General features: G+C 37.7%; 3 protein-coding genes across 7 annotated transcripts; 2 read left to right on the forward strand and 1 right to left on the reverse strand.

Annotated features, from left to right (window-relative positions):
- Nucleotides 1–2590: 2590 nt before the first annotated feature.
- Nucleotides 2591–17958, reverse strand: fut7a (alpha3-fucosyltransferase). 3 transcript variants are annotated; one of them, XM_011481696.3, is made up of 4 exons: nucleotides 17855–17958; nucleotides 16681–16904; nucleotides 7409–7535; nucleotides 2591–4665 (listed from the first exon to the last, which is right to left on the reverse strand). In XM_011481696.3, the coding sequence occupies exons 3-4, from the start codon at nucleotides 7427–7429 to the stop codon at nucleotides 3613–3615; spliced, it is 1074 nt and encodes a 357-aa protein (XP_011479998.1). In that variant the 5' UTR covers nucleotides 7430–7535; nucleotides 16681–16904; nucleotides 17855–17958; the 3' UTR covers nucleotides 2591–3612.
- A 4738-nt stretch (nucleotides 17959–22696) lies between these two features.
- LOC101172747 (chloride intracellular channel protein 4) lies at nucleotides 22697–27816 on the forward strand. The gene is made up of 7 exons (XM_020707756.2): nucleotides 22697–22797; nucleotides 22904–22971; nucleotides 23519–23628; nucleotides 25772–25897; nucleotides 25965–26071; nucleotides 26159–26334; nucleotides 26472–27816. The coding sequence occupies exons 1-7, from the start codon at nucleotides 22785–22787 to the stop codon at nucleotides 26634–26636; spliced, it is 765 nt and encodes a 254-aa protein (XP_020563415.2). The 5' UTR covers nucleotides 22697–22784; the 3' UTR covers nucleotides 26637–27816.
- Nucleotides 27817–29185: 1369 nt separating this feature from the next.
- LOC101172993 (patatin-like phospholipase domain-containing protein 7) lies at nucleotides 29186–53335 on the forward strand. Of its 3 annotated transcripts, none has more exons than XM_011481897.3 (36): nucleotides 29186–29315; nucleotides 29730–29781; nucleotides 29939–30013; nucleotides 30266–30353; nucleotides 30515–30597; nucleotides 30728–30828; nucleotides 30912–31052; nucleotides 31138–31297; nucleotides 31757–31837; nucleotides 32234–32362; nucleotides 32466–32546; nucleotides 33080–33209; nucleotides 33968–34039; nucleotides 34168–34250; nucleotides 34407–34562; nucleotides 34737–34814; nucleotides 35983–36188; nucleotides 37616–37747; nucleotides 37816–37939; nucleotides 39367–39480; nucleotides 39621–39687; nucleotides 39804–39953; nucleotides 40308–40371; nucleotides 40608–40776; nucleotides 44208–44390; nucleotides 44581–44699; nucleotides 44844–45000; nucleotides 46279–46395; nucleotides 46487–46556; nucleotides 46636–46752; nucleotides 46887–47035; nucleotides 47160–47312; nucleotides 47421–47537; nucleotides 49520–49604; nucleotides 50017–50146; nucleotides 50987–53335. In XM_011481897.3, the coding sequence occupies exons 2-35, from the start codon at nucleotides 29734–29736 to the stop codon at nucleotides 50136–50138; spliced, it is 3921 nt and encodes a 1306-aa protein (XP_011480199.1). In that variant the 5' UTR covers nucleotides 29186–29315; nucleotides 29730–29733; the 3' UTR covers nucleotides 50139–50146; nucleotides 50987–53335. The 3 variants fall into 3 exon arrangements, with proteins under 3 accessions (XP_011480199.1, XP_011480198.1, XP_011480200.1); XM_011481896.3 differs by having other exon boundaries at nucleotides 50017–50132; XM_011481898.3 differs by lacking the exon at nucleotides 50017–50146 and having other exon boundaries at nucleotides 50987–51096.
- Nucleotides 53336–71605: the final 18270 nt, after the last annotated feature.

A 71605-nucleotide genomic window follows, 5' to 3' on the forward strand; every position in this document is an offset into this window, starting at 1 on the left:
GAATTTGGAAATGGATCATGTTTGGGTTAGGCCGTTCTTACGTTGTCCTCTAGAGGGCAGCACTTGCTAATGTGCCATGACTAGAGAGAGAAAAAATCTTAAAAATAGCAAATATTTTTGTTTTATGTTGCCTTTAACTTTAACTGTAGGCTTAGTCTTCAATCACTGACCACCTTTATGGTATATTCATCAGATAAAAATAAATAAAATTAGAATGCGCCATATTTTCACAGAAAAAAAAAGCTGAAGCTACAAGCAACATGGCTGAAGAAGATCAATTTGTACTTCATCTTAAATCTTCATCTTTTTGTCCAGTACTTAGAAGATGCAACATACAATTCCAAGCTGTCATAGCACTGAAAGTTGGACCATAACAGTGTCCCTCACTCGGATGGCCTCTCTGTCCAAGCCCATGCAGCGGCTCCTCATCGGTGGTAGCAACCTTCCTCACTGCGGCTGCCTCTTGGGCTGAGAACAAGGTCTTTAACTAGCACTTTTAGGCAGCTGAAGCTTGAAATTGCGCTGACAATGGCACCTTTTTGGTTCCAGAAGTCAAAGTCGGATTTACTTTAGTCATGACTGACTTTTGTGACCTACTTTGTGTTTGGGAAACTGACACAACTGCTTTTGTTCACACAGAAAACAGTGGGAACTTTCTCAAAAAGCCTTTAAAAATACGTTCTTAGTGAATTTGTAAAAAAGTGTTTTCAAAGCGGTTCGCAGGAACTGTGAGCATGAAAGGTGATGGCAGAATGCAAAAATATGTGTGTGAACAATTCAAATAATTTGAAAGGATAAAAATGTTTTGCCAACAGCAAGATTTTCAAAAAGACCATACCTCACCAAGCCCACATTTATTTTAAAATGAGTTAATATTCAATAATATTAATTCAATTTTTCCTGATACAGATAAAATATGGTTGATTTAAAGAATATTGACAATATTATATACAATGTTTATCTACAATATTAACATAAATGTTCTTATATTAGAGGAAAAAATGCTCTCAGCAGTATCTTGTTGATCTTATGTTTTCCCTCACTTTGCATTATAATTTACTCAAAATTCTTGAAATCAGGTAAATTTCAGGATTTGAGCTGGACTGATATGGTTTAAGCACAACTTCCTTTTTGTGTATTATTCTTATTTGATTGCTTGAAATAAACCATTTAAAAAAAAAATCTGTTCGTTCGAAATGAACCAATAGTGGCTATGAATTGGATTGGCAACCACAAATTATGAATCATCACACCCTCACATTAAAATATTACTAATCTTAATTTCAGTTAGGCTTATAGACGTTTTACAAATCTACAAAAAACCTTATAACACCGTCTGATCCAAATATCAAACATCATATCTCAGTTTATCTGTGAAAACTTGCATAAACTAAAGAAATGTTGCTTTCACAATTTATTAGAAAAATGTAAACAGTTCCTGTAATTTCGGGGGTAAAACACATTTTTGTATTTTCCAAATAGAATTTCTAAAGCTCTATGAAAAAAACACTTCTTGTGTCATTTAAATAGAAATAAATGAACATTTTCATTCACTTTTCCTGCTTTCTTATTCTACAGCTACATTTTATAAAAAAAGAAGAAGTCAAGGTTCAGTTTGATCTAATTTTAAACACTGCAAAAACCAGACATGCAGATGACAGAAGGTGTCATCTGCACCAGACAGTAGGTCATTTTGGTCTGTGTCCATGACTTACTTAGTTTCTGGCCTGGCTGGTGGTTTTAAATGAAAAGACTGAAGCTCTGTACAGACCTCCAACCACTTCTTTGTTGCCCAAAAGGCAATAACCTCAGTTTTGTTTTTGTTTAATTGAAAGCAAGTTGTGAAACATTCAGTCATCAATGTTCTCGATGCATTTACCAAGAGCCTGTATGGGGTCTCTGCTGTCATTGTAATATACATCTGCCTGTCATCTGCATAGGTATGGTAACTAATGTTGTTGTTCTTTCTTACCTGGGCCGGTGGGAGCATATAGATATTAAATAGATTTTGGCTGCAGGGAACTCTGCATGCAATTTCTGTTGGCTGCGATGTGAATTTACCAACTGACACAAAACTTTTCCTGTTTTTCATGTACATTTTGAATCAGTTTAGTACTGGCAGGGTGAGACCCACCCAGTTTTCCAGTCGACTGAGTAATATAGCATGCTCAACTGTATCAACAATCACTGAGATCCAATAAAACTAGTACTGGCATATTTCCAGTGTCTGCTCAAACGTAAATCATTAGTCACTTTGGTCAGAGCTGTCTCAGTGCTGTGGTGCTGTCTGAAGCCTGACTGGAAGACATCATTGTAGTTGTTTCTTATCATAAATTCATATTACTGATGGAAAACAGCTTTTTCGATTATCTACCTCAAAAATGGCAGGTTTGATATCGGTCTGTAGTTGCTCATTTGTGTCTTGTCTAGACTCTGCAAAATTTTTTTGAGGAGGGATTTGATTACAGCTGTTTTCAATATTGAGAAACCCCACAATTTATTGCAGCAAGACAACACTGTCAAAGACAGAAATGTGAGCCACAGTCTTGATGGTTAAACCGCAGCATTTCTGTCCAATTCTTGTTCTTTATTTTTTTTTTTTTGAAGATGTGACAAGCACTCGCCATAAGTTCACAAGTTCTTACTGCTGTCTTGTCTAGGTTCCTCTCTGACACATGACCAAAAAATACCATGTATGATAAATCATAGCATTCATAACAAGCTTGTTGTAAAAAAACACTGAGTATTTATTAAAGGAAAAAACAACAACCTTAAGACTTTGATCAATCAAAAGCAATGTAAGTGTTTCTCAGTTACAGAAAATGAACAGGATTTGAACAAGAAAGCCAGCTTACAATGAAGTAAAGAAACAAAACAAACGAAAATCTTTATCCAACTGTCTACTTGATAGTGTCACTCAGTCAGTTTCTGCTGCTGGAAGCATAAAATGCCACACTTGCCTCAATAAATGCTGAAAGAGTCAAGTTTTCTTAGTTGGACAGACATGACCGCGACATACCGCATCCTGAAAAGTGCTGTGTTTTTATAAAAAGCCAGACGGAGGGCTGTCTGCTCCGTATTTTTTTGCACCATAGGGCACACTGAATTGTAAGACGCACCATTGATGAAAAGTTTTATTTTTGAAATTATATAATTGGTGAACCGAACTATAAGGTGCATTAAGTGAGACAAAAGAGTAAAAGATCAATCTGTCAGCCACAGTTTATTAACTGTGTTACAGCCATTCTAAAACTTGTATGTAACATGCTACGAATTAGCCATGATAGCGTATTTACAACAAAATCAAAGCAAACATTTTGCCAGAGCGCCGTGCAGCTCTCAAAACCCCTTTAACTTGAGTAAACACAACCAGAATTCATCCATATATGAGGCACACTGGATTATAAGGGGGGCTGTTTTGAAAAAAACAAAAAAAGACTTTTAAGTGCGCTTCATAGTGTTGAAAATACATGAATTTTTCTGTTAAAATGAAAAAAAGATTGTAAGTTGGCCCTGTCATGATGAACATTGAATAGGATGTTTTCATAAATGTTGAGAATGACCAAATATCCCTTATTATGCCACAGAAATGTGGAAATATTTTCGTAATACCTAAACCTTCTTGTCCCAAGCCTCTAAATCTGAGTAAGTCTTTTTGTATTGTAAAGTGCTGTTTTGAGAACAGATGTTGCAGAGTCTTTCCCTCCAATCTACATAAAGCTTCACCTTCCACCACTGCTTCCAGTTAAAATACTCTGCATAGCGCTTTTTGTCTTTTGCCAGCTCTTGTAAGTATTCTCCCAGCTCTCTTACTGATGCAAACTCATTAACATGGATGAAAGAATGAGGCGGAGCCACAGCTTTGTAGTCTTGTATCGAGGGGCCCAGGACAACGGGCACAGCTCCGGCTTCATAGGAGTTCTTCCACAGCTTTTCAGTGATATAATCTTTGGCCAGTGAGTTCTCAAATGCCAAGTAGAAGAAGCAGCGGGAGATTGTGGGCAGCAGATCTGAGGAGGAAAGAGGTTTACCTGTCCATCGGCCATAAACCTGCACTGGAACGACGGCGCTGAGCTCTTTGTACACCTGAGTTCTTTTATGGTGCCTCATGTAGTTGCTGACCACCCAACAGACCAGGGAGCTCTTATTGACAGTAATGTCCTCTGGCAGTGGGGTTTCTTCCTCCTTAGGGAGCAGTTCTCCATAAGGTATGGTAACATCAGCATCCCTCCTGTAGGAAATGGTCATATTGAAGATGTTTGCAAACGGTTTTAGGTTTCCATTGTGAGCTGGAGATTCCAGGGACATCCAGGCCCACCGCTGGCCTTCTGGTCTTAGGAGGTCAGTGGGCAATTTTTGTCTGCCCTGTATCAGTTCTCTGTTGTGGAACACCACAATGTCCGCAGAAGAGAAATAGGAGCGATCGTCTACCAGCTTACAGTGAGGGATGTGGAAGAGATCCCAGCAAACATCACCTTCCAGGACATAGGACTGAACAAAGGGCCAGTGCCACAGCAGGATGGTTAAACTCCCATTGTTTTTTACATGGCCAAACGTGGTGTAGCTGTCGCTTCTCCACCATCCATGATAAACATACAGCAATGTAGTCAAGAGAGTGCAGATGATGAAGAACTTCTTCAGAAATCTTTTAACGTTGTCACTGCCCTGCAACAGAGGAAGACAAATATTTATAATGTGTTCTAACTGATTGACTTCATTCAAAAAATAGCTGTTTAATCCTGCTCTAAAGCATTTTGATTTTCCAAGAACAATTTAGCATCAAAATTAGTTGCTGAAGAAGATTTCTCAAAGTGTTTTTATTTGACTTAAACCTATATAAATCTTGTTATACCTTTGACCACTCAACCAATACATGATCAGTAAGTCTTCTGCTGGTTATTGCCTTGGGGAGTGGGACGGAATATTAAGGCCACCACAAAAAATAAGTAAATAAACAAGTAAGTAAGTAAGTAAGTAAGTAAGTAAGTAAGTAAGTAAGTAAGTAAGTAAGTAAGTAAATAAATAAATGAGAATAAAGAACAAAACGTGCAAAAATAAAGTTGTAAAATTATGAAAAACCCCACACACACAAAACTTTGCATGAATTAACTGGTATTATTATCAGTAAAAAGTCAATGTTTTATAAGAATATAGTTATAATTTTGTAAGTTTAGAGTTTATAGGATTAAAGACAAATTTATGAGGGGACAGGCTGTTTACTAAGTGAAATAGAAACAACAAAAAGCACTTTGCAAGCGATTACTTTGTTGTTGGTTTCTCAAAAAAGAAAATATGGAGTCTTTTAGTGAGTCAACATGACCTTTTGTGAATATACATACATTGAAAAGAATTTACAGGAAACTGGGCCTCTTTGGAAAAGATTCATGACCCAAAAAGGGTGAACTTCCGGCAAGTGTGGTGTTTGCCCCCTTTAGGAGTGTACTTGCAGAGGTCCGAATGCATTATGGCACACAGATTCCTATGATAAACTAAAACTTTGTGACATTGCCATAAATGGCTGCGTTGATGGATTTTAGTTGGCACATCTTGTAGATGGAGGCTTACACAACAACCTCTTTTTTGTAGGCTTTCTCCTTTTAAAATAATTATTTCTTTTCTTATTAATGTTCAACTTCATTCTCGTAAAATACAACTTTGTTCTCAGAATTTTAAAAATTTATTCTTTTAAAATGTTGACTTTCTTTCTCTTAAATGTACGACTTTATTCTTTAACATTTTTAAGTTTTTCCTCAGACTTTTACAACTTTGTTCTTGTATATTAATTTATTTTTATCTTTCATGGTGGCCCTAATACTCAATCTCAGGGAAGTAATACACACTATAAATGTTTTTAAAAAAATGTTTTTTTTTGTGTGCGCAACCATTTGGTTTGCGTGGCAGATAAATAATTAAAAAGAACACTTTGAAAGCTGACTTTAATAAAAAACAAACTAAAAACATAAACTTTAACACCTTTATTTACCACCAATAAAATGGTATTGTGGAAGCTGTAACATACAGTGGATGGGCATAAAAAAGCTGAAAGGTGTCCAAGAAATTAAAAGTAGTAACTTTCACTAAGGCATCAAATTTCATAACTCTTTCATTTTTATGATGAGACGACATGATTTACGATGGTTAAAACCCATTTTTCTAAAGCCTTGTTCAGATTTCGTAGTGGTTTTTGAAGTTATTTACCAACAAAAGTCCTACAGGATCCTCTAAAGACACATTTTCTTTTCCACAGAAATAAAAGAAAAATGTTATTATTAAATTTTTTTACAATTGTGTACAACTGTTACTCATTCAGTTTAGAAACAGTTCGTTTGCAACAGGGTGACAAAACAAAAAAACCTAAACATAAACTATAACACAATGCAGTTAACTACATGATAAATTTCTGAATTTGCTTGAAAAACCAAAAGAACGACTCTGACGAAGACGGAAGACATCCATCGAAACCTGTCAGGTATGTGGAAAAAAAAAATAAGAACCTACGAAGTCAGTTAATAACACAGACACTATGAACTTTTTTGAACTATCCAAAAAAAAGTATTATTTATAATTATGCTATTCAGTCCAAGATATTTTCAGCCGTAACAGTAAACTCACCATCATGCGCTGCGGCTCTGGGTATGTTTTCCAGTTATTTGCTTCCTTTTTTTTAACAGGAAAGTTAAAAAAGGGAAATTATGAAAAGTACCTGCTTGTTCTGTTGCGACATTTAAATGGTATTTGGGGCCCTATTTTTACACTTGTTGCTCTGGTAAGTACATATTTACAAAAAGCTGTAAAATTAATTTCATGAGCCAGTTTGATGAAGATTCAACATGAAAGTTTGATAAAACGACAGCACTAAACAGAAAATTTATCAATACTTTGATAAGTGTCTAATTTAACTGAATCCAAAGCTTGTCTGTTGTCAAAGCAAAGTATGCAGAGCACAGATTGTTACAGTGCAAAACAGCTCACTTGTACTGCAGCGCTGTGGTTTTTTCAGACAGGTGTCAAAGGCTGCTTGCAGCTCAAGCTCTTTTTTTTTCTTTGACCACAGAAGTGCAGGGCAAAGACGGGTGCCGTATGGTACACCCAGTGGAAAAATGATGCAACACTATCTGTTTACGACTAATTCGTGCGAAATGACCCAGATATTTCATCTTGAACTCAATGCATATGTTCAGAGACCACAATATTTCAGGAACTGCCAATGCTAGTCATGAGAAGTAAAACATCTACTAGACGAACCTCTAAAGTCCAGCTGCCCTGAAGAGCAGAATCTTTTGATAACATCACCCATATAAATAAGAACAGATGCATTGTGAAGATGTTCTCTCCTTTTGTGAACCCATTCTCAAAAACGGCTTCAATGTAACACTTCAGATCAAATTTCAAGGGATCATCTGCGTACCTGATTTTTCACTTCATCCATCTCTGAAGAAACGGGCAACACCACAAAGCAGTTTTCCTCCTCTCTGGTTTCAGCCTCTTGTCCAGAGTTGCAATTTCATTTGAGTGTTCTGATAGACAGCAGACCTCTGAATTATATGGAAAGAATGATTCATTATTGATGAAGACAAACAGTGGGAGTGACATCCTCTATAATGCTTTCCAGCAGATAGCAGACATCCTGGCATTCTGTAATTGCATTATTTGTGCAAGAGCCCTCTCCATTAGGACCATGTCTATTCTGTATATAACAGAAACGCTGAACAACAAATACAGTACTTTGTACTAAGCTGAGTCTAAAAGCAAGGCGTGTAAAGTGCCGTGAGCCTCAAATACATGAGTGTGTTTAATGCCTTGCAGCAGCTGAGATGAAAACGTCACATGGTGTCGTGACACTGCCACCAAAATAGCAGTTGGGTCTCTGGGTCAGGGGTGTCGTTGGACTAGTTCGTGAAGTTTTAAAGACTGAAAGGTCAACCTCATCATGTATTCTGAATTTAAAAAAAAAACAAGAGGAACCATTTCAAGTAAAGTAAATCCTGTTAATCCTACAGACGTAGGTCTGAAGTAACTAACAGGATTCAGCGATAATTCACGATTACGACAATTTAGGGTTGGGACTTCTTCTTTCTCATGTGCCTTTCCTTTACTGTGAGTCTTGTGTCACTTTTAGGATGTGCTGTTTGGTCAAACACCAGTTTTATTTGATAGTTCCTATGGTTTAGCAAACAATCAGAGCCTGGTCTGACAAAGAAGGCATTGGTTCACATGCAAGCGAGCCCTGATGAATGCAAAAGGGGAATTAGTTTATCAATTAACTTTATTTCTATAGCACTTCTTGTATACACATACAGCAGAATGCACCGTACATGATTCAAGTTAAAAAAAATAAAAACTGTGTAAATGAAACATAAATAATGAGAATTAAATGTGATGAAATTAATATATGTTTTCAATTAAAATCACCACAGAGTAAGGACACAGTGGTGATCAAACAATTAAAATTAGTAATGATAAAAACATTTAAAAATTAGTTTGAAAACAAGGATGTGGATATATATTAGTAAAAAATTCAAGGATGTAGGTTAATGTTGTTTAAATTTAAACATATAGCATCTTTTAAAAAAAATAAAATTATATAGATAAAAATTTCTTGCAAATCCCCCAAAAAATTAATTGCTAAAATTCAGTAATTAAAATGTACATTTAAAAGATAGACCTTTAACTTTTATAATTCCAGCTGAAGCAAGTCTCTCTCTCTCTCTCTCTCTCTCTCTCTCTCTCTCTCTCTCTCTCTCTATATATATATATATATATATATATATATAAACAAAGGAGATTAAAGTGAAATGTGAAAAACAAATGCCAATAAACAAATCTAGAGAAGTGCAAATAAAGAAAAAGTCTTTATCCCCAGGGCACACCTGGAATTTTTGCAATTTCAGAGATTTACTGATGCCAATTTGGGGATGACAGGCAATATGATTTTCTACCTTTATGTCTGTTCTTTCTTTTAACAGTTTACCCTGGAATATACACAGTTGTTGTGAGTGTAAATTGTTAGCTTTGGGTAGTTGCGTGTGTTTGCAAACCAAAGAAAGGTGTGAGATTTTTCTGCACTTCCTGTAAAAATTAACCAAGACTATATGACTTTTCTGGTCTAAAAGTATCCTTTGAAGCCAAAAGGGAAAATATAGTCGCGGTATATGATACACCCACAGTTTTCAACAAATGCGTAGGCCAGGATCAGAATTTCAGGTTAGTTTCAGGGAAGGGGTTGAACTTAATGTAGACTAATGCAGAACTATGTGATACATATTATAGACATGATGTCAAAGATTTAGTACTCAGAAAAGTAATTCCAGTGTTAAGATGTAAACGTTCAAGAGTTCAATTCCAAGCTTGAGCCAAGTTTGAGAAAGTCTAGTTAAAATCAACCAAAATCGTAAAAGTGTGTTAGTTTTGTGTGTTAGGCCTTTGTCACATGCACCCGTATAGGTGTATTGAGGTTTTTTGCATTGTCCGTGCCTATGGAGGGTTGTAGAAAGGAGTGATCACATCTTAAAGAGAGCGTATGTGTGTCTAGCAATTCCCTTGAGGTTTGTACGTATCAACACCTCAAGCGACGCCTTTAAAAATGGAACTTACGATTGTCGTGCGTGCGGTAATGCAATGCATGGTGAAGTAATTGTAAGGATAAAGTAAGCTGCATGCACTTACTGGTGATGCTTCCCAAACACAGCACCAAAGGTTTTTTGGACGAAAAGTAACGTTCCTGATTAAAAGTTTATTGCAATCATTTCCGAAAATGACAAACTAAAAACTTACTTTTTATAGAACAAAAACAGAGAAATAAAAATCTGTAAAAAGGAACACAGCTTTTGAGTCACATATAATGGGAACAAGGAAAAACTATATTAAGGTGAAGCAAAACTCTATATACCGTAAATATTTATTTGCATTAATTTTTTTCCATATGATCAAAGAAGAACAAAACACTGTGAAAATATAAGTTGTAAAGATTGCTAAAGTCAATTCCACTCGATTTACTAAAAGTGTAAATATATTTAAAGACAACACTCTTTACTGAACATGTATGTAAATGTGATATCAAGCTCAGTTTGAAACGGACAAATTATGTGAGATTTGACCAAAGTTTAAACAAGTAAAACAAATAAAACAGAAAAAAAAATTTCTCTGACGAGACTTTTGCAGAATAAAAAAATACTGAATGACATGAAATGTAAAATTCAGACTGGCCCCTTTCATAGCTCCTCTGTATTTCATCTTTCCTTTATTAGTGTGTTAAGGTTGATGAAAGCTTGTCTGTCTTTGACTGGTATTCATATAATTTTACCCAAGCTTTCTGTGTTTTACAACTATAGTAAAAAGCGCAGATGCTATCCATTTTGTTTTTTTTCCTAGTTTATAGGAAATACTCTATATTTGCACATGACTTGATATTTTTACTTAGCTTCCAGTCATTTTTGTGCCAGTCCTCTGCAGAGCCTTTTAAACCTGAAATACTTAAAAAAAAAGAAAAAAAAAGGGAAGCATCGGGACTGAAATTTTTTTTACTTAGCATACCACCAAACATTCTAAAGTAGACAACACTTTAAAATAAAGATCAGTGTATCTGTAAATACAAACTTCCTGTTTTCCATCCTATTTCTGTAACAGTATTCTTAAAGACAACCATTAAATGTGTTTATAGGCAGGATACAGGTTTATATTTCACCTTTGATTTTGCTGACTGAAGCTCTAAAACATCTAAATTTGACAATGTAAGTAATTCTGTATTCCAAGAATATTGTTACACATAAGAATTTAGTTCTAAATTTAATTTAGTTGCTCTATGGTTCAGCAAGAGCTCAGGAAAACAAAAGTTTTACCTTAGTGGAGTAGAAGAAGCTCCTTGATGCATTACATTTTGAGACGTGTAAAAGGAAATGAGAACATGTTATGTAGGACGAGGTAAGTGGGAGGACAGGAAATGAAGGACACTTCTCTCTCTTTTAAAAAGTTCAAAAATTCATTTTGGACTTTGAACAAAGTGTCTTAATATTTAAATACATAATCTGGACTTTGAAATGGCCTGGACATATTGACTGCTTTCTCTACCCAAACCCCTAACATGTCAAAATCCATTGATTTGGCAGAACTGCATAAACGGAAGGTGTGATGAGACCAACAAAACCATCTGCCAATCAAAAAAACATGCTGGTAACTATGTAGATCTTTGAAAATCCACACGACTAATTAAAAATAAGAAAAAAATTCACAGCGCTCCATTGAAAAAAATCTATGAAACCAGAATATACACATACTTTTTTGTATAAAATCTGATCTTTCAACTTTAAAATCATTCATTCATTTTCTATTCCGTTTTGTCCCTTTCGGGGTCCCAGGGCTGCCGGAGCCTATCCCGGCCACTTGTGGGCGAAGGCAGGGGACGCCCTGGACAGGTGGCCAGTCTGTCGCAGGGTAGAATCAATAGAGATAATAATCAGATTTGTCCCCCTTGGGCCTGTCACAATGTGATGTGACAAGAGTGGCCTGGTTTACGTAGGAGGCAGATTACTTTTAAGTTCAGGGCCAGGTTTTTATTTGCTGATCTCACACCTTGGCTGCACAGCTCACACACACTCTCTCCTTTACACTGAGCTCCTCCTCTTTTATGGGCTCCAGTTAGTTGGCTGGCCGCGCCCAGGAAGGAAGCCACTTTTTAACAAACAATAAAGAAAATATACAACAAAAGATAGAAATGTTCTGCAAATCATACAGTTAAAGTCCTGCAAATAAATACAAACATAAATAAACAAACAAACAAGTCAAATCATTTGCAACAAAAAGTATGTACAAAGATATCCAAATTTTTCCACTTCCTGTGCCCAACTATTAAACAGGAAGCAAAGGCCTTGGCTACCATTTTGTTCCTTGTGCACCAGGAAGAGAAGGTGAGAAACATGACAAAAATCAAACCAGTCTTAAACATTTGGTGGTTGTGCATGAAGTGTCTAAAGGTGATGAGCTATGACAGGCAGGTGACAATTAGATACAACTACTTTGTCACAGGGACCAACATTTTGTAAAACAACACAACACAGGAAACCAAAATATAGGTTTCCTGGTGTCATTTCCTTAGTAAGTAAAATGGAACTTAAAACCAAGAGTTACCAGTACTGAAATGTAGACACGTAAAGAGAGGAGTATCGAAAATAAATTCCCTGATTAAGAAAATGCTGACAGGTTGAAAGGTTGAAAGGTTAAAAAGCAACTTGCAGTTCAGAATTAAAACAACACTTACTGCTCAACAATGAAGTTATCAAGAGCTTTTTGGAGACATAAATCAGTTGTAACATGGATGTGTTGTTGCACAAAGACGTGGGCTTTAAACGTTAAACTTTTTCAACTTTATTCAGATAAAAACAATTGAAAAGGGCCAGAACGTTTGTGACTTTTTTATTTTCATCAATTCAACACAGGGATTCTTGTTCATAAAAAAAATAATTAAACAAAACTACAACTTAAAAAAAATGCATTTTGTATTTCATTTTTAACTGTTAAAAATTATAGGTTTATCAGTGCAGAATTGTTCAAATATATAAGTACTATTTCATAACCATATTCCATAAGCTCAAAATTGTATAAAATGAAAGAAAATATGAATTTAAGCTCTTAAAAGGGTTGTAAGTGTATAGAATACATTATCTATGAGTCAAAATTTTTGCCAACATAGTTTGCGTTTACAACAATTATTGTTGTTAGCAGAGTTTTTATTCATGCATTGGTCCTGGCGTGTACCCAGTATCCGACTCAAAAACGGAGGAAAAATAAAGAGACTTCTCCAATTTAGATGAACTCCAACTTTTCACACACAACTTTATTTCTCAACTGCTTCCTCTTACAGATGACATGATCATGACAGAGCCTCTCATTGCCAAACGTCACAAATCATCACTCATCACTAATGACTGATTATTACAACTGAGAGCAAAACAATCTACAGTTTTCCCAATCCCTTATCAATTATAAAAGTATAAAGTGTAAAAGTAGATGGGATTAATCAGAAAAAGGAAATTTGCTGAAGCTTTTAATCAATTAGGTTGGCCATCATCTTCAGATTGAACATACCAAATGAGAGGTTTGAGGGTGTTGCATTAATAGTTAAAGCAGCTGAAGTTAGAGATCATGAAAATATAATTTGATCCTAAAGAAATCTCATAGGTGGGAATCATGTTAATGGCACACTTTTATCACAACCTATTATGATGAAGACATGCAACTAATCACCTAATTGTATGCAGATATATGTTTTGCTTTGCAGCTTCATCATTCATTTAAGGCTAACATAATTGCCATGGTAGCATAATTTAATAGGCAGGTTTATCACACCTGGGTATGTTATATTTGTGACTATTTTTTCCATCAAGACATTTTTTTGAAATACAGAGAAAAAGGTAGTGGATCTTTTTTTAGAAATGAAAAGCTTCGTGTGTCCCTGCTTGATACTTGATTGAAGTTCCACTGCTCTCAGATCATGTCTCTTCCTGAAATTTTGTGTTATTTCCACAGAAACATGTATTTAGCCTGTATGCTGAAATCTAAATGAAAAAAAATCATCTTAATTCAATTATGAGGCACCATGCATATAAATCAGCTATATTTTTCTTGTACTGTCATAATGGTCATAAAGTGTTGAATAATGTTAGTAATGAATTGGTACATTTGTATTACTGACCTTCAGTGAAAGTTTCTGTCATCTACAGTAAGGTTGAGCTTGAGGAAAAGTGTTCATCTAAAATTGGAATTAGGGCTGCACGATATGAGGAAAACTCGCGATATGCGATATTGGTGATTAATATTGCGATAACGATATAATTTGCGGTATATAAACAAATATCAAACCAACCAAAAACATAATTTCCATTTCAATGCAACAGTATAAAAATTATACTCCAAATGACCCTTGTCGACATAGGAGGCAAACATCAAACATAGAAGGGCTCATCTGATTGATCAACAACGTAAACGGGTCCTTCCGATTGGATAAATGCATAAAGGGATTTATTTCATTTATTCAATATTTCAAGCTGCCATGAGTTTGTTTTAGCACATTTAACCCTTGGAAATAACTGTTGGGTTTCACTTTGGGCAAAGCCATGAATAACGACTATAAATCAGTAGCGATTGACAAGTTACTTCTCAAACAGGATGTGAGAAACAGAGAACTTGCAGGTCCCCTCTGCAAGTTATAACTTGGTTTGTCCGTTCAATTGCAAATTAGTAGAAAAAGGGGGATAAAAGATCTGCAGACATTTTATATTATGACATACTATTTAAAGTCCCACTCCAACTATATTTTTATCTATTATAAAGGCGTTCCCAGTGGTCTTTTCATTATGATTATGCAGTTTTCACCCCAAATATACAGAGGTGGACAAAATTGTTGGTATCCTTCAGTTTAAGAAAGTCCACAATACTCACTGGAATGACTTGAAATGTTTAAAAGTAACAAATTAAAATGTATTTAAAATTAAATAATCAAAATCTGCCATTACTTTTGAGTTGTTGATTAACAGAATTATTTAAAAAACAAACTACCGGTAATGAAATAGGGCTGGACAAAAATGATGGTACTTCCATGTAAGTGTCACTGAAAAGGTTACAAAATTAGTTAATTTTTGGTTTAAAGGAAGAAATACCTTTGGTTGAAAATTGTGTTATTAAAATGTGTAAATTGTGTTTTATTTGATTTTATGCTGTTTAGTACTGTTATATTACAATGTTATATGAAGTTGTGTATAACGCTAATAACGCGAGAGTTCCTGAGAACTCGCGTGATTTGATGTTGGGCTGAGGAGTTTATTCTCACATCATTATAGACTTTGAACCAAGATCCATGCAAAAGGGCAGCTTGGAAAAGGAGTCAACAAGCTGTGAAAAGTTGAATACAGACTGGTTATTCATCAAAGACCTCCGAAGTGACAGGCAGCCACGAGGTAGTTAACTTGTTATGTATTTTTTGGTGAAACTGTAAATGTCAAGTCTAACGGTATTTGTACAACTCTGTTATGTAGTTTTCACGGCGTTACATGGAGTGAAGACATTAAAATGCGCCTGTTCTCGAGAATACCGTGTCCAGCACTGTCATTGAGGAGGAACAGTGAAGAAAACTCTACATTCCATATAAGACTGAGAACTAATTGCCCAGGGGGTCATGATGAACTCCGGTGTGTCCTTTAATTGACATCACAGCTGTTTTCAAACCCATAATCAGTCAGTCTGCCTATTTAAACGCAGTCAAATAGTCACGTTGCTGTATGGTGAAAAGGTGTGTACCACACTGAACATGGACAACAGAAAGCCAAGGAGAGAATCGTCCCAGGACATTAGAAACAAAATTATAGACAAACATCGTAAAAGTAAAGGGTATGAAACCATCTCTAAGCAGCTTGACGTTCCTGTGACAACAGTGGCACATATTTTTTAGAAGTTTAAGACCCACGAGACAGTAACCAACCTCCCTGGACGTGGCCGGAAGAGGAAAACTGATGACAAATTGAGGAGACTGATGGTTGGAACTGTATCCAAAGAGCCTGAACAACCTCCAGAGAAATTAAAGGTGAACTCCTAGATCAAGGTACATCAGTATCAGATCGCACCATTCGTCGATGTTTGAGCCAAAGTGGACTTCATGGGAGACGACCAAGGAGGACACCACTGTTGAAAGGAAATCAGAAAAAAGCCAGACTGGAATTTGCAAAAATGCATGTTGACGAGCCACAAAGCTTCTGGGAAAATGTCCTTTGGACAGATGAGACAAAACTGGAGCTTTTTGGTAAGGCACATCAGCTCTATGTTCGTAGACTCAAAAATGAAGCATACAATGAAAAGAACACTGTCCCTACTGTGAAACATGGAGGAGGCTCAGTTCTGTTTTGGGGCTGCTTTGCTGCATCTGGCACAGGGTGTCTTGAAGTTGTGCAAAGTAAAATTAAATCTCAAGATTATCGAGGCATTCTGGATAGAAATGTGCTGCCTAGTGTCAGAAAGCTTGGTCTCAGGTCACGGGTCTTCCAACAGGACAACGATCCAAAACACAGCCAAAAACCCCCAAGAATGGCTAAGAGAAAAGCGTTGGACTATTCTGAAGTGGCCTTCTATGAGCCCAGATCTGAATCCCATTGAACATCTGTGGAAGGAGCTGAAACATGCCATTTGGAGAAGACACCCGTCAAACCTGAGACAACTGGAGCAGTTTGCTCATGAGGAGTGGGCCAAAATACCTGTGGACAGGTGCAGAAGGCTCATTGACAAATACAGAAACTGTTTAATGGCAGTGCTTGCCTTAAAAGGTTTTGCAACAAAAATATTAAGTTATGGGTACCATCATTTTTGTCCAGCCCTATTTCACTAGTTTTTTTTTTAAATAATTGCGTTAATCAACAACTCAAAAGTAATGGCTGATTTTTATTATTTAATTGTCAATACATTTTAATTTATTGTTACTTTTGAACGTTTTAAGATGGGACGAGGTTAGCAAAGAATCCACCAGAAGCAGCTAAATCATTCCGGTCATGATTTCAGCCCTTAACACTCAATTTTCCTATTTGTTTTATTAAAGTTCCAAATATTTTCACACTGATACTGGCTATGCATTTGCAGAATGCATTTAAATAAAAGAGAAAACAAGAACGCAGCCACAGATAAAATCCAGGGTTTTCTACTGACCTGAACGTGAGATGTCCATCTATTCCTCAGTCCAAACCAACGGCATGTATGGTAGCTGCTGCAAGCAAAAGGGCTGCAGTGAAATGTGCAAAAAATGTGAGCTTTTTAAAGAAACTGACTTCCCTGACAGTTTGTTGATGATATTCCAAACTCGCTGCGCTGCTCATGGGAAGGGCAAGTATGTGTGGTGGTACATGGCACACCCATGGTGGCTGTTCGTTTCACTTTAACACACAAGGAAAAAGAGGAAGTGTCACCTATGACTAAAAAAAGTTGTGGGTTTCACAAGCGAACATTTAAATTTTACAAAGGCTAAACTGCAACATCATTGAGACAGAAAAAAAAAAGTATTTTAAAGATTTAGGAAAAAGACATTAGCAACAGCTGTGAGATTACTTTTTGTACATAAGTGTAGTTGGTTTTTTATTTTTCAAAACGTTTGTCTGCCACTTTTAGAGGGTGGGGTGACTCTTTGACACTTTAAAAGAGGCGTCTTTTGAAATCAAGGCTCCGGTTTGATTCTTTCTACTTCTGAGAACAGGAAAGGCAGACTGTTGCAAAAACAGCAGAGAAAAATAGTAACGTTAGAGCCGACTAATTCTTTTTTGTAAACAAATATTAAAAAAGAGGTTACTAAGTTATATATTGTTACAATTTAATCAACGACAACATTGACAACATAAAACATTAGACTGGGAAAAAATGTTAGAAAATCTCAACACTTTTTTCTATGTCTTTAACACCAAACAAAAATTTTGGTGTTAAAGAACATATATTCTGCTTTGTTTTGCTTCTTTTAAGACAAAGAAAGGTTCAGCTACAGATACACACCTGGGGTTTTTATCATCTAGACGTTTGAGCAGTTGAGTATTAAACGTTCAGAAAAAAATCATCATGCTCTCTCCTTATCACAGCAATTTTGTTCCTGGTTGTTACTATAGAATTTCCAGTTATAATTGTTTTTGAAAATATTTTGCCCTTTTTATTTATCCTGCTGCTTCAGTTCCACATAACGCACCCGCACCTTCTGACTGTATCCTACCTTTACTGATTCATTCCACAAAGTAATGTAGCTGAAAAATGGTGCAGTTTGAAGTTTTTTGGGGCGGCTATGGTGCAGAGGTACAGTGGTTGACCTCTGATCGGAAGATTGCAGGTTTGGTTCCCTACTTACAGGCTCATGTGTCGAAGTGTCCTTGGGAAACTGAACCCCACATTGCTCATGGTGGTTATAGTTTGGCGCGAGTGTTAGGCAGTGGAGCTGCCATCAGTGTGTCATCGTGTGTGTGGGTGAATGGGTCTGTGACTGTAAACCATATTGTGCCTTCAAAGACGTTAGAAAGTCTTAAAGAAGTATACACCGTTAATTATTATTCAGACAAGGATTCATCCCATTGTAGGAAGATCTGATAAGGCATTTAGGCCTATTCATTTGTCTGCCGGAAGTCCTTTACAATCATTTCTAATCTACAGATGGACTTATTATATTAGGAGATCAATAAAGTGCTATTTTATTCCATATATTCTGAAATCAGAAGATTTTTTCTTTTATGGGGACCAGATGAGTTTGGTTAAACTTTGTTTATTTTTATTACAGTACTAAAATGACATTTAATGCTTTTACTGAAAATAACAAAATTTTATAATAATAAAAAAGGATTTATTCAAGTTATAAAATGTGAATTGAGTGAATAAATGCGTCTTCAATCGTTTGAGACTCAAGGCTGATCAGTTCTTTTTGTAGCACATCATGTGTGCAATGTAACACAAATGGTCTGTAGCAACAACAGAGCAGCAGTGGCAAAAATATCTTCTTTAGAGTTGATTCTTAGTGTTTTCATTAGCATGTACTAAGAAAATAAATAGAGTAAACATACATGAAGGTTATATCAAATGTTTCAGCGATTTATTTCACCTGCCTCCCCTGACTGCTCATTCCTGCACGTAACTGAGGGCCTTCTCACAATACATCAGTTGACCTCTGTCCCCTGACAGGCCTTCTTCAGGAGGGTTGATTGTTTGTTGTCCCTGGCTCCATTCTTAAACTTCTTTCCCTGTCAGTGCCCAAGCACTGGTAACATGCATGTTAATACAGTAGGGGGCAGCATCTACTCTAATAGTTCCTGCCAGACACTTCACGGTTTGTGTATGCACCGTTAACTCAAAAAACGACCCTACATGCTTAAGGTCTACCCTCTCACGTTCTTCAGGATTTGCGCTCATCACCTCACCGCTATCCCATCCTTGAGTCCAAGGGCCAGTGTGCAAGGAAAGCCAGGAGGGTCAGCAACAGAGCAATCACAGCTAACAAAACAGCCTTACTTTAATTTAAACTGGTGTAATTTTGGTTCTGGGGCCACATTTAACCCATATGATCCCAAGTGGGCCAGACAAGTAACATAAAAGCAAAAAACTGTTTTTTTTTTTTTTTTTTTTGGTAGCCTAATCACTTATTATTACACATTCATTGACAGAGACCAATGGATCTCAAATAAAATGCATTTCACTTAAAAAAAAAGGGTTTATTCAATTTTATACAGACTGAATATTTTACATCTCGCACTAAAGCAATCCCAATAATAAAATCAAGAGGGCCTACGAGGGTCGACCTCTTGGCCTCTGCACCACTGATGCCACAAACACGCTATGCTCAGTTTGTGAGGCTTTTAGATTCCATTTTACAAGATTATTTATACTACAAGTCCTTTATGAATATCTATAACCCCTGGACTTATGGTCATATATTGCATTGACCCATAGACTATTGTCTATTTTGTCTTAATTGTCTCAAAGTCAGTCTATATATGTTGCATCTTCACACTGTCTTGTGCTGTTTCTCGGTGCACTTATTTGTTTAGGTGTTGTAATGATGTCCTACACTTTGCTTATAGATATATAATAGCTTAAATCCTTAATTGTCACGTTTTAAATCAAGATGTCATTGTAATTTGTTTATCTCTATGTTTAGATCTGTGTCTGTCTGTACTGCATCTGCTATCTGATTGAAAGGACAAAAAATAGTTTTTCAATTTGACCTTGAATACAGAAAAACACTGTTTGAGTGGTAAACTTTCTCTGTTTAGCATTAAAACTGATTTCAAAGTTAACACAGCTCGTAAAGACCTTCATAAAATCCATTCTTTGAACAATAAATGAGAGAACTTCCTGTCTGTGTGAGCAAACAAACAATGCTTCATGATCAGACGTCAAAAACATCAACACAAATACATTTACATTTTTCACACATCGCTGCACTGACAGGAAGTCAGTCTGTTTCAGAATTTGTCACCACTTTTTGCTCCTATCAAGCTGAGACTGTCATTCCCTCTCATGTGAGAACATTATTTTGTTTTACAACGCTTTACCAACAAAATACTTTTGAAAGAAATATAACTCCTCAGTTCCTGCTCAGGTCTGCACACCTGTACTTCATCTTTACTCTCTTCTTGAAAGTTATTCATGAAGATCACAGCCTTAGAAGTGCTCGATTATCACGGATGATACAACAGCTGGAGTGACATGAATTATAAACATAACCTTATGCCTCATTGACTTTTATTAACCTTTTGTGTTTCTCCTGCCTTCTCCTGCCTCCTGCAAGGGGCACTAGAGAGGGAAAACAAATAACTAGGTCAGGAAGGACAGACCTGTCAGGTATTACCGGAGAAAGTTTCCACTGACAAGTAGCTGAAGGTGGCTGATCCACCTCCCCCAAACTCCAAAGCTAAAATCACCTTCACTGATGACTAGAGTTGATGTCCCATATCAAATCACAGTTAGCTTTTTCAAGCTATAATTGTATTTTGTTTTCTATACATTTTAACTGGTTCTTTTCCTTAAGTTTCAGCTGCAGAGTGGCTGCTACTGGTCTGTCTGCAGTCACGTCATCCAACATTTGTCTGTTTTGAAACTCTTATCTCGCTCCTTTCGGTGTACGGCCTGCTTTCCCTTTGTGTCACCCTGTCTCGGGGCTCTTCCCTGATTCCGCCTCCTAACAAAACAAGCATACAAGCCTCAAGTGAATACCTGCAACGTGAGAACAGACTTTCATTAGACACAAAAAGATGGCAAAACGAGGAGGAAACAAATGAGAAGTGAAAGATTCTTGAAATGAGAAAAAAGTATGAAAGCGCTTCCCCTGCTTTATATTTATTTGCTTTTCTTTTCATATATCTAAAGTTATGATCACATTTTATGAAACGTGCAGCCCTATAAAGTTTCTTTCCAACCATCTTTTGATTCACTGTAAAAGTGTTCTCATTGGTTCATCATTTTTTAATGCTATTTTTAGTAAAAATCTAAGAATTTTTGTTGTTTCCTAGAACATGGTTTCTGCAGAGTGGCAGGAGTTTACTAGAAATTTGCTTGAGTTGTGGACCCTTTGCGCTACTGCTTAGCTATGTAATAATAGGGGGCCCCAAGTCTGGGTACCCCTGTGCTGGTCCCCAGCCCGGATAAAATTGTTGTGTCAGGAAGGGCATCTGGTGTTAAAATCTCTGCCAAACAACCAGTACAAATCAGTGAAAGCAAGTGGTGCAACAAAAATGGCGAGTAATATTGAAGTTTTCCAGCCATAGTTTTGAGCCAGATGCCAGCTTAGATGAGAAATGAAGACATACATAGATCTAGTCATCTACAACTGGCCGCATCAGAAGGTATTGGAGCAAAGAGCTTGTAGGTCAACATCACACCAAGATTTTTCCAACAGCATTATTTTCATCTGCTTCTGATTCCCAAGAATTTGAATGAAGAAAAAATCAGAAATTCTGATTCTCATCACAGGCCCTGGTTCAAATTCTAGCTGGGACCTGTCCGTGTGAATTCTCCACCTTCTCTCCCACAGTCCAAAAACATACTTCATAGGCTAAATGGTGAACCTAAATTGTCCCTAGGTCATATTGAGTTTGTTTTGTTGTGTGGCAGTTTACTGGCAACCTGTTAACTGCGATGGCAGTGATTTGTACACTGAGCCTGGAGAAAGGGTATTTGGAACAAGGGTGGGTTTGCATCTTATTTTTGATTTTAATTTTTTGTAATTGTTTTTAACTTTTGTTGGAAAAAGAAGAAGAGGGAGGAAGAGAGAGGGATGTTAAAGAGGGGGTGGTGGTGGTAAGGGCGCAAAAGAAAGGGGGGGAAAAGTGGGTTTTAGGAAATATGAGGATGTTTTGTTAAAAGGATGGGATCATAAAGACAAAAAACATCTGGAAGTTTATAATCATTACTGTCAGGCGTAAATGTCAGTCAAAAAGAGGCGGAGCCTGTCCACACACACACTCAATTGTAATAAACATACCTGTTGGCTCCAAAAATCTTCACAAAACATGTCAACATGTACACATTACAAATACAGTTCACACGCACACACTTATACATACAAACCAACACATGTAAAGCATTTCATTCTGTCATGCACGCTATTTGTGTAATGGTGAGCTGACACCTGTGCCAGAGTGAGTGTTTATGTTCTGCTGGGGTGGATAATGGAATGTAAGAAAAGAGGGAGAGTTCCCGGTCATCCCCACACAAAGACCCCCACATGAGCAGCAGTGGTAGCCAGGACTTTCAGACACCCCCACGGTATAGTAGATAGAGGAAATCCACCTGCTAGGCAATCATATCTGCCACCCAGACCAGGGCCTGCAGGATCGCCACAGGGGCCCCCACCCCAACCCCTGGCACAGGCTAGGGCCCTCCACCAGGGATGGGGTAAGGGCTAGAATATCAGAGGTCCCACCTTCCTGGTATAATATATTTGTTGTTTCTAAGCTATTCTAGGCTGTTTCTAAGATATTTTCAAGTCTTTTGGCAAGATTGTTTGTCTGAAAAAAAACCCACACACACCAAAAAAGCATACTTATTTATTTTTATTGAAAGGGCAGGGCAGAAAAGTATGGTTGACAAGCTGGAAGAGCAATATCATTTTGCAGAGGTTGCGCTTTGAGGCACAAATGACACATATCCTGATTTGCTGGTTAGACTGGTAGGGCTGGAGCAAAGCAAAATAGGTGTGGTGAGACACAAAACACAGAAACAGGTGTGTAGAGAGGCAGTAGAAAGAGAGGAAACGACGTACAATTATTTAGGGATACGGCTAAAGCCTGGAAATGAGCAAGCAACGTGAGTCAGTCCCTTCACCAGCTGTTTTATTTCTTTAAAAAGTACAGAAGTATTGTGTTGGAAAACACATTTATAAAACCCAGTTTTTCTATCTTTTTGTAAACAGACCCAGCAGACAACAGAGAGGAGAAAAAAGGGATGGGTGATGAACCAAATATTGAGCTCTTTGTTAAGGTAAGAGATAAACATATATTTGTCCCTTGTTAAAACAAAGGAAATAATGTTTATTTTAAAGATTTTAGTTGCAGAAACACATTTTAGTGCACTACTTTGGTACGGTCATTACTTGCAATCATTATACAAATACATGAAAAATTTTCCTTTACCTTCTTTGCAGTGAGTTTTTCTTTTTTTTTCTTTCTCTAAAAAAACCCTCCTGAAAACAGATAAAGATTTTTTTATGTCTTTGGCTTTGTTCATACTTTATCTTTCTGGATTCAAAATTCTCTGACTCATATTTAATACTACACAGCATGGAAGGGAATTTTATTTTTAATGACAATTTCTTGCCAAAAGTAAACCAAAGGTTTTAATTTCGTACGCTGCTGCTTGAGACCTGTCAAAGCCGAGCAGGCTGCTCAAGAATGTCTGCGTGGGTGTTCAAGATTTTTATCACTCATCAGAGATTGCCATTTTAAAGGAAATCACTTTATCACAATTTGAGTTCCTTTATGAATATTTTCCCTCAAAGTGTTTGGAATGTGATGTATTTGTCTGACAGGCAAGTCTTGATGCTGAAAGTGTGGGGAACTGTCCTTTCTGCCAGAGGCTCTTCATGATTTTGTGGTTGAAGAGGGCAGAGTTTGTTCTCACCACTGTAGACATGAAGAGGTGAGTCTGCTGATTTGCTTTCACTATAAGCCAACTTTGCTGCCACGTTTGAGGTTTTAGTCCTGGTTTTTCTGGTTATTGTTCTTGTGTTTTGTTAAGCTCCTGTTTTGCCTCTTTTGTGCTTTCTTTTTAAAAAATTTTATTTTGAAATTCATTTCTTGGCTATATTGACTTCACATCCTGTACGTCCTGTCCCTAGGAATAGTATGTCTTTCAGTTAATTTATTGAACTTTTATTATATTTCCCCAAACTTGCTGCCTATATGTGTATATATGTGTGTACAACACTCGTGACAATGGTGAAAATCCTCACACGCCAACTTTCAGGGTCACATCACAGCTCAGACATGCCAACATCTAAGCCCATAACCTGCTGACATTTGTTTTTGCTCAGCAAGTTCTTGGACCTAACGGGGGAGAAAAAAATCATATGCACACCGCTGTGCCATTTTTGTCTGTAAGAGAAATCATTTTTTTGGTGTCTATACAAGAATGCCTCTGTCACCAACTCCTCACCTTTAAGATAAAAAGCAAACAAATTTCAGAACATACTTGTGAATCACAACAGTCAACAGAAATCATTTATGCCCAATTTAAATGTCTAAGTTAATCTCTTTTTAATGTGAATGTAAAAAAGATTTTCCATCAACTTTTCTCTTCCCTGCTAAATTCAAAGACTGAAACAAGTTGAGTTTCGGAATTGAACTGGAAAATAACTTCCACATTTTTGTTTTAAACAGGATGCATCAGGCATCTCTAAGTTCATTAACAAAAAACACGCTCACTAAAATTGTAGAGAAAGGTGGCTAGAGGATGTTTTGACATACCGGTACTCTAATGCTTTGTGCTCGTTTGAAGCTGGTTTACAGCTCCATTGTTGTTAGTCATCTTGGCAGGACATGGGTGAATGGATTAAAGGCCAGAACAAACCAGCCGGTGGTTTTTGGGGCATGGCCAGTAGGGCTGTACTAGAACGCAGGTTTCAACTGCCACTTGTCAATCAAGGGAACACACCACCACATTTGAAAATGTAATCTTACCTATAGCATAAAGTGATGGTACTAATTCAATTCAATTCAATTCAATTCAATTCAATTTGATTCAATTCAATTCAATTCAATTCAATTCAATTCAATTCAATTCAATTTTATTTGTATAGCCCAAATTCACAACAACAGTAGTCTCGATGGGCTTCGAACATTTTTCCTCACTACGATTCTGACTTAAAATAAATCCTAATTATTGAAGTGAAAAATATTTTGCAACCAAGCTGTTCGTGCACTTTTTTGGTTTTAAATTTGCACCATTTCACCTTATGCTACGTTTACACAGGGCATTTGATGCACACTAAAAGTGCGTTCTTGAATGCTCGTTTAGCTTATGGTGTCTACACCGGGCGAACAGGGAAGGGCTTCTTCTTCCTTTTCTTATTCTACTGTTTACTAGTGCATTTCCACCATCTACAGTTGGAAGAGGCTTGGTGCAAAATGTTGAAGCGTTGTAAATCTTGTGAATCTTTCACCAGGCTTTTGCTTTTAAAGCTCTATTCCCATGTCTGAAAGACTAGGTTTTTCATAATTCCAGCTGGACAAAAACCGCAATAATTAAATTCTCTTCCATGATCAATTTTCAAATGGTTGGCACTTCAGTGAATTAAAGGGGATACGATCCATACGTCACAACCAAATCTGAGACCCAGATCGATCAAAGTTCGACCCGGTTTAACTTTTTACACGTGTTAAATGGTCACGTGTTTGTAAGTAGACCCTGAAAACAGTTGTAGATAGTTGCATAGAGATAAGTGAATGCAAGAGTTTTAAACATGGAAGCCCAAAACACGCATGCACATGTGTAAACACAGACCTTTCGTTGAAAATGAGCGCTTGAATACACATTGCTGAGGTGTGAATGTAGTCTCAGATGTGAAGACCTTCTTTCCTGCACAAACATGCACTTATTATCACCTTTAATTTTATACAGAGGATATGATAGGGTGATATATGACAAGTTTATCATTTTGCCTGTTGAGTGAAATGCACAGCACCACAATTGATGAAACAAGGAAATGCAACTCTGGAATGGGTAATTTCTAGTGATTTTTTTTCACAAACGACAAATCCTTTTTTGATCAATATTCTTGCAGGGCTCCTGAAGTGCTAAAAGCTCTTGCTCCAGGATCCCAGCCTCCTTTCCTCATCTTCAATGGTGAAGTCAAAACAGACACTAACAAGATCGAAGAATTCCTGGAGGAGAAACTGGCCCCACCACGGTGAGCAAATGGTGAGCAAAGATAACAGGTCAACCATACGCTTCAATACTTATGTTCGCCAAAACAGGTATCCAAAACTGTGCTGTACCTACAAAGAATCAAATTTGGCTGGAGAGGACATATTCCGCAAATTTTCAGCCTACATTAAGAATCCCAATCCTGGGCTAAATATCAGTGAGTTCCTTTTGTAAGAATTTCTTTACATTGTTTGATCTCCTGATATCAGAGATTGTGATCGTTTTGCTCTCTCCTGCTGTCCAGTGCTAGAGAAGCAGTTTCTTTCAACTCTGGTGAAGCTGAACATGTACCTTGAGACGCCTCTTCCTCATGAGCTGGAGCGTAATCCGGATGCAAATGAGTCTTCACGCTTGTATCTGGATGGTAACGCCTTCACCCTGGCAGACTGTAACCTGCTTCCAAAACTCAACATTGTAAAGGTGAAAACAACAGCTTCTTTTCTAAAAACAAAAACAAAAAAGGGTTATCTCTGAAGATCTAAATATTGTAATTGCTAAAAATTCAGAGCCCATAAAGCTTATTGCTCCTGATGTTGATCAGATTTTTTTTCCCTCAGGTGGTGTGCAAAAAGTACCGTAATTTTGACATTCCTACAGAACTGAAAGGTCTGACACGGTACCTGGACAATGCCTACAAACAGGATGAGTTTCGCCACACCTGCCCACAAGACGAAGAGATTCTTCTTGCCTACAAATCTGTTGCCAAGTATCTGACCAGTTAGAAACATGCATGTGAAAAAGCGAATATACGAAAAATAGGAAAGAACAGCAACATCCTAAAATGGCAAATTTGGCATGCTTGTGTAATAATTAAAAAGTTGAGTGGAAAAATGTTTACAACTGCATATATTTTCAACTGATTTTTTGAAATGCTGAACTGTCTATATTGGTCCTATACCACCTGTTATATTAAAACAAAATCTTTTTCAGACCAGAAAAGAAGAAAAATGTGTACAAAACTTAATTCCTCTTGAAAAATTAATGTGTATAAGATATATAGAAAATGGGTTTTAATTCATGTCAGTATTTTTGTCCTAACCCTTACATTCATTTAATTTAGTTTTTCAGTGGGATTTGTCTGTGTCACAGCTTTGAGAAACTTCCAATTTAAGTTTTCTGTCAGGTTTCTACATGATAGACCCGGAGGGGGGGGGATCACGTGAAAATAAATGACTGCATTATTAAAAGCAATAAAGGATTCCCACGGAAGCAGTTTTGTGCTCTGGATACTGTCAACAGTCAACAGAAATTGACTGTTACAATTACGAGATCTATATGAACTCAAATGACATCCACTTTGCTTTTTATTTAGTCACTCTATTTTTTTGCAATCAGAACAACTTAATCTATTCTATAACAAATGTCCACATGGATTAGGGGTGGGTTATTTTATTTGTTAAGTCAGATACTTAGGCTCTAATCAATCCCTATGGTCAAAATTCTGCAGTTCTTTCACACCAAACTGTCTCATCCATGTCTTATAAACGTTCCTATGTGCACTGGTGCATTGATCTTTTGGGACGGAAAGTAACATTTCCAAATTGTTTCCTCAAAGTTGGGAGGATATTAAATGTTGGTTAACATTAAAAGTTGAAATAAGACCACAGAAACCACAGGAAGTGGAATTCACGAATGGGCTTTGACATGGTGCAAATAAGACATGCTTTTTCTCTTGAGCTCAGTTATTGTATGTATATCTTGATCACCCTGTAAAAAATATGAGATGTTTAATTGAGATTAGGTTTGCTAATTTAGTTGATGTTTTGCTTTGCTGTGGATTGTGTTTTAGTGAATTTATATATTTTAAAAGGTCCAGTCTTTTACTTGGTCCTCTTTAAATGTAATTTTTTGGATTTCCTAAGAGTATTTTTTCTGGCTATTAAACGTTTTTTCTTTTCAGTAGAAACGTGTGCTCTTGTGTCTTTTACTGCTTAGTCCCAATCACATTTGACTCTTTAAGAGGGCACTATCTGGTGGACGTTATTCTACCAAAGTGTGGTAGCATAAGGGTTTCCTGGAGGCAGGGAAGTCATTCAAAGAGCCAACCTGAAGCCAATTATGGTTTTGATTATGGTTATAGAATGATTATAAAGTAAATTTCATTTTTTTAGAATATACAATACAATTTTTGATGTGCTGTGTCATGAGTACAAACCTAATACTTCAACATCAGCTAATTTGGAACTTTATTTGGGGTGTAACAATTAATGTTAACAACAATTTATAATTCGTGATTTACAGTCAATATTGGTTGATTTTAAACAATCTGATCTGATTCACTGACCTAAAAATCGATCCAGGACATCTTTGGCCAAAATTCAACCAGTGTGACTCAGAGATAAATATCTGGGCACTGAACAGTGCCAGTGAAGTTGTATTTCTTGCAATACAATAAAGGATAAATTATGCGTACAAACAAGAAAAACAAGAATTAATGGCGGCGACACTGCTGGCACAGAGTGAGCCTTCCCTAATTTCCCATAATATCTTTGTTTACACACTCTCCCGTTGGCTTACAGCGCCTCACATCCTAAACCTTACATTACCAGTGCAACAAAAAATGCCAAGCACTATTGATGCTATCCAGTCAGATGCAGCTCAGACAGGGAAATCAAAAAAGTACATGAATCTAGTCATCTACAAGTGGATGAATGAAGCGTAAGGGAGCTTGTGGCCTGCCAAGTGTTGAATCTACGTCACTGTTACAGGTTTTTTCTGATTGCACTTTTTTGTCTGCTCCTGATTCACAATGATTTGTCAAAAATGCAATTTTAAGCTTCATTTTCTTTGCGTATGTCCTACATCATGACAAAACTTCCACAGGATGAACACAGTTTTTATTCTTTAACTTGCCACAGGGTGATTGATCAGGTGGGTCGTAAAAATTTAAATTGATTCATTGATTAAGTCAGTTAATCATTACAACTCTAAACTTTTATCTAATAATACAAATCAGAACTGGGGAAAAAAACTGAAATTTTATTCAGGTTTAAATGTGAATATGCAGTCCTGCACATGTCCCTGCTGTAATCTAGTTCAGTCCAATTTAATTTATTAAAATCTGATCCCTAGATCTGTACAATTGGAAACACCTGGGACTTTGGAAATCAGTTGTTTTTATTATTATTTTTAAATATTATTATTTGGTCTGTAAACGTGGACATTGTGATACGTTTGCTTGGTTTGTTTGATTCACAAGATGTTAAATTCAGAAGTCAGTTACTTCCAGTGTCACCCTTGACTTCCTCGTTTTTGATTGGACGAGCAGCTACGTGATAACAAGACATGGGCGGGGCTAACCAAATGACAGCATAAAGAAAACTTTATTAGCTAGCTGCTAACTTCATCGTCTCTCTCATGATGTAATTTGACAGAATCGGCAGACTTCGAACCCACACAAGGTACGTTTTGTTTTCTACCTTACGTATAAAAATGTTTATATCTAATTTGAAGTTAATTAGGTCAATTTTACCCCCAAAAGGTTTACGTCAAAAGAATGCTAGCTCATATTGATTGAAGCTAAAAGTGTTGCATAGAAAGCAGACGTTATTCGTTTATTTAACTAGCTACAGCAGCTGTCAGTCACGCTGTTTCACGTTATTAAAATTGTATTTTTATGCCACCGATGTGCTTCTTATGTTATACTGGAAAGGCAGTCGACGGCAGGCAGCTGACTGTTGCTAATATATCCAAACATCCAGGTTCCTCTTCTCAGATTTTCAGGAAAAAAACAGCTCCAGACGTTTCCGCTCGGTTTGAAATAACGAAGTAAAACACCGTTGACGCATTTTGTTTGTTGTTTTGCCTTATACTAGGATCATGGACCAAGAAGAAGATGATGCAAACGTGTGTCAGTGGCCCAGTTCAGTAAGCGACTTGATGTGTTTTTCTGACCTACCGTGAATGAAAAAAGCCCTAAAGTTATAGTGAAAACGTGACCACTTCAGGATCACGAACGTAATCGGTATAAAGGCTTATCTACCAGATCTATGAGCGACTTCCTAACCTGATTGGAATTGTTTAGGTGCTGCTGAACAGCAGGAATGTCCTGAAGGCAAGAGTGCAGCAGTTTGTAGAAGAGAGGATGCAAACCACAATGGTATGATTGACATTATTATCAATGTTTCTTTTTTAGGTCAAGTATTAAACAATTTCATAACCTTTTTAAAAAGTTGTGATTTTATTGACAAATGTCTGAAGGTTTTATTTTTGCTTTATTGTATTATTTTAGAATATATTAGTACTATTACAAAATCAGTGGGATTGTTTTATTTATTTATTTATTTATTTTGCACAATTAAATAACAATAGCTTTCATGCAACCATGATCTTATTCTTACTTATTCTTCAGCTTACAGGTATAGTCATTGGAGCCGCTGTTGTCGTTTCTTTCATTGGCATCGTGGTGCTATTCCTTTACAAGAGATACAGACTTTCTCGTAAGTCACCCAACTATATCCTTAACTTCATATTTGAGTATTTAAAACATACTTTGTGAAGTGATTCTGTATTCTATTTAAGTTTTTTTTGCATTTATCTCTTGTATAAATTTCTGCCAGGTGTTATTTTTATCCACATTCTGTTTCCTTTCTGCTATAAGATCAACAGCAACCAGGCGTTCCTCAGTATCGCTTCAGAAAACGTGACAAAGTGCTCTTCTATGGAAGGAAGATCATGCGAAAGGTTGCCTATTGTCTTTGCTTCTTTTGGCATGTTTAAATGGAGAAATACATTGCTGGAGTGTCGTCAGTGATTTAAAAACGGAAAAAAGACTTGTACTCAATGTAAAATTTTCTCGACCTTCTTTTCTAAGGTCCAAACGCTGTCTTCAACTCCTCCCTCATCCTCTACATCAGTGTCAAAACAACCACAGCGCACACGCAAAAGGACGAAAGTTCTTAGCATAGCTCGCAAGTATGCACTTTGATTGTTTAAGCTGTATTTAAATAAGTTTTGTGTAATAGTGGCTTTTAAATGCTTTTTAAAAATGTAAACAGAATCCTGAGAATCCGCAAAGACCCCCCTACCCTGCAGCCCAAAGAACCCCCTCCCTCCTTGCTGGAGGCTGATTTAACCGAGTTTGAAGTGCAGAGCTCAAATCTGCCGTCAGAGGTTCTCTATATGCTTAAAAATGTTAGGTAAGCAAGAGCAGAACATATGGCACATTTAGTAGGAATTTGTTATTATTCTAAATGTAATCATACTGTTTCCAACTTCATGTAGGGTTTTGGGTCATTTCGAGAAACCTCTGTTTCTGGAACTGTGCCGCCACATGGTGTTGATTGAGCTTCAGGAGGGCGAGGTTCTCTTTAAGCCAGGAGATGACGATGACAGCATCTATGTGGTCCAGGATGGTCGGCTTGAACTCTGCATCCAAGAGAACGTATGTGCCTGCCATCAATGAGCAACCTTTTAAGGAAAAATAATACAAACACAAGGAAAAATACTCAGAGTTTTGTCTTATTTTATGAATACCATCGCACGTTTTACGTTGTTTCCTACATAAACATTAAGCGGAAAAAACAGCATAAATTTAGTCAATGGTGGTTTCAATAGTCTTTTATTTATCTATACACTGTGAAGAAAAGTCCCACTTGAACAGTAAAATGTCTTAGTTTTCACTTCCTGAAAAAAAAAAAGTTTACATAACATGACAGAAATTTCAGCAGCAGAGGGCGCCATCGCAACATTTAAACCATTCAATACAATTTGTGAAACTGTACCTTTTTAACTGGTACATTGAAATGAAACACTCTAAATGTAAATGTGTACTTTTATTTATTTAGAATATATTTTTTATTATTTAGAATATATTTCAATTCATTTTTTTTTCTATTTTAAGGATGGAACTGAGCCTGTGGTGAAAGATGTCCTTCCAGGAGACAGTGTCCACAGTCTGCTCAGTATTTTGGACATCATCACCGTGAGCAAATACTCATTATGTCATCGCATATCCAACTCCTGTTGGTTCTCACTTGCACTCCAATCTGAACAATCCCATTTGTTATTTTTTGCTCCGTTTAAATTATCTTTTATGATTGTTTCTGATCACAGCTTTTATTTCGAAGAAGCATCTAAATCATGGGTCATATAATTTTTCATATATTTTGCTACAAATGTAAACAGACATGCTTTGATAGTATCTTGCTTACTTTGAAATAAATGTTTACAATGTTAAAATTATTTTTTCATATATTTTTAATTCCACGTGTCACTCCAAGTATCTTTAATAAGATCCTGACCATTTTCAATATCAAATCTAAAGAGAATGGTTAAGATTACTGTGTAATGACTCTGTATGCTTTCTTTTGTATGTTAGGGTTACCCAGCTCCTTATAAGACCGTATCGGCCCGTGCTGCGACTCGTTCCATCATCTTGCGTTTACCTGCATCAGCCTTTGAATCCGTTTTTAAGAAATACCCAGAGACACTTGTGCGTGTGATTCAGGTGAGAAATTCTCCAGAAGATGTAGCATTTTCATGGATTTACTATATCTGATAGGATTTGTCTTCTGCAACATTTCATCTGTTTGATTTTGTTTACGTTGCAGATAATCATGGTGCGCCTTCAGAGAGTCACCTTTTTGGCTTTGCACAACTATCTAGGCCTCACAACGGAGCTTTTCAACCCGGTAGGAGGGAAAACCAGTCACATTGCACATAAGAAAACAGACAAGACACATTCACACACGTAAAAACTTACAGTAAGATGCTGGTAGATATGACCCCAAACATTCAGCAACAAGGGAATCAAGCAGTTTGGTGTCTCTGTTTTGTCTCTTACATTATTTTGTTTGAACAACTTTGATTTATTTATAGCTTTAGTGTTTCCAAGAGGCCTCAAGTAGAAATTATTGTGAAGAAATTTTAAGAATATAAGAACCAAAAGGTTTACAAGAAGAAAGGAAAATTTCTCCTGAAAGCAACTCCTAAAGTAAAGTTGTCCTAAAATACATCCATCTTTGGATAATTTTATTTACTTACACAATTACAAATCCTCACATGTATCCTCCTAAGTCATACGGCAGGTGGATATAAAGTTGCTGCGCTGTATGTGTGTTATCCCATTTGTAATTTTTCTCCAAATAATTAACATTTATAAGGATCACTCTAAGGCCTAACCATAACTTATTTTTTTGTCTTGTTCCTGCTTTTCTGTTGAAAGGAGAGTCAGGCTGTGCCTTTGTCTAATTTAAACAGCGTGATGACTGAGGCAAGTTCTGGAAAACTGACTCGGCGTCTCCACTTCCAGGAGGACTTGGCTTCTGGGGCAAGTGAGAGCTCTGGAGAACAAGGTCTGACACATGCATGCTTACCCGTATTCCAAATGTACATGTGGTTATGAAGAGGTTTAGAGTTTACTTACCCGTATTCCAAATGTACATGTGGTTATGAAGAGGTTTAAAGTTTACTTGCAGCCAACATTGCCCTGGAAACCAATCAAGAAATTTGGCAAAAGATGTTTCACTGTTTTATGGTTTCTTCGATCTATTTATAAACTGAGTACTATGCTACCAAAATCTGACTTGGAGCTGATCATACATAAAGGTTAATGCCTGACGACGATGTGTCCATTATCAGAAATAAACAGACAATGCAGAAGCCTTCTGCTTTCGCCAAGTCTCCATCCATCCATCTTCCTCCGCTTAGCCGGGACCGGGTCGCGGGGGCAGCAGTCTAAGCCCATCACCCCATCTCTAAGGGAGATTTTAATTTTAACCTGTAGAGCTTCTGATGGACATGGCCCCAGATATATTTCAGAATTGTTGACTCCCTACACCTCTAATCACCCCTAGTCGGGCCCAAACCTACTTGATGTCCCAAGAAGTCTGTTTAAAACTTGTGGAGGCCTGTCTTTCCAAGCAGTACCTTTGACCTTCCATGTGGTTCATTAATAAAAAGAAAAAAAGCCTCTAAAGACATTTTTATTCAGACAGACTTTTAATTTTGAAACTACCTGCTTCGTGATTGTTTTGAATTGGAACTTTTATTGAATTTTATTTGTACATTGTAAACCACTTTGTGATTTATTTATTTTTTTATCTGTAAAAAGAAACAGACGGTGTAAAGGACAGCCCTTTAAACAAGAGGCTGCGATCTATCTCAATGCCAGCTGATATTACAGGTGGGCCACTGTTTAATTTTAACAACATTAATTTGCTTGTGGTAATTATCCAGTCTATAGTCATTAGTGTTACTAACTAATGCAGCAGGGCTGTCAGACTCTTAATAATTGTTGTCATTTTATCTTAGTGACAGGAAATGACCTGAACATGGCTTGTGAACGAGCTCGAGTCACAATAGAGGAGACTCCATCCAGTCCCGCCACTCACAAAGTAGGACTTTCCTGTTGTGCTTCTGCATCCTTTTAAACTGAGGTTGACATGAATGTCACACTGCGTAAATGTTTTATCTCTATTCAGTTATCTGCTGCGCCCAATGCTGTTTACTAATCGTGTCCTTCCGTGTTTATTATGCTCTTGTCCTTTTAGTCTAGTCTGAAAAAGAATGTCACAATGCAGCACACGCCGTCTGAAGTGTTTCATTACACTGACAGTGGAGGGCAGTCTGACGCCATCCACCTCAGTAAGAGCAACACAATTCTCCAGGCTGCCAAGAAAGACTTGCAAGGCATCATCCAACTGCAGGTAAATATGTCCTTAATTCTTCCACTATTTTCCATTACCTAAAAAACAAAACAAAAAAAAACCACTCCTGATGGTTGATTGCTAAGAAAAGTGTAGAGGAAGGTACTGGATTGTTTGATTTATTTTCACGATGATGTTCTTAGTTGGTGCTCGTCCCTCACTTTCCTCTTCTAGGACCCTGGTCTGCTTGAAAGAAGAGTCACTCTCCATCATGTTAAAGCTGGTTCTGTGATTGCTCGTCAAGGAGACCAGGTTAGAACAACACTGCTACACTTACAGCTTTCTTTCTCGTCTCCATAATCCATGATCTTCTAAGACTGAGCACCACAGAAGGTCTTTCCTTCCTGTAGCAATGAGATTATACAACTCTTCCTTGAAAATCTGTGTAATTCATAAAACCACCTGACAGCCTTATTTATACATTTAATTTTGAAACGCTGCTAATTTGCACGGCACTGTTTTTTGTCACATAGGTGGTTTTTTTTTTCTGGCCATGTTAAAATTTGGTGATCAGAGATATGGTGAAAATGCCATTTTTCCCACCTGGGATAAATAAAGTACCAGCATTCTGATTCTGATCAAATTTGTTGTTGACTTGATAACTAAAATGACTAAGGTTGTTTCTGAATTCCCTCACTACTTAGTGCACTATACAGGGTATTCTCCTTCTTCTCGGTATGTCTGAATCTACAGTTCCAAAATCCAGTGCCTTAGAAATTTCCCTGAAATCTCTGCGAAAAACTAGTGTGCATCAATGCTCATTAGACTGAAAAATATAGACCACAATGCATTGCATTTGAACAAATCGTCATTAAAAAATATATTTAAATTTGTTTTAATAAATAAACTAAGTTTTCACCATCAGAACACAGTTGATTTATAAATAATTTAGGTAAAATGCTTATTTGGGTTTTACTTCGGCAAGTGGGTGACATCATATTTGCCGTCTACAAAAAAAAAAATAGCGAGCATGTCTCTGGGTTGCGTTAAAATCCATGGCACTAGATAGTCCAGCACTGTATAGTCTTTCAGGGATTAGGAAGTAGGGAGGGAATTCAGGCACAACCTTAGTCCAGCTGCTTTCCAGCAAATAAAAAGTGGTATTACACTGAGTTGAATAAAATTGAAGAAAACTTTGCATATAAATTGCTTTTGATGCTTTCATCTGTGTGGAGCCTTCTTACATTTATGTATTGAAACAAACCTTGGGAATTAAAAACCAGGCAGACTGCAAGGTTTGCTTACAGAAAAACCTTAAATCCCCGTATTTGTTTTGCCCACATATTAATAAATAAATTCTAAAATGATAGGTTGTAGTGCAACCCTTAGTTTTTTTCAACCCTCAGACAGTCATCATCATCATACTCCTAAGTGTCTTCCCCCCCCCCCCCCTTTAATGTGTGGCTCCTCTGTCCTTTAGGAGGTGAGCATCCAGTTTGTGATTTCGGGCCTCCTTCATGTGTACCAGCGCATGATTGACCGTGAAGAAGACACACGGCTGTTTGTGACTCATCCCGGAGAGCTTGTTGGTCAGCTTGCAGTTTTGACTGGAGAGCCTCTCATATTTACTGTGCGGGCCCAGAGAGACTGCAGCTTCCTCTCAATTTCCAAAACCCACTTTTATGAGTGAGTCACGTCGACACCATGACGATCCACACAGCAACAAATAGTCTTTTCAGATTAAACAGGTTTAGGCAGTTTATCATGAAACAATAACTTTTTATATTCCAACTTGTCTTAAAATTTTTGCTCTTGCAGTCCATATAAACAAATGCCAGAGGTAAGTAGTTGCATAAAAAGGCTGAAATGCCCAACAAATATTGACGTACAGAGCCAGATTTGGTTCCTAAATCCTCCCATGTAACACATTTGAATCCTGGATTTGGCAATCTACTTGTGATCATCACTGCAAGATAATACCAGAGGAGTGTTGATGAAGGAGATGAAACTACACATTTCCAATTCTCCTTCCCATGAAATCTCATGGTTTCTGTTCAAAAGGGACTAAGAATATTAGAACCAAATATTTAGGAGGCTGTGCATGTATGTGATGGTTATCCCAAAGCAAAGATCTCCTTTGATGGAGGAATCTGGATAACCTTTGGCTGCTTATTTAAGAAGGAGCTGCACAATTTTGAAGAACCTGGTTTTCATAAGTGATGAAATGTTTATTAAAGAGCAACAACCTTTTTGAAAAATAAATTCATGGAAATCTTTGGTATAAGAGAGCTGGATTATTGCTCGTACATAGCACATTCAACTACAAACTGTCAGCTGCTGAGTTTGGTGGCATCATTTAAAGTATTACACACAAAGACAAATGATCTGTAATATAATTTTTTTTAATGTTAGTGTGGATCAGTGGAATCAAAACCAACTCCATTGTTCTGTCCCCCCCCCCAATCTTCTTTAAGCTGTTTTAAAATCTCGTTTAGCTTTCCGAGAAAAGAGGCTTCCCTGACTCAAAGATAAGAGCACTGCTTTTTTTCAACAAGTGATGTTATGTAATCATAATATTACACATCTTTTATTTTTATATATATATATATATATATATATATATATATATATATATATATATATATATATATATATATATATATATATATATATATATATATATATATATATATATATATATATATATATATATAATATAAATTTTTTTTTTAACAAAAGAACAAATCTTGCAACACAAACATCATAAGCAATCTTTTCAAACGACAAAAGGGGAATTCAATGGTCCTTCTGTAATCATTCAGATTTTCCCACTAAGACCAGAATTGTCCGAGTTGGTATGAAATGACTTTAAATAATGTCGTCATTCTGCCTAAGTTTGGAAGCGGTGATTCAGTAAACATTCTATCAAAATGTTTTCATCAAATTTGAAGTTGGTTTTCTATTTATTGATCAATTTTGACAATTGAGTGATTAAGTGGATGAAATTTTAAAGTGTGCTTGCATTAGTAAAGGCAGACGTTATTTCTTTATTGTTATTTTTTTTATCACAGATTGAAATGTATAATTGATTTTCTTTTTTCTTATTGTTTTAGGATAATGCGTGTGGAACCAAAAGTGGTTCTGACTGTGGCTCACACAGTTTCTAGGCGGATGTCCTCTTTTGTTCGGCAGATAGACTTTGCTCTGGATTGGATGGCAGTGGAAGCCGGCCGAGCCGTATACAGGTATTTAAGTTATCAAGATGCTTTTAAAGAAAGGCAACTGTTTGTTCATGCATTTGTTTCTTTTTCAGGCAAGGAGAAAAATCTGACAGCACTTTCATCGTGCTGAGCGGTCGACTGCGCTCCGTCATCATGAAGGAAGACGGCAAAAAGGAATTGATTGGAGAATATGGACGTGGCGACCTGATCGGAGTGGTAAGTCCTCTGACAGCAAGGGACCGATTTCACAGGAGGAGAACAACGGAGAGTTCCCGTAAAGTTCGTCAATAAATTCTGTGTCTAACTGGTAACTCGGACGTCGATACATTTATGACAAATTTTGTGTGTTTTTGGGATCCATAAAAATAGGCTACCTTTGTTCTTCTCAGGATAAACAAGGGTAAATCTTTAGGAACAGTCAATGAAACGAAACTGAATTTGGATAATAAATTCTCAGTAAAAATAAATATACTTACCGTAGCTGCATATTTACCATAACAAACAGTTTTTTTTTTCTTTTGCCACAAAATATTTCTCCAACTCTTCATGGTGTTGGCTTATTGTCAGCCATAACTTTTGTTATTGAAGTCAAACCAGTTGAATTTACACATCCATCTTCCACTTTTCTACGGTTTGGACCAGATATTTATCTAACCATTTAACCCTGTGGATAGCATATTCTCAGTTCTGTTACTGTTGACTGAAAGCTAAAACTGAGTTTAAGTTTTGAAGTGTGTGTATGTATATTTAGACATTTTTTTACTCGTCAATAAAATGTTTGAATGTTTTAAGATACATACCAGGGATTGTGCTAAAACAGTCAGAGTAAACTTTATAGAACTTGAGAAATTTTAGATTTAGCAGATTATACATTTCTTTAAAAGTCGTGTCAAAAGAATATGGCATTAGTATTTTTCTTACAACTAAGTTATCAATTCAGGACTTCTCTTTTAGTACTGTTTTCGACTTTTAACATGTTTAAGTTTTCTTATCTGACACAGAAAAGCTGAGCTTTACTTCTATTTGGTGACTGAGTAGTTATTATCCAAAAAGCTTTTCTTTTTCATTTGAATGTTTAAGCTTTAAAAGTTGGTTTTCTTGTGTGGTTGCTTTTTTTTTTGCCACATTGTTTCTAAGAATAACTGGGCTGATGGATGCTATGGTTACTGTTACTTGGAGGAGGGAAGCTGTCATTGCAGCTGCTGTGATGGTGGGAATAAGATTATACAGAGGTGTCAAACACTCAGAGATGTATTTAGTCGTGATGGGGAGGAGAAAGTTAGGAATGTCTTATTCATAGCTCACTTTTTTCCTCATCTTCTTTTTCCTGAAAACACTCTTAAACATTTTAAAAGATACCGAAAATACAACAAATTTTTTAAACTAATTTTCTTTTTCTTTTGTCGTATTTGTTTTCTTTTACCATGCCAACTTTGCAAACGTCCATGGAAATCTACTTATATTTCTCTTTCTGCACATATAGTTGCAAAGGTTTGGCCCCTAAAATAGTAACAGTACATTTCCTCAGAATTACAATTTTTCTCACTGGACTCTTGCTTCATGATTCTTTTCCAAACATTAGTAAGCCTATAAAGTGCATTATGTTGCACTCTTAATAACCAGATGTTTTTCTTTGCCTTCAGGTGGAGGCCTTGACTCATCAGAATAGAGCCACCACGGTCCACGCTGTACGCGACTCCGAACTGGCAAAGTTGCCTGAAGGAGCTCTGAGCTCCATTAAAAGAAAGTTCCCACAGGTATTTTGATTCTAAGCTTTAACTGGTGTTTTAAGTAAATTAGAGCATTCTTCACATTAGGCACAAGTAAAATGCTTTGCTGCAGTTGTTATGGAAACCACAGAACTCAAAGAAAGTAATATAGATTCTTTCTTTCTTAGGTTGTCACCAGATTGATCCATTTACTTGGGCAGAAAATTCTCCAGCAGGTGAACGGTCCTTTGACAGGTCTGTGCTTTGTCTATTATTTTTAACTCTGCCTTATTATTCTTTCAGAAGGCTTTTATTTTTTATTTTTTTTTAAGTTGCTTTCTGGTGGAGCTTCATGTTTAATGCATCTCCAGCTCGTAGTTTAGCCCTCAAATCTCCAGGAAGCAAGTGGGATGCAGGGAATCCGGCCTCAAACCTTTCAACGGTGGCAGTGCTGCCTGTATCTGAAGAGGTGCCTTTGACAGCCTTCACTCTGGAGCTACAGCACGCGCTCATCGCTATAGGTATGAAAAAAAACCAACTCAAGTTTGCTTAAAATTTCCATCCAAGTTATAAAAGAGCAAACATGAAGTTGTACTTTTTAATTTGCACATTTGTCATAAAAAATTCAACCAGGTTGCTACTAAACCGTTGTGTTACACTGTACTTTTTGAAATTATTTACACATTTGGGCAAAATTGTTGGTAGTCCCTGTTAATGGCGGGAAAAAAAACCCTACCAGAACGGGTCACTAACAAAAGTAAATAAATCAAGCAACAAGAATCTGACATTCATTTGAAATTTTTGATCAGCTTTTTTGTTTCTAAGATAGAGTTTGTGCATGACAGCCACTCTTGCTGTGATCTGATCTCATGCAGGACCCACACTTTTGCTGACCAGTGACATCATTAAACAGAGGCTTGGAGCTGCAGCTTTAGACAGGTATCATTTTCGTGTTTTAGCTTTAAAGCTTCAATTTATGACCTATCACATTCATTTTAGCAAAGTTAAACTAATCTCTGTCTGTTACTTCTGGGTTGCCAGTCGGGGATTTTTCTTTGCTTTGGGCTTTCTGTCTTTCTAACTTGCTTTATTAGATTCTGCTCAGGCATGATTTATCGACAGAACAGAAAAATTGATCAGTGCGTTGGTCATTAATAGACTCCTTACCTCTTTAGTGTCCATGAGTACCGTTTATCCAGCTGGCTGGGCCAACAGGAAGACATCCATCGTATAGTTCTCTACCAGACCGACTACACGCTGACCCCATGGACACAGCGCTGCATTCGTCAGGCTGACTGCATCATTATCGTGGGATTAGGAGAGCAAGACCCAGCTGTCGGAGAGGTAAGATGGCATGTCGGGGTAGCAGATGGTGAGAGGTGAAAATGCTGTAACCCCCCCTTTTTTATTTTTACACACAAGCCAAGGATTCATTAAAGTTCTCCTTTTTATTACAGATTGGAGTTTAGAATTACACATGAACAAATCTTAACAATTATGGTTAGCAGACCATAAACTCTTATCAACTCATCGTCCTGTAAATATTTCCAGCTCAAGATTAATTCTAGTCCCAAAACAGCAACAGTTCTATCAGAATATTTTGAGTTTTAATAGAGAAGATTCAGCTGTGCAAATGTTTTCTCAGTGAGTAGAAAAATACATTTTATAGCCATTTAAACATACTGCATTGTATTGATGCAGCAAAGACTTATAGATGCTCCTGAGTAAAGGGGTGTCTGTTTAATAGGAGGTGAAGTTTATATTTAGCTTCAGCATTTAAAGTCCCACTGCCATCATTGTTTAATCTGTAATAGGTGGTCCCAGTGGTGTTTTAATTATTATTATTATGCAGTTTTTAGCCATAATCAAAAAAACCTGTCATTTTCTAGGACATAGTTTCTGCAGATCGGAAGTAGTTTATATGGAATTTGCCTCTGAGTTCTGGGTGGGACAACCCCGACAACCCCGCCCCCTCTTCCCCTTCCTGTTGGTGAGAGCTCTCTGTTAACGCGCTCACCCTTTAGCTTACAGTCCCTCACAACCCCAACCTAACATTACCGGTGCAACAAATAGGGCAAGCAATGTTAGAGCTGTTCAGTGGTACAGTTTTGACCCAGATGCCAGCTCTGACAAAAAATAGATAAATACAAAGACGTACGTGGATCTACCGGTAATCGTCTATACGCAGATCCATCAGGATGGAGCGCTGCAGGGAGCTTGTGGCCCACCCAGTGTATTTTCTACATAACAAATACAATCTTCAAACTGTATTATTTTTATCTGCTTCCAATTCGCAACTATTTGAATGAAGAAATGATCAGAAAGGTAATTTTGAGGCTTATTTTCTTTATACATGTCCTCCATCATTAGAAAAATTGGAAACTGCTCATTTAAAAAATAAATTCAGCGTCTTTGGGTTAATACTCTGTAAACTATTCAGCATTTAGAAAACTGTACCCAGATTTCAAACCAGCATCCATTGAACAGCCTTAAAATTCACTTGGGAAGAAAGGATAAATGCAAAAAAACTAAAAAACAAATGGATGTGTGGGAGCGTGTCCTAAAGGTGGTGTCCCCATTTTGTTTTAAATGGAGAGAAAAATGAAAAGGGAGATCAATATTTGCTTGACTCAGAATGAGTCATTGCTCTGGTCGAATTTTTATATCTTCTGACACACAAGGTAGGACGATCTCTCACCTTTCTCACACACTTTGGCTTTTTATAGAGGTAGACAGAGCTCACAGACCACTACATGATTGTTCTTTGAGATTTTGTTTTTTAGCTGTGAACAATTACTCAAAATTAAAAATGCCTTTTTCTTGTAATTTTCCAAACATCTATTCTTACCATGATTTCACTCCTAAATTGCACTGCAATAAGGTTGCAATCCATTTTCACAAGTAAACCAGCTTCTTAATTTGGAATGTTTTTGTGACTGGAGTCGGGGATTAGGAGAACCTGGCATTGTGGAAGTCAGATTATTGCTGTGCATGTTAATGGACAAAATCAGGCCTTGTGAGACCAGAATTCCCCTAAAACCCCCAACAGTGTTGCACTCAATTAGAATGAAAACTTCCTGTCTTAAAGATCCACGTTTGACAAAGTCCGATTACTGGTTCTATGTTTTCAATGCCAGAAAATGAAGGAGTCGAGTCCATCCAGGTGTAGATGGCTCTAACATTCATGCTCTTAATCCTTGCATCAATCACAGCAACATAGAATTGAAAATGGACAAAACTCTGGTATGGACCGTATCACATCAACTTCTTTTGGTGAAATAGAAGCTGTAAAGCAAAAGTCGTTTACAGTTCAAAGTTATCATTTACAAAAAAGAAAACCCGGCAGGATTAAGATGTTTTGTTTTGTCATTTACGAGTGTCACTGAACACAACGTTATTAGAGTGTTGTGAAGGTTTGTCAATCATTACTGTTGCCATAGCACCAGCTTTCCAGACTTATAGAAATATTGTTTGAGGCAGCAGAGGCGTGGGGTTTCTGAATAATTCTACATTTCTTCCACTTCTCTGGATTGGGTCTGCATGGTGGTGTAGTGAATAGCACTCTTGAATCCCAGTTGGAACCTTTCTGTGCTAAGTTTGCATGATCTGCTTGTGTGTTCGTAGGGATTTTTCAGAGCACTTTAGGGGAATAAAAAAACCCCATCAAAAAAATACATCCTCCGGTGGATGAACTGTTGATAGTTGGCATTTGGAGATGTTTATCTTTAAAGTAACATTTTTACAAATATTGGCAAAGTAGGATTACTGGTTCATGTGAACCTGTTAAATGAGTGGGAGAAAGCTACATTATAATAGCGGAAAATTAAAAAAATAAAAATAAAGTGGACCTTTGTTTAGTGGCAGTTGCATTTTAAAAGTAAAATGTGATCTGTGAAATCCATGAACTACTAAACGTAATCTTTAACAATGAATATAGATGTTCTAAGGCTGCAAATACCCTTAATACACACTTTATACACTTGTCAGACAGATGTGAATTTTGTTTTGCACTTGTCTGTCATTGTTTAAAGTTCAAACTTTGTAGATCTATTATTATAGAATGAGAACAACTACAAAAGGTGAACTGCGGTGTAGCGATGGACTAGTGTTGGAAAAAGTCTCCATATATTACTGAGTGTTTTTTTTTTTTTTTTTTTTTTTTTTTTTTTTTAACTTGTGGATATTTTCTCTTAAATATTTTTTTTATCGTTTATCTAAGATTACATTAAAAAATTACAGTGTAAGAACATTTTTTGCAAAATAGCAAAAACAAGCTCACAGAGTCTCACAGAGCATTCAACTTTTGTTAGCAAAGACGGCTATAATAAATCCCAATGATGGGTTCAGCTTTCTCTGGATCAAACTAACCTATAAATCTTAATTCAACCAACATTAAGCTGCTTTGGTGCTACTGAGTTTGGGCTAATGTTATGTTAGAAGTTTATAATCCCAATACAATATTTACATATATTTACAATACAAATTTACATGATAACTAGGCTGGGCTTAAAGCTTAGCCAGGTAAACTAGAAAATCCCATCATAATTGCTGTCTTCTAAATGTAAACACAGTCGATGAACTCTTGAATTATTTCCATCCATTCTGAATGTTTTTCTGACATGATGTAACCTGCCTTGAGTGTTAAATTTGATTATTTTTCAGGGGGGAAAAAAAACCCCACAATGTATTTCATGTGTGAAAGCACCACAGCGGAGAAGCTGAATTCAAAAATGGAAAACCTTGCCAAACATCTGCGCCCTGTGCTCTATTCCTAGCTGGAGCGCATGTTGGAAGGAAGTGCCGTCCGTGCCCAGAAGCAGCTGGTGCTGCTGCACAGAGAAGACGGGCCTCCCCCGCAAGGAACTGTGGAATGGCTGAACATGAGAAGCTGGATTTCCAGACATCTCCACCTCTCCTGTCCCCGAAGGGTCTTCTCTAAAAGAAGTCTCCCTAAGCTGGTAAGAACACTTATTTTTGTCCTTTCAAATCTGCAGCAAGCTGCTTTACTTTGTCCTATTTGGCAGAGTGAAGGCTGTAATGTTTTTCATCCATTCCTTTGGAGTTTTTGACCTTTTTAGATTTCTAATTTTCTTAAGAGCAAGTCATCTTGTGGCTCCTTGTGTTTATTGCATTTTTTTTTTTTTGCAGTTGGAGCTTTACCAGCGTGTGTTTGAGAAGCCTGCAGACCGCCACTCTGACTTCTCCCGTTTGGCTCGCGTTCTCACAGGAAACGCCATTGCTCTCATCCTCGGAGGAGGGGGCGCAAGGTGTGTTCCAGTAATCCACATTTGCAAAACTTTTTCTTAAAATTAATCTTGTTTGCATTTAAAATCTAACATTTTAAACATTAGACGCTTGTCTTATAGTGGAATCTGGTTCTCATCAATGTATTTTTCCACCTTACTATTAAGGGGTTGCTCCCAAGTGGGGATAATGCGAGCACTCAGCGAGGCGGGCATCCCAGTGGACCTGATTGGTGGGACGTCGATCGGTTCCCTGATGGGCGCTCTGTATGCCGAGGACCGCAGCCACAGTCGCATGAGGGTCAGGGCTAGAGAATGGGCAATGGTGAGTCGTGTTCTGTCAACACTAATGACAAAATGTGTATTAGGTAGATATCTTATTGAAAGAGCTGGAGGACTTTCAACCTATAAAATCCCTCATAAAGTCAAAATTGTCTTTAACCAGTTTATGACCTTGTTTTAGGTTATTACTTGAATAGAAGAGAATATTTTTACTCTTTAAAAAGGGGACAACGTGAAGGTGACAGATGTTGAATTTCAAAAGATTGGCTCAAATCTCCCAGGATAATTGTTCTGTTTTCACCCTGGATTCATCTCACATCAACCATATATCTGAATGACCTTCATCCAAACTACTAAATACGGTTTGCAGCCCGCATGACTTTTGGTATGTTGTTTCAAACACCAGCAGTGACTTGTAGAGATTCTTACAGATGCTGGTTAGAGCTTGGGAAGCTACAAGTTGTTGTTTTTTATTTTGATAGGTTATTCTTTATAAATGTATTTATTCATGCGTTTTTCTCAATTGTGCACTAGATGTAGTTTTAGTTTTTGTATGTATTTAATTATTTCCATTCCTGGCAGAGTGAAGGTTGTAATGTTTACAACCAAGAAAATGACAATTTTCTTGGTCCTAAACTGTGATTTTAATTTAAAAAAATCATTTAAAGTTATTTTGATTAAGCTAATACATTTTTAGTGGCAAATTTGACTGTTTTTATTAAAAAATCTTTACATGCACCTCAAGGTTTTTTGTACATGTTACGAACAGCATGGAAACACCGATGGTCACAAGCTCTGGGTCATGACTGATGGAACGAGGTCCCGAATACAAGCGGCTGAACTGAGCTTCCTCTGTTGGGTGGCTGGGCGCTCCCTTAGAGATGGGGTGAGAAGCTCAGTCACCCGCCGAGAGCTCTGAGTAGAACCGCTTCTCTTTCACATTGAGAGGGGTCGGTGGAGGTGGCTCGGGCATCTGGTCCGGATGCCTCCTGGATGGCTCCCTGGAGAGGTGTTCCGGCCATATCCCACTGAACGGAGGCCCCGGGGAAGACCCATGACACGCTGGAGAGACCATGTCTCCTGGCTGGCCTGGGAACGCCTCGGGGTCCCCCCCAGAGGAGCTGGGGGAAGTAGCCGGAGAGAGGGAAGTCTGAGCATCTTTGCTTGGACTGCTGCCCCTACGGCCTGGTCCCAGATGAGCGAGAGATGGATGGATGGATGGGACATGGAAACAATTTATCAAATGTTTTTGTACCTGCTTGGATGATTTGTTCTTGCTTTATTTTGAGGATAATGACTGTTTCTGGGTTTTTTTCCAAAGGAAATGACCTCTGTTTATAAGAAGTTTCTGGATTTGACTTATCCCGTTACGTCCATGTTTTCCGGGTCATCATTTAACTCGAGCATCAACAATGTCTTCAAAAGCAAGCAGATCGAGGTGAGTTATTTTAACAGTTCCCCATCAAAAAGGAATCAGAATCAGACTTTGTTCTTACTTTTCTGATTGATTTTATATGTAATATGAACAGGACCTTTGGATCCCGTATTTTAATATTACAACAGACATCACTGCATCTGCCATGAGAGTGCACACTGATGGTATGTACTGACGAATAAAGTGACAGTGTTGTGTGCTCATTCTGCTTCTGAAGGAATGTCAATCCTTTTGTGCTTTCAGGTTCTCTTTGGCGGTACGTTCGTGCCAGCATGACCCTGTCTGGATATCTGCCTCCCCTCTGCGACCCGAAAGATGGACACCTGCTGATGGATGGGGGCTACATTAACAACCTGCCTGGTATTTAAAATTCTTCCTTAATAGATCATCAGATGTGATGTAAAGTTGGCAAAGGTTTTTTGTTGTTGTTTTTTTTGCGGTGGAAATTACATTTGCAATTAACGATCCTCTGTTCTTATCTTATTCCCTTCCAGCTGATGTTGCACGCTCCATGGGGGCCAAGGTGGTGATAGCTATCGACGTGGGCAGCCGGGATGAAACCAACCTCACTAATTACGGCGACTCGCTCTCTGGCTGGTGGCTGCTATGGAAACGCTTCAACCCCCTTGCTGAGAAAGTGAAGGTGATGAATTGATTAACAAAGAACACATAAACTGGTGGAGAAGGTTTCCACCATAAGTCTGAACCAAGGTGCAGGTGTTGGGCAGGAGATGTTTTTCCACTGACCCATGAGTTCATTTCAAAAGGTGTTGAACATGGCAGAGATTCAGACACGCCTGGCCTACGTGTGCTGTGTGAGGCACCTGGAGTCCGTTAAGAGCAGCGACTACTGCGAGTACATTCGGCCTCCAATCGACAGATACCGCACTCTGGAGTTTGGCAAGTTTGATGAGATTGCCGTAAGTTTGAGAAAAAGTACCTATAACTTTTTTTAAAATTTAATTCCTAATTTTCTTTAAGTTTGTAGTTGAGAAATTAAGGTTATTATACAAGTGTTCCCTTTTTAGGAAGTGGGATACCAACATGGGAAGACTGTGTTTGATGTGTGGAGCCGCAGTGGCGTCGTCGAGAAAATGCTGAAAGACCGACACCAGGAGGAGTTCCACAACACCCAAAATAAGAACGTAAGAGCTAAGTACCGGTACATGACTGATGTTTTATTTTTTCCATTTATTTTAGAAAAAATCAAGTTTATCATTTAGATTAAAAATGTTCTGTAATAAATGTTGAATAACTTCTTTTTCCATTCATTCAGTCCATACATTTTCTTATTAGCTTGCAGATTATATACATGACATAATAAAGACTGGGTGCAGGGAGGGGAAGAGATTATGACATGACATCATCATTTAGGGGTAAATTGGTCGGTCCAGTTTATGTTTAGCATCGCTAAGTGCCCTAAAATGAGACCAGCCTGCTACCTGAGAATAGAATGAGAGCACTGTTAGAAACATTCAATCTATATTTTCTTGCAAGACCAACAACTACATTACATTCCAAAATTCAATACAGGGTTGTCCTTTAGCCTCAGAAGCATGTTCCCATCTGTCTGGCAGTTTAAGAAATATTGATAACTGATAATAAAAATGTTGGATGATTTTTCTCTAGAAAGGCACAGAAAACAATTCATCCTCTTCCAAATGTGCTTCTAAACAATGTCAATGAAAGATGACGCACCTACACAGCAGTTAATGGGGAAAATAATAATAGAAAATATGTGTGATGATTCTGAGCAATAACATAAGGACGGTTCGGGGAAAGGATTGAGAAAGTAGGATGAATGTGGAAGGAATGTGTGAACCCTAAATCCTCAGAACTGCACTCACACCAGAAAGGTTTGGCTCAGGGGGTGCATTCATTTTGTATGGGCAATTACCATTTACCATGATAGCTTTTGGTGTCAGTCTTTCACAAAAAATAAAATAAACACAGTCGGTGATTTAAAATTGCTTGCTGCTCGAGAATACAACTCAAGAGAATGGATTTCATTGGAAAAATGCAATGAAAAGCAAGATAGGGAAAAAACGCCTCCACAGAAGCAAATTTAAATAAAAACTTTGTTAGAAACACAAAGTGTTGCACTCTGTGTCACCCGCCTTAGATCCTTCCTTTGCTGATAGTCAGTGCACAGGAAAAAACTTTTAGTCAGTCAAAAAAAAAATCCTATTATAAAGTAAGAAAAGTTCTTAAAAATGCTTTTATTTTAACATGAAAGTATAGAACGAAAGTATTTCATAACCCACTGTTTTTAACGTGGCATTTTTCTGATAATGGAGGACATGTATACAGAATGTATGTGGACCTGGCGTCCACATACGAGTACATTACTGTACATTTAGTGTTTTATTACCTCTGTAGTTGACCTGAGGCTACTGTGCCTACTAAAAATAAAAAAAAACAGGCATATCAAACAAGAGCTTGGGTCTCAAAAGGTTAAAATTGCATTTCTGAATATTTTTTTTAATTCAATTTGTTATGAATCAGGAGCAGACGAAAATGAACCGTTGGAAAATGATTGTATTTGGGACGTCAAAAATCTGGTGGGTGAACCACAAGCTCCCCGCTCCACTCTACAACGGGGAGGGGAAGGGGGCCAGGGTTGCTCCACATCAACTGTGGAATTTGTGCATTATATAGTATTAAGTTGTTAATATAGTTTTGTTTTTTTCAGGCCCTTTTTTGTCATCAGATTATATTTAAAAAACAACTCAGAGGCTGGAATTTCTAATGACACAGTTTCTAGGACATCGCTTCTGCCGCTCTGCTGAGAAGATGTCCTAGAAAGTCCCCATGGTTTTTTGATTTTTGCTTTAAAAGACGTAATCATAATGAAAAAGACCATTGGGAACACTTTTACATTAGATCCAAAGATGATCGGAGTGGAACTTCAACATTTTTTATTCTTAGATCAAATGGGTTGTAAGATTTGGGACAGTTTGAATTAATAAATGAGCACTAATGGAAACGGGTGTAATCTTTTCATACATGTCTGGATATAAAAACTCAAATGCTGAGTCAGTTTTTTGTTTAAAAATCTGTTTAGTTTGTTAGCTGCTTCATTTGGCTCATCTTTCATGCAGACTCTAAGGCTTGTGTCTTCTCTCAGGTGGTGACGTGTCCAAACGCTTCCTTCACTGACCTGGCAGAAATCGTGTCCCGCATTGAGCCGGTCAAACTTCCACTGGCAGACGGTAAAACTCCCCTCACTCCAACACTACGGTTTGAACCAGACCCTTTGTGGAGTTTGTGATGCCAGACATAGACCACATCAAAGTGAAAGATGCATTTTAACGGCTTACATTTTTCATAAAAGAATCATTTCTGCTCCAGTCATTCTGTGTTTTTACACTTCAGAATGTAATTACAAATACAGATGTAAGGAACAACTATGGAATTGGACAATCTGTTTGAATGAATTTTCATAAATGGCAATTATCTCCCATTTCCCCTTGTAGCTTTTTCTTCACAGTTTGACTTCTTAAAGGTGTTGCACTTTTTTCTGTTCTGCTTCACTTGTGTTTTTCACCTCTTCCACATTTCATTTTCCCTACTTTTTCACTCTCTGTGTTTCTGTGCATCTGGTCCTCCACTGTTTACCTTCAGAGGAGTCAGAGTACCATACTGACTATGAAGAGGAGGCATTGGAGAGTGCTCTGTCAGACATGGAGGGCTACAGTCACTATAGCGAGCACACTGAAGGGGAAGAGACTGCAGACACGGTGTGAACATTTGGGTAAACACTCCAGGGTTTTCCCCTTAAAGGCTGGGTTTTTATTCCTTATTTGAATTATTTATTGTTAATGTTAAAGGTTTACTATTGGGAGTAAATTTAGCCTTTTAACTTTTACCAGATCAATAAGATCAAACTAGATGTTGGTTTGAATAAATATTTTATTAAACTGGAAAATCTTTCTACATTTATTGATTTTATACATTACACAAATAAAATTATACTTATTTATTACTTACTTATCTAAAATACAGTCCTTAATTAACATTTCTAGGGCTGCCGTTTGAATTGAAACCAAATTTGGGGTCAGAGTGCTCAATATAACAAGTTATTTAATTAACCCTTGTGCTATCTTAGATGACCCCACTCTTACTTTGACATGTTCTCCCTACCATGACAAAGATGGATAAAGGTGGAAAGATTTCATGTAATCCATGGACACCAGTGAAGATCACAAATCATTGAAGAAAGAAGGTTCAGAGCACTGTCTAGTGGGTCAAGATGACCCAACTCCCAATGTTAAAGTGCCTAGGATAGCACAAGGGTTACAGTAATAAGAGTAAACTGCAGCAGCATAAACAAAATGGGGCCTTCAATGGTCCCAAAAAAAGAAAATGCTGCAGACCCCTGGTCATATAAACATTTGTACATATTTTACTTCATGATTCCAGCTTAAATTTGCTGCCCTCTATACTCAAACCAGGTATTCAAAGGTTAAACATCAAACTTTTTAAATGTTACTGTACTGAGCTGATAGATATTATGTTAATCTATGTTTTAGTCTCTCAAAAGTTGCTCGATTATCTTTAATACCAAAATAAAGCGTCACTCATTTATTTTTAGGATGAAGAGATGGAGGGTAGAGAAGAATGTCCAACTCCTTCGCTCACCAGCAGCGTCTCTTCAGCTGACCCTGACAGTCCACCGAAAGAGCAGACAAACCAGCAAGTGCATTCCAAACATTAAACTCGACAAAAGCTGCCTTCAGTCACCAGTGTTTCCTTCTACCCGTCACCTTTATTTTAGAAGCACTGACCTTTCTGATTCTTGTTTCAATTTGACGTTGGCAGTGTAGACAAAACAAATGAACTGTCTTTATAACAGCACATCAGTAATGCATCAGTAACACTCGTGTATTCAGCAGCTCCAAGCCTTATCGTTTCTCATATTGAGATAGCTGAAAGGACTTCTTAGAGTGCTACATAAATCACTTCTGTCCATTGGATCATAAAAACACAAAAACAGGGCAAGAAAACCTTATTTCCATGAAATAATCTGACTTTACACCTAAAGCTGTTTAGTCACTGACTAAATGGAGTTGATTAACAAATCTTTTACAATATTGAAGACACTTTAAAGGTTAGTTCACTTTATTTAAAAAAAATCCAATTTTCCTTTGCGTTTCTTAAGACAAGTTAAAGCAACATGAAGGATTTCAGCATTTTTCTCAGATATCTGCACCACTGTCAGTTCAAGTAATACTTTGACCAATGTTGCATTTTTTTGCACTTCTTGTAAACTTTGCATTGTTGACATTCACCTCTGTTCTAGTTACATAAAATGTTAACTTCAGGAGTCTTCTGTTGTTTTTCTCATGAAGCCAAGTAAAGGGCTCAGTGAAAAGGAAAGAGAATTCAGTCCAAGTTAAGAGTGTTCAGATTATCTGATACATGTAGTCTTCGTTTACAGTATTTACATTATATATAAAAAAAAAAAAACAATTGACATTTTAAAAACTGATTTAATGTAGAAACATTATACCAAGCTGCTGTTACATAAATAAATGTGGAAAGGATTTTTTGGGAAGAGAAAGTTAAATTATTAGTTATTCTTTTATATTTGTGTCAAAACTAACAAATGAAGGAGGGCAAATTTTGGTTTCTAACATTTGAGACTAAAAGCTGCGAGTTAGTCCTGTACCCTGTCCTGCTGGAGGGATCCTTACTTTTGTCTTTAACAGGAAGTAAAGCCGGAACAGAAAGGCTTCAGATTTTGCCTTGACTGCATCAGTCTTTATCGAAGCGGCTCCGCAGAACAAAAAAAAGCACAAAATGAACACTTCTGACTCTTTGCCCCTTCAACCTTCTTCTAAACTGATTTACTGACTAGATTATAAACTGTTTCAAAAATGAAAATTCCTCTGTGTAGGGATTTTTCTGTGGTTGGCTTGCCAAAAAAAAACAAAAGTGAGGAGACAAAGTGCAGAATAAGCATAGCATATGCTTTTGCTGTTCCTGTCAGCAGAGGCCTGTCTTTTTCATTGAGCCACAGAGATGCAGGGAGTTGATGATCGCAGTCCACTTCAAAGCTCCTGATTTTTCCCTCGTGGCTGACGAGTCTCCACCAATCTGTTCTGCACATTGAAACCTTCTAATCAGCATAGTTGGGCTGCAGCGTTTAGGCTGTCGCATGAATGTCGTAACAAACTATTAAGATTATCAGCTTTTATTTATTTTTTTGCCCAAAGTGTCTTGTCTGTATTTGTATTTGGCCTTTTTACTGGTCGTGGATTTTTTTTTTTTTTTTTAATAATCTGATGACAAAAAGGGCCTAAAAAAACGAACTATATAAACAATACACAAATTCCAGATTTATGGTAAAATCTCGGCTGTTGTGGATTTTCTATAATAATCATCTGTACTAACTGAAAACATATTCAGAACTGTAAAATGTGGTGTAAAAGTGGCTTTTTTGTCTAATCAACAATGAAATATTCAAATAAAGGTATTCTTGCATTTTTGATCATTTTACTTTGTTTTGCTGATTGGATATTGGCTGCAATCAGAAGTAGAATTTATGGAAAAATCATTTACCTGCTTTATGACAAATAGTCACAGAATTTTGATTTTGAAATGCTCAGAAAAATTATGGGTACACAGAAAAATGCTGTTTGTGAGGTTACTTTGTTTTTGTTTTTATTCTCCACAATGGAATGATGTCATCTGACAGAATGAACGAGTGGCTGCTTTAATAAAAGGGTCACGTTGATGAATGAAGTGCTGATGTAATGGATGAAGCTGTGCCACAAACTTAATATATGAAAGCCTTAGGTGAGTGATGTATGAGATGCAATCTGTGCCCTCATTTGACGCTCATTTGGATTATTGCATTGTATAAAAATGTTTACCATTAAGATTTCCACTTATGATTCTGTTTTTTATTTATTTATCAATAAAGCTGTTAAAAATTTCAGTCACATTCTCATTTCCCTGTTTTATGTACAAACAATAAAAGGCCGCAGTCGTTCAGCATTTGCTGTAAAATGAACTGATTGCTTTCAAATGAATCCATTACGCTTCCAACACTTGTTTACATTTTATAGGAATATTCATTGAAAACAAATAAAAATGTCGTATCTTAGAGCTGGAGACAGTGAATCTCCAATGGATCACATCTACCTCTGATTAATAAAAAAAAATCTGAAATGTGGTCGCTACATTGACAAGTCTCCAGCAGCATGGCTGATTTTAAATTGTTTTATTTTTACACTTCATAAAGAAGGCAGCATGTACATGACGGCTACTATTTTTTTTCTTTAAACAGCCGTTAAGAGCTGTTGGGTCATTTCCAGCATTTATATAAAAATGACAAAACGTGACTAATTCCACCTAATTGAGGTTCTCCATAATGATTTTTCTCCCTCTTTCCTCCAGAGAAGGCAAGACTTGTGGCTAATTAATGAGCGCATGGGGGGAATTTAGGTCATAGGAGGGGCAAAAAGAGAACGAAAAGGGGAAGAAGCGGATGCATTACGGGGAGGAGTGGAAAAGTGGGGTGAATGACTGCAGGCTTTTTAGAAATGAGAGTCCTAACAGTCAAGGTTGACTGTGAACGGGAGGAGCTCCACTGCTGATGTTATGGCAGACATTGACCTCATCTGGACTAAATTACTGTGACAGCCACCAAGATGAAACATAAAAAAAGAAGGGCAGAAGAAGAAGTTTCTGACCGCCAACAAGTTAATATTTTGATTTACTGAGGATAAAAGTTGTGCACACAGTGAATCACTTGGTTCAGGAAGCAACTTTTATTGATTTTTTTATTCACCAATTTCTCTTTCCCTTCATGCAAAGTTTTGAAAAAACAGGGACAAAATTGATTTAAACAGGAAAGTGGGGCCAAATAATTTGTTGCTTGTGGAAAAGTGTGTCTGAGTAAAACTGTGTCAAAACAGAAACATGTCAACCTTAAGATTATATCAGATGTTCAGTTATTTTAAATAATTGAGTTATTTCATATGTCTAAAATATATCAAAGGTGATTTAATACTTCAATAGACCAGCTTCAGAACCTAAATGGATAAACTGATTGAGGTCGCCTGTGATCAGGAGGATTTAGCTGTTTTAAACAAATGTTTCTCCTTTCACTTGTCTGCTCAGGTGAGGTTATAGTCTGACAGCACCTACAGTTTGTTGCCTTAAGACTTGTGTTATTGACCATGCTACAGGAGGAGAGCCTCTCTCTCCTGGTGGAATGCTGTGTTATCTAATCTCAATTTGCTCACTTTAGCATGTCAACTATCTCAAGCGGCACAATGTCTGAGCGTTAAAGTGCTTCTTCACTTCACATGGAACACTAAGTGGGAACTTTTGTCCTCTGGAAAACAACCACTGAGCTGATTCTCCAGTGCCATTTATTGTATAATTTCAAAGGTGAATCATAGAATAAATGCCACCTCAAGTTTGTATTTCATATCAAAAAATACCTTTTACCCCCAATAATCGAAACAAAAAATTAGTTAAACATAACTTAAATATGAAATCTTAAAAAGGCCCGGACATCTTCCTTTGTGTTTCCTTAAACGGAGCTCCTAAAATTCTAAAAGGAAAACAGCATGTTTGTGTTCTTAGGTTGTTAACTTTTCATCACCACATATAACTATCTAGCAATTTACTGAATATGTTTTTATTACATTAATAATTGTGAAAAATGGATAGTTTGTTTTTTTTACAAGGCAACAACTAATGTGTTTAAATGGTAAAAAGGAGTTGATAACTGGGGCTTGATTATTTTTTCAATAGAAAAGATAAAGATTAAATAAGTTTGTCACTCTTTCCAGTCATACACTTATTGAACTTCATCCATTTTCCAAACCCACTAAATCCCTTTCAGGGTCACATGGCTGCTGGAGCCTATCCCCGCTACTACTGGCCAAAGGCAGGATACTCCCAAGACAGGTACGGTAGCTAGTTTGTTGAACACACACGCAGACTCACACCTAGGGATCATTTAGAATCACCAGTTAACCTATAAAACCTGTTCTTGGACTGTCGGAGGAAGTCAGAGTGCCTGGAGAAAACCCCACACACGCAGAGAACATGCAATCATAGGTCACAGCCAAGGACTAAGGCTTGGCTAAGGACTTGAACCAGGATTCTATAACCGTGAAAGTGTATGAGTGCTAACCACTATTTTTATTTTATTTTATTTATTTATTTATTTTTTGATTTCATGTTTACATTTGTTGTTGCAGGTGTTGTAATTCCTAGACTTGTTTTATAGTTGCTACTGTTTAGGGGACAAAAGATGACTACTAAAGTGAAATAACGGCATTTGTATGGTTCTGAGTGGGGCTGATGAATGAATAAATTCTTTCTTGTGTATGGTTGTATCTGTACACTTTCAAGATAAGTTATAGGCTTTTATGAAGGTTAAGTACATTAGCATTACTAAATGAATTCCACTTTTAGTTTTGACACATTCAGCCAGTGTCCTACAGTGCGTGTCCATGTCATCTGATCATGTGACTCTTGCAGGTGAAGCCACCCTGCCGCCGCTGAGACTCTGCAGCGGAACCTGGAGGTGGTTAATCGACTCCCTCTCAGTATGTCTCTGCCATCCAAGGCTGTGTTTTGTTCCACAAGAGAGGCCACTCATGACTGTCCCATAGTCCCTTTTCCCTCCGTCTCTTTTGATAATTTGGGAGATGTAATTCTCTCAACTGTAGCACAGACTGCAGAAACATCTGGAGCTGTCTCAGTGGATGTTCGATTGCATACAAAGAGATTTGTGTGTGTGCATATGCGTTGCTGTATCCTCATTGTAAGTTAACACAAATTGGTACTGAATGGTTTCAAATGGGGTTCTTGGGTATTCTGTTCCTGCATGCTGTTTTATGTGTCGCTACAGCAACTAAGCAGTCAAGCACCACCAGATCTGTTTAAAGTCAAGAAGCTCCTTAAAGGCAGCATTTTTCTTATCTTAAACCCAAGTCATCTAAAGTCATCTGTTTTGCTGCAGTCTCTGGCAGCTGGAGGATCCTTGATAATCTCTTTTTGTGTAAATCTGATGAAAAACGACCAGAAAAACCCGTAAGATTGCACGCATATATAAACACAAGCACCCACGATCAGGAGCGAGGTGAATTCCCACTTGGCTCCCGCCTCTTGGTTTTGTGTAATGTCCTCATGGCTCTACACCCCCTCCGCTCAGCACCTCTGATTCATACGAGTTACACTTCATAAACATTGACTCATCGCCCAACATACCAGAAGCTGTTAAAGTCTAGTGTTTTATTGTCACATGAAAGCTGGTTAAACTGAAACAGTCACTAATGATTATTCTGCAAGGCGAGTTAAAACATTTAAAGTTGGAGAAAGTTTGATTTGATTTCATAAAAGTTCGCTTTTATAAACTTCCATTGTTTTGTTTTACAGAAATGAACCCCAGTTCTGCTCTGATTCGTGCCAGTAGGTAAGTACGGGTGTCAAATTTTCGCACTAATTGTGATTAATTAATTACAGACAAATTAGTGCGTTATTTTTTAATCATGTTAATTTGAATTATCATCTATTATTTAGGAGATAAGGCCCAACGAGTTGTGTATTATCAAAAAATAGATGACACTGCAGGGGCTTGATCGCGTTCAATTCCACTAATTCCATTAATTTTGGATACTTCAAATGTCATTATTTCATCTATGCCACAATCACCTACAAATGAAAATAATATTAAATCATTGATTTGTACTTTAATCCTGTTATTTTTTGGTTTAAATCATTTTTACAATAAGCAAACTATTTATTTGATAAGCGGTGTGACGTGTTGTCATGGTAACGGGTGCAGCACCTGCTCCGACCTCCCTCTGCTGCTCCTCTAGACATAGTTATAAGTTCAACAAAACAGAATTTCAAATATTATTTGTTTTTGTCCAGATGATGAAGCAAAAGTTTGTTTCAAAGAAACAAAGTCTATATCCTCCTATAACGATTCTCCCTGTTTCACCTCCTCATGTCGCACCTCCTCCTTCTTTTAATCTCTATTTTTCTCTCCTTCTGCTTCAAAATGATCAAATTCACCAAACAGGGTAAAGGAAACAAGAGAATCGCTCATATCTGTTCCTGCTCTTGTGATCAACTGTGGAAATACGTACTTCAACGCATGTTTTATGGTATTAATAAGAAGTTTGTTGTCATTTTTTTTGGGATTGCTCAGAAAGTGTTCCAGCTGTTTTTTGATGCATTAAATTAGAGCAACTTTGGACCTGAAGTTTTGTTTTCTTAATTATTCACTTGGAAAAAATCCACCCAGGTGGTTTAAAAGTAAAAGCAAAAGTTAGAATTCTGTTTTAGTTAAAAATTTTATAAAGCCAATTTTTTTAGTTGTATTTTGATCTTTTACTGTGTAACTCATTTCAATGAAAACATCCCAAGATGAGGCTTTTATACAGCAATTATTAGGTTAAATTAAAAAAAGATTAATTAGATTAAATAATCACAGGTCATTGTTGATTAACACAGAAAAATGTATCGCACGGCAGCACTAGTTTTGATTAAAGACTTCCATCTAAAAGCTGTATTTATGGTGAACTGTTGAATTATTTTTTAACCTCCAAACACGTCTCAGAATAGCCAAACATCACAATCCACATGGGGAACAGTTTCCTCTTTTTAGAAGCTGTGAACCACAGTGACGTGCTTGGGCAGTGAGGTGCTCTCACCTCATGTTCCCAATCAGCAGCTTTAGCAGGATATTATTAGCCCTGGCAGAGAGCTGAGAGAAGCATCACCTCTGCCCAGACCTTTTTGCTGTGGATTAGCTGGCAGCTGCGGCTCTGTCTTTGTTTTCAGATGCTCACGGCCAAATCAGGAAGTCTGTTAAAGTATTACTCGACTGCTGAAATGTGGCCTTCTGCTCGCTTATCTGTCTGTATTCTGAGCCCGACGGGAGCCTTAAATGTTTCGGAAAGCTTAAGTTATTTTGTTTCCTGCCTCGTCAGTCCAGTATGACTGCATAAAATCATATCTTAGTTTTGACTTTATGTCTAATGTTTTTCTTTGTAAAAATGAGGAGGAAGTAGTAACCGGGACCATATGATTACCAATTCAGTTGGGCCAAATTTTCAAACTGCAATAATTTGTTTTACAGAAGAAATATAGAATCAACAGTAATATTTGTAGCAATAACTGATTTGTGTTTTGGAACTGTATCATCAGGAAAAGGACTGTCTTACAACCCCTCTGCATCCTGGGCAAGGATGTAGAAGCGGTCGAGGAGTATAAATATTTGGGTGTGACTATCGACAGCAGACTGAGCTGGAGGAGCCACAGCACCGCTGTGTACAAGAGGGCCTGCAGCAGACTCTACTTCCTTAGGAAGCTGAGGTCCTTTAATGTGTGCAGCAAGATGCTGGGGATTTTCTACCAGTCTGTGGTAGCCAGCACCCTGTTCTCCTCCGTGGTCTGCTGGGGAAGCAGCATTGCAGTCAGTGACACCAACAGACTGAACAAGCTGATCAGGAAGGCGGGTTCTGTCATTGGCTGCAAACAGGACACCTTTGAAGCAGTGATGGAGAGGAGGTCCCTGAACAGACTCCTTTCAATCATGGACAACCCAGAGCATCCTCTCCACCCTGTTCTAGACAAACAGCGGAGCTCCTTCTCCAGTAGGCTCAGACAGCTCCGCTCCAAAACTGCCCGGTACCAAAAGTCATTCATACCCAATGCAATAACCCTGTACAACAACACACAATGCAAAAGATAACCTTTGCACATCTTTTATTACCTATTTATTTAGTTGTTTTCTATTTTGCACATTTCTTTTGCACATCTTTCTACTTGCACTGTTCTGTAAATAGCTTTTTTAAATTATTATACCTTGATGTCTGTATTTATGCTACATTTTCTTGTTCTTGTTTTTTTTTTTTTACTTAATTCTAAGTCTTTTTTCCCCTCTGCTGTCAGTTGCTATGGTGACAAACAAATTTCCCACGTGTGGGATCAATAAAGTATCTCTGATTCTGATTCTGATTCTGATTTATACAAGTGTGACCTTAGCTAGCAGATCTTCATTCAGTAAAAGTCTACTAAATTTGCAAACCCTGTAATTTTCTCTTCAGGTACCTCTATGATCTTATGATGACAGCACAGATTCCTGGTTATTTTATGCTGGCAGAGCAAAAACATCATGGAGGGCACAGATGCCAAACCCTGAACCTGGAGTCTGACACCCCTGATGTATGGAAACGGTGCCTCAAAAGCCAAGAATGAAAATCTTAATAAGTAGAAATTATTCAATTCAATTCAATTTTATTAGTATAGCCCAAATTCACAACAACAGTCGTCTCGATGGGCTTCGTATCGGTAATGGAAAAAGTGAAACATAAAATCAAAAGGATCATGAATACGTAGAATTCAATAGGAAAATACTAAATTGAACTAACAAACTGACTAAGCTAAACTGGCATCCCTGCCCTTAGACCCCCCTAATGCTTTCTGAATTCTCACAAACGTTGTCATGATCATACAATGCTTCTTTCGTTGAAGCCAAGAACGAAAGTAGTTCCAATGATTTAAAACGTTTGAAAATTATTTAACTAGTGACAAGATATTTACAACCAACTGAGCCAAAAACCAGATGGTATTGCTATCTAATAGTGATGCCACAATTCTTGGTTGAAAACCGACTGTAGGTTACACCATTGAACTGAATTGTGGGAAATCTTTGCACCCCCGCTGCATACATTCGCATATGTTGCATGTTGAAAGTGTGAAACACGAGTGTTGCACTAAATTTTACATTTTTAATGTTGTTTTATTACATTACACCAGGCTTAGTATAAGCTAACTGAAAAGTTTATTGTCATTGTTACTTGCTTGTTAGCAAAAAAAAATCAGATATTTTTGTCTTTTATTGTCGTTTTGAAATACACAAATCATATATCGAAACAAAACAAATCTGTTACCCAAAAATCCAGATTTGAACCAAATTGTGGGGAAAGGGAATCTTTGCATCCCTAGTATCTAAATAAAAACTTGTTTATTTTATCAACTTTTTTGAGTGTTTTCAAAATCAGTACTACTTTTAAAAGGATACTTGGCAAGATAAAAGGAAGTAGGACAGTAAGGGTTAGGACAATAGAGCACAGAGGGCAGAAGGTCAAAAAATGATTAAATTTACTAATTTATTAAAGAAAAGTGTAAGTATATGCAAAACATATAATCTTCTATGATGACCGACTACAAATCTCTGCTCAGCACTCTGAGTTTTCTGTGCATGTTTACAATTTAAACCCAATAAAACATGTCTGCCCAGAATACCAGCCTGCATGTTTCAGAGATGCAAAAATAAAAATCGGTTCCATTACATGCTAGCGTTCTGAATTATCCCAAAAAAATCTATACTGATGTAAAGTTTTATGACTTCAAATAAACCAAACAAAGATATGAATGCAACACTTTTTATTTGCTTCCATTTGTCATGAGATGAACTCAAAAATCTGAAACATTTTCCTCAAACACAAAATAACCATTTCTGTCAAGTGTTGTTCACAAATCCACCCCATCTCACATGTGTGCCATATCATGGTGCTAATTAGACAGCATGATTATTGTACAGACTGGCCACAATAAAACGTTAAATTAAAACATGAATTATTTTAATGGACAGGTCTGGGGACTCAGAAGACCAATCAGTATCTGGTGTGACCACCATTTGCCTCATGAAGTGCAACATATCTCCTTCACCAGAGTTGATCAGGTTGGAGAGTGGCCCATGGTGGTGGTGGGGTTATGGTATGGGCAGGTGTATATTTTGAACTAGGAACACAGGTGGATTTTATTGATGGCATTTTGAAGCACAGACATAAGGCGACAAGATCCTGAGGCCCACTGTTGTGCCATTCATCTAAGAACATCACCTGAAGAGTGGACCAACATTCCACACGCCACAATAGAAAACCTGACCAACTGGCAAATTGTGGCCTGATTGGTTTTCTGAGTTCCCAGACCTCCCAAAAAAACAAACCGACACGTTTCAGAGTGCCCTTTTATTGTGGTCCATTGAAGGCACACCTGTGCAATAATTATGCTGTCTGATCAGCACCTTGACATGGCACACGTGAGGTAAGATGTGTTTTGTGTTTGTAGAAAATGTTTCAGATATTTGAGTTCATCTCATGACAAATGGAAGCAAAAACAAAAGTGTTGCATTATTTTTGTTCAGTGCATATTGAAAACCCCTTGATATCCACTAAAAGGACAGTTTACACATGTTTTACGAGGAACACGTAAAATGGGGCCTTTTCCTCTGCAAAAAAAAGAACGCTTTGGCCTATGACATGATTACCAAATAAAAATTATTTTAACATAAAGCAGTCATAAAGCAAATTCTGAATGCATAATTTAGTTAGATGCTCAGACCAGGGAGGCCCTCTTAGGCTTGATTTATGCTTCTTCATCTCAGCAAGACAAACTCCTTTCTCACAGGAGATGTCAGCATTGTTGCTGCTGATTTTAAATATGTTTGCGTTGATTTATAATCACATCACCTAATATTATTTAGAAGGTTGCTTTGTGAAAGACTGCTGCTCGCAGCAGCAATTCCATTTGTTTGCCGCGCCATGGACAATGATTTTGTTTAATGAAAATTTGCATATTTACAGACCTCCTTCATAATGCTGTCATCAATTTGCTTTGTGCTTGCTACACTCCTCTGTGTAAATCACACTGGAGTACTAGATAGATAGATGGCAGGAAGTGCAGTGCTGTCCAGTGAACCAACCACAATCACATTGGGTTTATATCAACACAATGAGTGGCAACATTTTTTGGTGAAGTGGAAATCATTACAGAATTTATTACTGTTTATTCCAACTAAAATATGGACTCATAATACAAAGGGATCCGCTTTATTTCTAAAACTGATGTGTTTTCCAAAGCGTTTAATCCTAAAGGCATGCATGTGGACGCATAAATAGACTTGCAGCTCCTTTGTTTACTGTTCACAATATTGATTGCATTAAGCTCTTCTGCAGTTGTTGTTTTTAACCTGTGATCACCATAGGATTTAAAAAAACGGTGAGTACTGTGTACATAGGTGCAAAAATGTCTATTTATGATTAGGGGCAATTATAATGTCAAGAGGATAACGTAATTTTATTTTATTTATGATTTATGTATGATCGTCTTAAATAGAATTAATGATTCAATGGGATTCTTTTTGTTCCTTTGTTTTTATTGGAATAATTGCCTTTAATACACCAAATCATTTAATCACTTAATCAGTCATCAAACAATCAATCAGTGCTGCACACAAACATGAGGTCTTGAGTTTCAGAGCTTCAGTTATGAATTAAAAAGGATCTCAATTTCATGTTGTCACTCTCAGTCGTATTTATCATTCTTCTAAAACAATCCAGTGTGATCACTGTAGCATTAAAAATTTTCTCTCATCATTAAATAGATGAAGAGCTATTTTTCTGCAGTGTTGACTAAATATAAACTAAGAAATAGGTGCAGTTTCTTTCTCAGTTGTTTCTTTTTTCTGACTCTGATATCATAAAAAGAAAAACTGCTAAATGCAAAGGATTGAAGAAGTCCATTTAGTAAAAATCAATCATTGTATTCAAGCAAAGCCGTAGATTAAAGCAGCAAATTTCTTTCTCTTTGTTGTTACTTTGATTTTATATATGAGTCTCCAAAAGGTGCAATGCAGCAGCCCAAGCGGTGTCTCATGTTCTCTCTATTGTATTTTTCTTTTGAGCCCAGATTGGAATCTTCCTCTTCAGCAGAGGAAGCCGGTCCCACATGGCGGCTTCCTGTGCGTCCATTTTGTACCTCTATAGGAATTTGATTCATCCAATAAAAGACTGTTTGCACCTCACCTCTAACATCCTCCTTGTTCCTTTCTGCCTTTTTTGAATCTGCAAATACAAAATAGTAAATTCCCATTCCTGACAGCAGACAACAATATGTTTTACATCATACATTGAGATTCAAATCAGGAGAGATATAAGAAATACGAGTGTTGCACACTTTAAATGAGAATAATTAACAAGGGGGTGGCTTATTTTCACTGTCCCTACACGAGTAAAAATTTATTTGTGTTAAAGACGATTGTGCATGAACTTTGGCGGTTAGCTTCTAGGCAGATGAAGTCTTGCATGCTTGGTGTGAATTTAGACAATAGATGTATAAATACTAGAACCTAAACTCTGATGGTGATTAGAGGCCAGACCATTCAAAGGTGAACCATCTGCAGAGAGAAACAACTATTTATGATTTTAAAGGTGAAATTGATTGTGATTGGCTGAGAAGAAGGCGGGCCATTTAGCCATCGGTGTAAAGTGAAGTTAGGTAAATCTTTTTTCTTGAATCTGCGCCAAAGCCTCTCTCCTGCATGCATCAACATTTAGTATAGGTAGGATAAGGAATACCAGAATCTGTTTGGTGCATTTTGACACAAAAACAAGATGTAATTTTAACGAATCAAATCTGTATGTTTTATGCCTAACGCTTCCAGTCTTGCAGCTCTTAGAACCAATATTCTATTTATAAAGACACTGCAGGAGACCCTCCCATTTATTTATTTTATTTGTTGGTTCTTGAAAGGGTTGGAGCTGTTTTTCTGAAAAAAATACAAGGTGGGTGGTCACCAACATTGATTTATGACTCTAGATTCCTGTGTCATGAAGAACTACCACTATTTCTAAGAAATAAAACACAATAAAATTGGAAAAAAATATAGAGCGTTTATATTTTTCCTTAATTCTGAAGCAAACATCAGTAAATATTATTTTCTGTCCAGAACCTCGAGGTCTTCAGCTGTCTGTCAGCACAGTGCTCTCCCATGCCTCACAGCCCAGCTGTCCAAAGACTGCGCAGTACCGTAATTACATTGCCCTGTTTCTTGCGGCTCACTTTCCAATTTGATTCTGCCACAGATAGGGATGAATTACTGAATTAGAAACCCATTAAAAAAAAGGATACTTTTCCTCTTGCATTAAAAGAGAAACACAGAAGGATGAATAAATGTGCCATTTGTTACAACATCAATATCCGGCAACTTTTTAAAAAAATCCTGGCCTTCAGTGAAATAAAAAAAATATATATGTATATAAAACACACACACACACACACACATACTCACAATCAAAGATAATTTATTAAATAAGCAATTATGATGTAGTCAAATAAAATGTCAGCTTGCACTATTAAAATTAATACAAACATTTTTAAAAACAGGTTTAAAAGATACAGATGTGAAAAGTGAATTTTAGGCTTCAGGGCTTGGCATAAATGCAATGAGCTTGTTTTGTTAAATTACACAAAAAATGATAGACAGTTAAGAAAATAACTTTGTTATAGGAAAGAGAAACAATAATGTTATTTATAGAGGAAAAAATGATTCCATATTCAAACAATTCGTTTTGGTCATTTTTATAGGTTAGTTTAGTTTATTTTTGAATCTAGCCACAGGGGTTGTAAGCCAGTTACTTCTGTGCCGGTCCCAAGCCCGGATAAATAGAGAGGGTTGCGTCAGGAAGGGCATCCGGCGTAAAAATTGCCAAAATAACCATGCGAATCATCCACAACACTTTAGACATACCGGATCGGTCGAGGCCCGGGTTAACAACGACCGCCACCGATGCTGTTAACCTACAGGGTGTCGGAGGAAATTTGACTACTGTTGGTCGAAGAAAGAGGGGAGGCAGAAGGGTCCGTGGCCAGAGAGAGAAGGGAAAAGGCAGGAACATAGGTTTGAGAATAGGGACTCTTAACGTTGGCTCAATGACAGAGAAAGGCAGAGAGCTGGCAGACATGATGGAGAGAAGGAAGGTAGATGTACTGTGTGTGCAGGAGACAAGGTGGAAGGGCAGCAAGGCACGTAGTATTGGAGGAGGATACAAACTGTTCTATCATGGTGTTGATAGGAAGAGAAACGGGGTAGGAGTGATTCTGAAGGGGGAGTTTGGAAACAGTGTTCTAGAGGTGAAAAGAGTCTCAGACAGGATGATGAGCCTGAAGTTAGAAATTGAAGGGGTGATGGTGAATGTAGTCAGTGGGTATGCACCACAGGTTGGCTGTGAGTTAGAAATGAAGGAGAGATTCTGGAGTGAGTTGGATGAGGTCATAGAGAGTTTTCCCAGAGGAGAGAGAGTTGTTATTGGAGCAGACTTTAATGGGCATGTTGGTGAGGGCAACAGAGGTGATGAGGAGGTGATGGGCAGGTTTGGTGTGAAGGAAAGGAATCTGGAGGGACAGATGGTGGTGGACTTTGCGAAGAGGATGGAAATGGCTGTAGTCAACACTTACTTCCAGAAGAGAGAGGAACATAGAGGGACATACAGAAGTGGAGGTAGGAGTACTCAGGTGGACTACATCCTATGTAGACGAGGTCATTTGAGAGAGGTTAATGACTGCAAAGTGGTGGTAGGAGAGAGTGTAGCCAGACAGCACCGCATGGTGGTGTGTAAGATGACTCTGGAGGTCAGGAAGAAAAAGAGAGGGAAAACAGAAAAGAAGACCAAGTGGTGGAAGCTACAGAATTAAGAAACTTGTGAGGAATTTAGGCAGAAGTTGAGACAGGTCCTGGGTGGTCAGGATGAGCTTCCAGATGACTGGGAAACTACAGCAGAGATTATCAGGGAAACAGGTAGGAAGGTGCTAGGTGTGTCATCTGGAAAGAGGAAAGACGGTAAAGACACTTGGTGGTGGAATGAGGAAGTACAGGAATGCGTCCAGAGGAAGAGGTTGGCTAAAAGGAAGTGGGATGTAGAAAGGACTGAGGAAGGTTTTTGTTTGCTATGCTGATGGACAGGCTGACAGACGAGGTAAGACAGGAATCTCCCTGGACAATGATGTTTGCGGATGACATCGTAATTTGCAGTGAGAGTAGAGAGCAGGTGGAGGAACAGCTAGAGAGGTGGAGGTTTGCTCTGGAAAGAAGAGGCATGAAGGTCAGTCGTAGTAAGACAGAATACATGTGTCTGAACGAGAGGGATCAAGGTAGAAGCGTTAGGTTACAGGGGGCTGAGGTGGAGAAGGTGCAGGAGTTTAAGTACTTGGGGTCAACAGTTCAGTGTGATGGGGGGTGTGGAAAAGAGGTGAAGAGGCGAGTGCAGGCAGGTTGGAGCGGGTGGAGGAAAGTGTCAGGAGTGTTGTGTGACAGAAGAGTGTCAGCAAGACTCAAAGGAAAGGTGTACAAGACAGTGGTGAGACCAGCTCTGCTCTATGGGTTAGAGACGGTAGCAGTGAGACAGAGACAAGAGGCTGAGATGGAGGTAGCGGAGATGAAGATGTTGAGGTTCTCCTTAGGAGTGACCAGGTTAGACAGGATAAAGAACGAGTACATCAGAGGGACGGCTCATGTTGCCTGTGTTAGCGACAAAGTCAGAGAAGCCAGACTGAGATGGTTTGGACATGTTCAGAGGAGGGACAGTGGATGTATTGGTAGAAGGATGTTGGAGATGGAACTGCCTGGCCCGAGGGCAAGAGGACGGCCAAAGAGGAGATACATGGATGTCTTAACAGAGGACATGAAGTTGGCTAATGTTAGGGTAGAAGATGTCCATGATAGAGTGAAGTGGAAAACGATGATTCGCTGTGGCGACCCCTGATGGGAAAAGCCGAAAGAGAAAGAAGAAGAGTTTAGTTTATTTTTGAAATGTTGCTGTTGTTTGTCGTTGCTAAATTTCCATATCAATGTTTCAAAGAGCTATATTCTTGTTATTTTTCTTCTTCTTGTCTCTAAGCCTGTATAAAACATTTTTCTTCAGCCTCACCACATGGATTTAGTTTCATTTTTGTTTCCACTGTTCTTCTTTTTTTCTCCTCCAGAGAGTTTCCAGTCATGCTCTTGCCGTTAGTTTTTCATATAACTTACCCTTTATACTCTTGTACTCCTTTCTTGTGAGTTTCTTTTTTCGTTAACTCATCTCTGCTACTCTTTGTACATTACAGCCACACAGGAGAACGAGAAATGTGATTCTTAGATGCGGTTTCCCTGAGCTTTTTCTAGTATTGTAAGTTAGAATAAATCTATAGTTCTTGTGCTCTTTGTTGGACCTCACAGGGCAGTGAGTCCACATCTGTTGTACTAAAATGCAGACATGCTCTCTGTTTGAGGATGTAGGAGCATAACTGATTGGCTGCTTGGTTATCAGATAAAGCAAAAAGAAGCTCCAGCCCTGCTCGACCTTGAACAGCTGTCATGGAAATGACTGGATGAGGCTGATCAAGTGCTCCGACCTGCAACGAACAGATTTATCTTACTTTGTGTGGCTTTCAGGAACTCTTGGGGATCTTCTGAAGCAGTGATAAACATTCCTTTTGATCGGTGTAATAGCTTTAAAAATAAAAATGTGTGTATTTATCTTATGTGTAAAGTGTACAAGAAGGATTTGGTAGATTAGTCATTCCAAACAAAACCTTACAGAAGATAGTTGCAGTTAATGAACCAACTAGAAATCAGTCAGAATAAATTACTTTTCAAACTCAGCTTGGGATATCAAGGTTAAATATTCATTAAAGAGGGTGATTCATTACTCAGTGGGGACATTAAAACCATTTCTTGCATTTCATGAGGTCAGGTTTTAAGAATAATCCAGAAACACTCCTAACACTAATCACAGCCTGCTCCAGTGATAGAAAAGGATTGAACATCTATTATTTAATAAAACCAGTTGGTTTAACCAATAAAAACGAGTCTTTTTTGTCTCCATCGTGATAGCTGTTTTTCTGGAGCATTAACACAGCCTCCTTTACAAAACAGGTCCACTTTCCTTTTACTGATGGACCATGTTCCTACATTATTTCATAAATAACTGTCTTGTCTGCTTGTCTGTTAAATGGAAATACAGTAGTCCTCCCATGCTGCTGCCGACTTCCTCTGCGTACAGGCAGAGTTCACTTTTCTATCTGTTGTTGCAGCTTGTCACCACACTTTCATTTCACATTCTGCATCACTTTGTCTGTCTGTCTTTAAAATAGACATTAAGCAAGGGCACATTAGTCAGAGTACACAGAGACAAACAAGACTCCATTATTCTTCGTTGGGAGGACAGCCAATGTCGGCGTATTGTCTCTCCCAGCTGCAGTGCATCACATCAGGAAAAGCCGAAATGTCTTTCAGAGGAAACTTTTTACATCTAAGCACAAAAAAAAGAAAAAGGTTTTAAAAAACATAAAAGAGCTTTTTCTGAGAAAAAAAGTTGATGCTGAAAAAACACGAGACTGCACAAGGAAAACCCTGTGGATTTGATTGCAGATATCACACATTTCATTAAGATTACTGCATAAAAGTCACTGACTGTGCCTAATGGCATCACTAATAAAGAAGAAAAGAAACAAATCCTGTCCAATTTAAAATCTGAGTGGATTTAGGGTTAATGAGGTCATGTTATTATAATCAATATTTCCCCTTTTTCCTTTTAGAAATGTTTCTTTTAACAAGAAGTCAGAAAATATGTTCAGCCTGAGCAAAACAAAACAAAATTCAAGGGGTTGCTTGACAGTGGTGGGGGGAAATAATCTTCACCAAAACCTGTTTGGATTTTCTACCTGAGTTTATTCCAGATTTCTCCAAAATCATGTCTGATGGAATCATCTGAGTTTTAAAATCTTTGTGTCTTTCTGTTTGTGCTCCTGTGAAGGGCTGGCGTCCTATCTGAGGTGAAATGCGCCTCCAGCTGAGGAAGCTGGGAAGGACATCTGCAACTCCTGCAACCTTGATCTAACTGGCTGAAGAAATACCAATGGATATGTTTGATGAAGATCAAAGAACAAATGGTTAAAGATACCAGTACGGCCTGCAGCCAGCAGACAGTAGTTCACTAAACACACACATGCTCAAATCTTTCTCTGCACTGCAAAAACAGAATATTAAAAAAGTTAAAAGACCCTTGTTTCAAGAAAAAATGTCTTATTTTCTGTCTTGCAAGAAAAATAATCCAATCAAAAAAATGTATCACAATAATCATAGTTTTTTAAACATATCCTAGTGACTAGAATTTTTTCCCTTAAAATGTTTTTTAATGTTCTTACTTCAATTTTGATTTCTGAATTTCTGATTTCTTTGCTTATTCAAGGGAAATGTGTCAGTTTTAAAAAAATGGTTGACTTATTTTCAGGGGAGCTGTTTTTGCCGTTTACAATTTAGTTTTTATTTCATTTTTTATGTTAATTATGATCAGAAAAATGCCCTAATTTTTAGCGTTGATGCACAAAAGTTATGGAGTCTTAAACTGTTCATAATTAAATAAATAAATATGACCTCGTGCAAATACACAATCAACCAATAAATATCTCATGAATGTAGAAAAAGATCATGACATTTTGAAAAACCTGCACAAAGATTTTAAATTAGCCATTATATTATTCAATATTTTCCAAAGTAGCTTTGTTTTTATTTCCCATTGCTGTTTTTCAGAATGACTTATTTATTTCGTGATGAGCTTTTTCAGCGGAATGAGTCTGTCTGTCAATTAAACCAGACAAGGCGGAGACACTCGTGATTGGCTACTATTTTACTCAGACATAAGCAGTAGCACCCTAACTACATCGATTGAAGATGCTTCAGCGAACGTGACAGATGCACACCCCTCAACACTAGGGGGGTGTGCACCTCAACACATCCACAGTGTTGCTAGAAATTGGGCAGTTTTGGTTCTAAATTTGCGGACAGTATGGGCGAGTATGCATAATTTGTGTGATTTTGTGGTCGGTTCGACGGTTTTCATTTTCTCATGAAAATATAGTGGTAGTTTAAGTTAGGCTGGGTGGTTGTTGGAGTTCCACTAAGCTTCTATGAACTGGAGTTCCATGAACGCACCATGCCGCGTGTGGGAGGAGCTAATGCTAATGTTTTTAGCCTGATAGCCACATGGAGCGGTGTCTGTGTTTATCTCACTTACAATGCATGGATGCACAATGCACACGGAGAATGTGAAGAGATCAGGTGTATTTATTTTGAATAGTTCTACATGATAACAATGTTTCCCTGTTTGTGTTCATGAGATCATCCCAGAGAGAGTCTCTGCTTCAGCTCCTGCAGTGAAACTATGTCTCATGTTGACCGCCTCAGCGGTTTTTTTCCATCTCTATCAGAGCACGCAGCGCAAGAGTGTGTGAGCGCAAGTTAAGGGTCTGTTGCTCAGTTAACGGGAAAAGTAATAATAACAAAGGTTTCCTCCAAAAGAACAGAGACTGGTTCTTTTATTAACCCGCTCTGGAGGCTCAGAGGGTCTGAACGGGGAAGAGAACCCCAAGTCAAACCCCGGATCTCCGCTGCGTTTTCTGACCACGGTCAAAAACGTCATTGCAGGAAAGGTTCAACATTTTCCCCGAGGGGGAAAAATAAAATCAGAGGACCTGATTTATAATCATTTTCTCAATGAAAATAGAAAAATATAAGGTTCAGGAGGCCCGAGCAGGCTTGTTCCACTTTCCACAGCCGGTCTTTATCTGTCTGGCCTCCGGCTCGGCTCACGCGAGCCGCACAGTGTAAGGCACAATGTGACGTCAGACTGGATCTGTGAGCAAAGACAGCAGAGCTGTGTTAGCTGCAGAGCAGAGAAGAGCTCTGAGCGAATGGCGTGAGAACGAGTCAGGAGTGTTTCAACGGGGGACTTCAAGATGTGGACGACCGGAGCTCCTCTGTGGTTTGGTCCACACAAACCCTCAAACTACAATAACAGAGTGGTCGATGTTTGCATCTTCTGCAGCAGACAGATTGTTTGTCTCTATTTAATCCTCTACAGGGGCGCAACTACTTAATTTCATAAGGTTATGCAACCACATTAACCCCCCCCCCCTCCCACAAACACACAGACCACACACAGACAAGTACCTACTGTTTACCATGACTTAAAGGAGGTGTTCAACAAATTAAAAGCTTCCGCCTTACCTCCACACCGCCCCTATGACTGTTCTATTGAACTCTTGCCAGGTACGTCACCACCCCGAGGACACTTGTACTCCCTTTCGGCTCCTGAGAGAGAGGCTATGGAGACCTACATCAAGGAGTCGTTGGCTGCCGGACTCATAAGACCCTCTTCCTCTCCAGCTGGGGCCGGGTTCTTCTTCGTAAAGAAGAAAGATGGGGGTTTGAGACCTTGTATTGATTACCGAGGGCTCAATGAGATCACTGTAAGTAACCGCTATCCTCTGCCACTCATGTCCTCTGCTTATGAACTCCTTCAGGGGGCCAGGATCTTGACAAAATTGGATCTTCGCAATGCCTACC

This window comes from Oryzias latipes, chromosome 12, assembly GCF_002234675.1.
Source record: "Oryzias latipes chromosome 12, ASM223467v1".
Taxonomy (NCBI): domain Eukaryota; kingdom Metazoa; phylum Chordata; class Actinopteri; order Beloniformes; family Adrianichthyidae; genus Oryzias; species Oryzias latipes.

What these genes read in the sequence shown, in the direction of transcription:
- fut7a (XM_011481696.3), bottom strand. Translation starts at nt 7,429, where the DNA reads ATGGATGAAGTGAAAAATCAG. An exon ending in TGGATGAAGTGAAAAATCAG is followed by an intron (nt 4,666 to 7,408) that starts GTACGCAGATGA and finishes CCTCTGTTGCAG; the next exon opens with GGCAGTGACAACGTTAAAAG.
- LOC101172747 (XM_020707756.2), top strand. An exon ending in ATATTGAGCTCTTTGTTAAG is followed by an intron (nt 22,972 to 23,518) that starts GTAAGAGATAAA and finishes TTTGTCTGACAG; the next exon opens with GCAAGTCTTGATGCTGAAAG. An exon ending in GAGAAACTGGCCCCACCACG is followed by an intron (nt 25,898 to 25,964) that starts GTGAGCAAATGG and finishes TCGCCAAAACAG; the next exon opens with GTATCCAAAACTGTGCTGTA.
- LOC101172993 (XM_011481896.3), top strand. Translation starts at nt 29,734, where the DNA reads ATGGACCAAGAAGAAGATGATGCAAACGTGTGTCAGTGGCCCAGTTCA. An exon ending in GCACGCGCTCATCGCTATAG is followed by an intron (nt 39,954 to 40,307) that starts GTATGAAAAAAA and finishes GATCTCATGCAG; the next exon opens with GACCCACACTTTTGCTGACC. An exon ending in CTCGGAGGAGGGGGCGCAAG is followed by an intron (nt 44,700 to 44,843) that starts GTGTGTTCCAGT and finishes CTTACTATTAAG; the next exon opens with GGGTTGCTCCCAAGTGGGGA.